At 38.2% G+C, this 72,089-nt stretch overlaps 1 protein-coding gene across 12 annotated transcripts; it reads right to left on the bottom strand.

The window, feature by feature from the left end:
- Positions 1-17,175: 17,175 nt before the first annotated feature.
- FAM49A (family with sequence similarity 49 member A) lies at positions 17,176-70,962 on the bottom strand. Of its 12 annotated transcripts, none has more exons than XM_017824823.1 (14): positions 70,848-70,962; positions 55,009-55,059; positions 53,157-53,225; positions 40,312-40,457; positions 36,354-36,433; positions 27,331-27,452; positions 26,310-26,415; positions 25,415-25,551; positions 25,254-25,331; positions 24,865-24,981; positions 24,690-24,769; positions 22,802-22,928; positions 20,108-20,229; positions 17,176-19,371 (listed from the first exon to the last, which is right to left on the bottom strand). In XM_017824823.1, exons 5-14 carry the CDS (start codon positions 36,421-36,423, stop codon positions 19,308-19,310), a joined length of 1,023 nt encoding a protein of 340 aa, XP_017680312.1. In that variant the 5' UTR covers positions 36,424-36,433; positions 40,312-40,457; positions 53,157-53,225; positions 55,009-55,059; positions 70,848-70,962; the 3' UTR covers positions 17,176-19,307. The 12 variants fall into 12 exon arrangements, with proteins under 12 accessions (XP_017680312.1, XP_017680309.1, XP_017680306.1 ...); XM_017824820.1 differs by lacking the exon at positions 40,312-40,457 and adding an exon at positions 36,086-36,165; XM_017824817.1 differs by lacking the exons at positions 36,354-36,433; positions 40,312-40,457 and adding an exon at positions 36,086-36,165.
- Between the last annotated feature and the right edge of the window lie 1,127 nt (positions 70,963-72,089).

Below are 72,089 nucleotides of genomic sequence, written 5' to 3'. Positions count from 1 at the left end.
CAGGTTTAGAAATACCACATCCATGGCCTTTTTTTATGTATCAGCATAAGGGTGTGCTTTCTCTGAAAACAGTTATTGAGCATAGCTAATTTGGGAGGGGTTTTTGTACTTTAGGGATAAATTACAGAAAGGACTAAATGTTTGTCTTCGATGTGCACATACACATGAATCAGAGGCATAAAAAGAAGGTTGGGAAGCTTGGGGAAGCAATGAGAAACTGTCTGAGCTTGCTTCTGACAGACCTTGACTGATGTGCCCAGTATTCCCTGAATTAATAGGCAATATAAAAAAATAATACTTCAGTGAAACACAGCAAAACTGATTGATATAGAAGCTTTTGAGTCACAGTGTTATACAGCTCACAGTTTATACTTTCAAACTTCAGGTGAGCAATGAAGAATGCACACTGAATAACACACACACATTGAATAACAACACTATGATGCTAAACAAGAAAGCATACATGACAACTACATGGATTGGAAAAGCAACAAGATGGAAAGTTTAGGTGAACTGCTCTGACTTTCAAAAGTAAAAGGTAAACCTGATTTCAGCTTTTGGGTTCTTTTGCTTTGTAAGACTGGCAATTTCCTGACCTCACAAAACACACAGACCTGTTCTTACTAATTTCATGAAGCACTTCATAGTGCTGATGATCAGACTTTGTTTAGATTTTGTCAGCACATAAACAGGACATTTAAAAGCAGTGTAGTAAAGTAACTTTAGGCAGCGATACTTTTATTTTAAATAAAAAAAAATTATTTACATACAATATCAGATAGGTTTTCAAAAAATTCAAGCTCTGATTGGCACTGCATACCAAATGCTACCCTTCTCATCAAGAGATGGATGGATTTATCTAAAAAACCACAAAACCCACAAACAAACAAACAAAAAGTCATCCCAATTCCTTTATTTCTATAACTTGCAATACATGACTTTAGATTGCTTGTTCTCAAAACATTGCTGGCATTTCCATGCTGCTCAATGTATTTGGTTGGAGCAAGCACTTTTCTGTGTTCAGCTAAAGGCATGAACTGGTGGTACCTATGAAAATTTTTCAGAATTTGCAGAAAGTGGAGTGGTCCTAGTTAATTAATAAATGGTTCATTTTGTAGTTTACTGTGATTAGCAAACAGATAATTTTGAGACCCAGGTGAAGTTCTCTAACTGTTGCCTTAGAGGTTCCCTCCTGCACCACCCTGTAACTTGCCCATTTTCTGGTGCTGTGACTTTTGCATTTCTGAGACCAGCTTTAATAAGGCTGTTGGGGTGGTGGAGCATAATTGTTTGCAAGCTCATAAGTTTTAATTTGAAATCACAGGTGATCTTGACATTTCTAGCAGACAGAACTTGCACTTCTGTAAAGTTGCTGGATTCAGTCCAAAGAATTTGACCTGGATGAGTGAATACAGCCGAACAGAAGTCCTGGGAATACTTCACTATGACTCAGAGAGGCACTGCTGAGCATAGTCAAAATATTAAATTAAAATTAAAAACCTGCTTGTTTTGTCATCCATGTGTTTCTGATGATTTTAATGAAACTATTCACATGGGGAATTGTGCAACATTTATCCCATTTTCCAAGGAACACTACTGTATTACATAACATCATGCCATTAAAGTTTGGCTATCTGCACTGATAGAAGTTAGCTGTGTCACAGTATTTATTTTTGTCTTTCTAATATGTTCCCATAAATTACAGTATGTGATCTTTCTATATACAGTCCCTGTCCATGTGTTGAAAGTCCAGCTTGTTCCTTACTGTTCTTACTAATGAAAAACATTGCTATGAGCAATTTTCTATCCACATATATTAATTTTGGATTAATGAGATTGCCTAATGAGATTATAATTTTCTGTTAAATATTTCTGACAGAGAATATACAGTACACAATTTGGAAAATTTCTTTATCTCATGAGGAAACCAACTTCTAGAAGATTTTGTTGGAAATATTCCCAAGACAGTTTTCACAGTTCTGCGAGAAATTATCCTGCATAAGACTAATAAAACAGAATTAGTTCAGGTTGCTGCTGAAAGCAAAAAGTTCTTAATTGTTTCATCCTATCAGGCTTACACACTTGGAAATTATTACGAGCAACTGCTAGGAACAAGAAAATGAACATGGGAGAAAGTGGAGCGAGACTTTTGGTTTTGGTCCCTTGGGATGATCGTCCTGAACTGGATTCCAGCTCAGTCATCTGGGTGAAGTTGCCTCCAATGGAGCACATCTCCAGACATGGGCAAAAATTCAGGCTGGTTTTCTAGGAATTCAAATTTTTACAGAACCTTGGGACTATGCTTTATTATGCAACACTGGAAGAGTAGACTTTTAAAGGGAAGATTATTTTTCTCAAATTAATTTTGAAGTAACCTGCTGTATAGCAGTGTGCTTTACTCACTGATGTTCACAGGCAGGAGTTCATCTGGTTGTAGGGAAGGTGGGTTTTGCTTGGGTTTGGTATAGTTTTCTGGGAGGATTTTTGCTGGTTCCTGTTTGAGATGCTGCAGCTCTGTCCAGCTTCATACAAATTTTTTCTAAAGGTGAATATTGATGCAAGTCGCATCTTCCTATGATTGCTGGGAGATCAGGGAAGAGGCTGAGTCTTTGATGTTGTCTGTTGTCCTGTTGATTGTGGCAATAAAGAAGTGTAGACTAAAGCTCAGCTAGCATTAAATGACAATGAATTTGGCCCAATTTATTGTTTTGGTCAAAAAGAAGTGAATTTGTAGAGCAAAACTTGGGGTGCTGATATGATGTCCCCCATATACACATTTGGGGGGTTTTATTTAAGGCCAGACCTATTCTGGTGACATGGACTGAATGCTCATTAGAAGCCAGAGCTGTGAAGTGAACTTTTAGAGCACATCACCTTGTTTATTATCAGGGCAAAGTAGTTGTTTTGTGTGCTTCAAGACAACTCCACTGCATGGGTCAAAGACCTGCTTCAAAACCTCTGATCTAAATTAAAAAATTGAGGCAGATACACCCAAATATGTTATTACCATGGGGCTTGCTGCATGTGGATTCAAACTGCCATATCACTCACCCTTATCTCAGATCCAGCCACGGGTTACTGTGTTTGCACAACAGTCCTGCCCCCACCACACACACATTTCATTTGCAAGAGAAGTGGGGGTAAATGCAACTCACATTTCCTCAACTTAATCTGAAGATTGGATATTAAGGAAGTGGGAAATATGTGTCTGATGACCTCAGGCTATGTCTATGCTTGAAAATAAATGATGCCAAAGACCATAGCTTGGCTCACACTCATACAGCTCTCTTCCCTCTAAACCCAGGGTCTCCTCAGGTAAAAGCCCTGATTTTTTTGTAGTGAAGTTGCACATACCTTTCATCTACTTCCTGGGGTTTTTATTGTTTAATGTTCTTGAGAATTGAATAAAAAGTTCCATCAGAGCCAGATAAATCTCTTCAAAAAAGTGTCACTACGGCTATTTCTCATGGGAATAATAAAACTTTCTAAATTTGTTGTACGCTGTGGCAAAGACTGCTGAAAGAGGACGTGATGATGAAATTAAATTCCTCTTTGGGGACTTGGTATGGTGTACCCATTCCTTATTTTATCATCTCTGATGGTAAATGCAGAATGCAGAGTGTATGAGCACACCTTAAGTCTGCAGCACTTACCACCTGACCTCAGAGACCAATGCACCTAAAATTTTCCATGCTTTGCGGAAAACCAGTACAACTAAAACCCATTCTGAAGATTCTGTATAAGTGCTTAGCTTTTCTGACACTGATGAAGATGCTGCTGATACCCAGGGGTCCCAGTCATCATCATTTCTGGTGTGGGTAGTTCTGTAGCTGATGTGGTCTAATATGTAAAAATTGCATTTCATCCTCAGCTCATATTGGAATCTTCACAGTTTTCTACTTTTGCCCTTTGCTTTTGGATTTTTTTTTTTATATATAACTGAACACTGAAAATAAGAGCCTGTATTTCTACACAGACAATATAGTTACACAGGGTTCAAGTGTAAACTGTTTGTATTTTGCCTCAGAATACAGTGCTTGGTAAGGTCACAACCTCTACTTGGATAAATTAGAGATACTCATTAAATAGAACTATTCTGATTTGTGCCAATTCAGGAGATAATTTGCTATGAAGAAAAGGTTCCTAAAAATTAGACACAGCATCCTTGAACACTGATGAAGGAATATACTCCTCATAGTTGGCAAGGACAGTTTTTTGGTTTAACACCTCTGTATCTGTAAAAATCCTGTCCATGGATACCCTAAAACTGCACATCCAATACTTGTCCTTTGAGATTACCAACTTAGTATGAACATAGCTGTATAGACAAATCTGTCTATAAAAAACAAAAAAAAAACAAACAAAAAATCCACGTTTATCCAAAATAATTCACTTAAATAAATCTCATAAGGGAAAAACATACTTAGACTAATCAGCAATTAATTGCCAGAAGGAAGGTATGTGTCAAAAGAAGATTTGTGGGTGTCAATCTCTTCTCCCAAGTAACAAGTGATAGGGCAGGAACAACCAACCTCAAGTTGCATCAGGAGGAGGTTTAGGTTGGATATTAGGAAAAATTTCTTCTGTGAAAAGGTTGTTAAGCATTGGAACAGGCTGGCCAGGGAAGTGGTAGTGTCACCATGCCTGGAGGTATTTTAAAGACGTGTAGATGAGGTTCTTAGGGACATGATTTAGTGGTGGACTTGGCAGTGCTTAACAGCAGGATTAACAGGTTAACAGCAAAATTCAATGATCCTAAAGGTCTTTTCTAAGATTTGCAAAGGCCTGTCCTAGTGCCCGGTGTTCTTCAATGTATTTGTAAAAGTAACAGATAATGGGCTAGAGAATACTTCCAATACATTTGTAGGTAATACCAATGTAGGAAGGACTGAGAATGCAACAAAAAGGCTCAGGTACATCTTGCTACTGAAAAATAGTCCCATTTTCCTCAGGCCATAGTCCTGCTTTCTCTCAGGCACATTCATACAGGAGTTGAAACTGCATATTGTAGATGTGACAGTGACATGACACCTGGTTCAGACCAAGGAATAGTGTGCCCCTTCAGCCACAGACATTGTAAAGAGACCTGGCAATTGCTCCCCAATAATACACCAAAAGTCAGAAACAGAGTTCACAATCTTGACAAACGGGAAATTCCCTGAAAACAGGATTAAATAGGATAGGAGGAAAGTACTGTACTTAAGAAATAAAAATGTCCACTGTAGGTGGATTACAAGATTGCAGTTCCCCCTTGGAAGTTGTTTTTTTATGTCCATGACTTCTGATTGCACTATCTTGATCCTGTGCCTCTATTGCTACCTATGTGGTTGTTGGGTTGTCTCTCCAGCTTGGTTATGATTAGGTATTAGGGCAAAACAGAGAGAAGGCTGTTCTACAAGTCAGTAAGCCAATCCTGGACCTGCTCCCAATGCTTACTGCAGATAACAACTGTAGTAATCCTTGTGTTCTGTAATTGTTTCACCTATAAGCTCCAGTTTCTGCCTTTTCAAACAAGGCAGGAGACAAAACAAGCAAAAAAATCTGCTCTCACAAGCGAAAATCACAATCTAAATAATATGGTTACAAGGCTTCATGTCTCTCCTGTTGTATATCCACAATTAAACCCAACATGGAGGTCTTTCCTCAGTCTTCAAGTAGACCTTACTCAGGTAGAAACCTTGTGGAAGGGTTCAGCTCACCAGAGATCTCAGCTGCCTTCTCTAAATATCATTCTGTCTTTATATTAATTTGCTTTCAAAGACAGGCACTCCAAAACTGTACCTGCACCCTTCTACAATTCAATAGGGTACAAGGCCTATATAGTTTCCTATACTGCCCTTATTACCTTCCCACCATGAATAGGGCAACATTATATGTATCTAATATGTGAGATTTCTCTTCTTAGGCTTTTACCAGAGGGATAATAATTTATTTTCCTAATGTTTAGATTAAAGGAAAGTGTTTGCTTTTTTTTTTTTCTGATGTGATTTAAACTAATGGAATTACATTAGAATATAAACAATATGTAAAAGAAGAGATTCGGGCTCCTAAGTCATGTTTACATACATGTCTGTGTGAGGAAACCCTTGTTCTGAGCGGCACACACATCATTCTCCATGGAGCATGGCTTGTATAAAGCTGTATTGTTCCCTCTTCCAACTCACTCAGAGGCCTTTTTGTGTTTTTTGCTGCTTTCCTCACACCCAGTCCTACACACAGCCCATTTTTCTCCTTTGACTCCTACTGCTGCCGTGTCCTGCTTCCTTCTTTGGCCTCTTTGCAGGATGTAACAGAGCTTGCACTCCTGCCTTTCAGCACGAACAGTATCTCTCTCTAAGCCAGCCTGCAGACTGCAGGAACACACTGCTGCATCAGCCCTGGCCAGGGACCGGGAGCTCCTCTGAAGCTCCAGATCCCAAGACCCCTGGCTTTGGCAGCAAAGTGAACCACAGGGTGGGGAAGTCAATGGCTCAGCATTTAGCCTATGTCAGCCATAACTCACATGCCCCTGCTTTTACTCCATAGGCATTAAAAAAAAACCAACATAACACAACACAAAAACCAAACCAAAAATATAAAATGCATAATACTTAAGTTGGCTTTCCAAAACTTTGTTTTCAACAGTTTATACTGAAAAGAGAGAAGGATCTTTTCTTCCCCAGGTAAGATCAAGAGTGATGGAAGTGAGATAAAGAATGGTTCACAAAACTCTGCTGTTGTTTGGCACCCATGTTTATTAAATCCAGCGTAAGTATAAGACTTTAATTTGTTCTTGTTTTACTTATTTTGACTGTCTGCTGATAATGATTATATAGCAAGAATAAGAGAGTGAAACTAACATTTTTCCCATATTCAGTTATACTACACTTCACCTTTCTTAGATTATATTAGTTAAAATTCATGGCTTTCGCAGACCACTCATAGTTAAAGGGCACTCAAATAAGGATGAAAAACAAACTTAATCTCTGACTCCAGGGTACTCATACAAGCCCTGTTAATGAACTGATTAAATGATCTAGCCTTGCCTAATTATCCCTGTTTTATGAACTGGTAAACAAAGGCAAAGAGGTAGCTTTCCTAGTGAGAACCAGCACAAGGATATTTTATCCATTCATTTCCACTGAAACTTTAAAATATTATTATTAGAATGTTAGTATTTTGTCTTAATGTTTATAAACTTCAGCCAGGATAAATTCTTACAGTTTAAATCAATTAAGGTGCTTCAGCAGAGGATGAGAAATACCTTCTAAGTCCTTCATATTTTAGACTACATGGCAGAGTTGCTATTTCATCACCTGGCTACAGTTTTATATAATACCAGTTAATAATGAACCATTTAAATGAATGTTTTTCTTAATACAAACTAACATATTTTGGTGTTTGTTTAAAGGAATAACTACACAAAAGGCATAATGTAATTCAAAACATGTCTGGTGAACCATTTTTTTCCTCATTCAATATCTCTGCCTTCTTGAATCATAATTATCCAGAGTAAGATCCAAAGTGCCTACACAAAAAAGTTATATCACTACTAATAAATTGAACACGTCTAGTCTCTGGCCAGTGGGCTGACCGGCATGATATGGCTACAACCATACCCTTGTTCTGTCTCTGCCTCCAAAACAGCACTGTCACAACTGACAGAGCAAAGGCTGAAGGCATTTCTTGTGGGACTGAAGTGTGCCAGGCACTGAGAGGCTCTCGGCGCTCACACCTGTGCCCTGGCCCCCGTACAGCTGGAGTGTCTGCATTCCAGGGTTTACCCTGTAACAGATTTATCTAGACCACATTTCTTTAGCTGTTTACAGATCATCTGTGTGAGGTGGTATCAAAACCTTCATGGAGGCAAATGACTTGATATTGCTGCTTCTTCTCTGCTACTTTTTTCTGTTAAGGAGATTGCACTGCTTTGACATGGTGTGACACAGCCCATTATCTAAGCAGGCTCTTATTTTCACACCCCTACCTGATTTCTAAGGGCAGGTACATGACTCACCTCCCCTTTAGAAGTGGCAAACTACACTCTATGCTAAGCCAGTTCATCAAATTCTTTATGATGAAGTTCATCAGGCCCAACCTGCTCCAAAATATTGCAATTAGCTAAGGCTGGTGTACTGAAGCATGAACTCAGTATTTAAGGATATTACTTGCAGCATATCTCCTACTTGCTATGGGATAATGGTGAAAAACCACTACCTAATGGACTGAGCAGCAAGTAACACTGCATAGCTCTTCTGTTACTGGGGTTCTGCTTTCTCATATCAGCATTGTGCCACTGGAAGCGTAATTCGTTTCCTTTTTCAGTCCATTTTAATGCTTCCAGATCTTTAATATTTTATGTCAAAAAAGTTTCTTCTCTAAAAATATCTCCATTCCTATCAGTCTACAGTAACCCCACCAAGTCAGTACAGCAGTGTATACAGGACAAATTTTCTGTTTTTAAGTATTCCAAAGAGCTGAACTGCCTTTCGATACCTCAAGGTCACAGCCTAGTTCTAGAGGCTTTTTGTGGATCCTAAACATTTCCAGGTCTCCCTGTCCCTGGTTGTTTGTATTTGCCTCTCACGTTCTGATTTCACTGTTTAAAGGGCAGGGAAAGTTTACTGAATGGAAAGACCTTGGAGTCTACAATATCAAACAGCAGAGTGACCTCAAAGGAAAACATATTTCATTAGAAAGAAAAAAGAGTTTCCTTACAAATCCAGCTTGTTTTACCCACCCAGATCTGCCTTTTTGCTGCCTCTGTGGTGACATATGTTTTATATGAATCTATATTAAGATGAATTTTAACCTACAAATAACTAGATACAGCCATGCAGTAGGAGGGAATTCCTACAAGATGATGTAAAGTTTTTTAAGCAGTAAAATTAAAAATAGCACATAAAACCTGACCAGTAGATTTGGATTTGAACCAAGGCAACACATTTGGGAAACATTATCAAGTTTATCAGGGGCAACATATCACAGAAAATCTGCTTCTGTTTATATGCCATTTATTATTCATTTTTTACATTTCCCTTTTTTCCTCAACCTTTTTTACCCCTAAGCAAATCTATGTTAGACTTAACTGAAATGTGAGATAACAGACCAGTCTTTTAATTTTCTTTTCCTATAAGAAAAAAGCAGATCTGATCAGAAGTAAAAAAAAAAAAAAAAAAAAAAAAAAAAGTTCTATGAAATATAAGTACAGGGAAAAAAAGTTGCCAGAGTAGGAACTGGTAATAAGGGAGAAATCTGTCTCACAATGAACACCAAGAAAAAATAAATGCCTAATAAGATTAAACTAAGGGCCAAATTCTATCCTTCCCTATGCTGCATTGCATTTCATGATATAAATAGCACATTACAGCCTTTGCCTCATGCAACATACCATATCTGTGATAAAGGCTGCTTTTTATGTCTAGGACACTTATATTAATAAGGTTATGCCAGCAGAGAGGTTTTGCCCATGGCTGGCAGAATGTTTGCAGTTTATAGCAATCAAGTGTAACTCAGGGAAAAACACAAACAATGAAAGCAAATTCAGTCTTAGTAAACAACCCAGTCCTTCAACGTTACTCAGAAAAGTTCTCACTCGTATCATCAAAATAAACTTAAAATGAGAATGAGCTATAACTTAGTCACACCTGATCTGTCTTCAAAATAAAGGTAATCATTAAAAGTCGGCTTAAACCTGTCCCAAAGTCAGCCAAGATTCATGCAGTCTTTCTACTGAGTGCAGTTCAAGTTGAAGCTCAACTTAAATTTGAATTCTTTTGTTAGTTGTTTGCCCATCAGTAGTTTGTAATTTTCTTCAAAGGATTTAAATGTAAAATATCAACACAGCTTTGAAAGCTGTTATTGAACAGTGGTTTGGTCTGATGCTGAAATCTCCAGCTGAGCTGAATGTTTACTATTCTTTGTTTGGATAAGCAAAATTTTTGGAGTGGTTTCAGGAGCAAATCTTTCCTCTGTGTGCTCTAGAATCCACACTTAGACCCTGTTCTATCAGCGAACACTCCTTATATCTCAAAGAAAGCAAACACAGTAATGAGCATAAAATGGGGAGTATATTTATTTTAAAATGCAAGTAAACCCCCAGAATATAATAATATAAACAGATATTATTTGAATTTACTCTTTAATTTTATTTTAGTATGTGCTGCAGTTTTGTAAGTAGAGACTTTTTCTAGAATGTATGTGATAAAACAGCTCTGTGATTTCATGAATTGTTGCATACTGTTACTGATGTAAGTGCTCTATCTATTGAATAGTTCCAATTGAACAATTACTTGTATTTAGAATTGAAAATTATTTCAAACTACAATTAAGATTCTTGTAATTACAACATACAATGAGTACAGAATCTCAACTGGACATCACTAAAGAAATTTTGGGTAAGTCTCCACCACTGTTGCAGAGCACGAAACGTATGTTTGGGCAAATGTAAGGTAACATGTCTTAAAACATTGTATTTAGAGGACATTTATTCTAAGTGGATACAGATGGAAGAGACCAGAGAGAGTAAGTCAAAGGAGTTCCTAGTAACCCAGTAAGGTTGAACTGCTGAACCCTGTTGAGGAAATTAGCATTGCTAGTGATGCTGTCAGGTAGCTGAGTGCTACTAGACAGAAAAGATGATTTATTAGCACACATGAAGAAAAAGTTACAACTTGTAAGAATAAAGAGGTTTTGCTTGGCCTTTTTTTGGTTTATTTTCAGCTTGGCAATTGAAAGCTAATGACTCAAACAGGCTTTGAATCAGATCCTCAAAGATAAACTAAATGAAAATGAAAGCCATTTCATTTATTTTATATTGCTGCTTTTGTTGCCTCTCTCTTGCTGTTGCAGAAATCCCAGCACAGCATAGCAACAGGCAACGCTCAAAGCAAAAACTGTCAGATACTGGGAACACTTTCACAGTTAGTCACCTCTCCTGAAGGTCATTGTAAGAGATGGCATTTCATCCAAGGTAATAACCCAGGATCTCCACAGGCAACAGTGGAGAGACAGAGAAGTGAGCCCATGGGAGTCTCACGCAGTTTATCAAGACCGAGTTCAAGGTGTTGCACCTGGGCTGGGACAATCCCTGGTATCCTTACAAGCAGGGGGATGAACAGATGGAGAACAGCCCTGCAGAGGACTTGGGGGTGCTGGTGGATTACAGGCTAGACATGAGCCAACAGTGTGCACTCACAGCCCAGGAACCCAATTGTATCCTGGGCCGCACCCAAAACAGCGTGGGCAGCAGGGCAAGGGAGGGAATTCTGTCCCTCTGCTCTGCTGAGACCCCACCTGGAGTGCTGCATCCAGCCCTGGGGTCCCCAGCACAGGAAGGACATGGACCTGTTGGAGCAAGTCCAGAGGAGGGCCACCAAGATGATCAGAGGGATGGAGCACCTCTCCTATGAGGAAAGGCTGAGGCAATTGGGATTGTTCAGCCTGGAGAAGAGAAGGCTGTGGGGTAACCTAATTGTGGCCTTCCAGTACCTGAAGGGATCCTACAAGAAAGATGGAGAGAGACTTTTTACAAGGGTGTATAGTGACAGAAGAAGGGGCAATAGCTTCAAACTGGAAGAGAGTAGGTTCAGATTAGGTATTAGGAACAAATTCTTTACTGTGGGGGTGGTGAGGCACTGGAAAAGGTTGCCCAGAGAAGCTGTTGATGCCCCATCCCTGGGAGTGTTAAAGGACAAGTTGGATGGGGCTCTGAGTAACCTGGTCTAGTGAAAGGTGTCTCTGCCCATTGCAGAGCAGTTGGAACTAGATGATCTTTAAGGTCCCTTCCAAACCAAAGCATTCTATGATTCTGTGATTTCTGGAGGCAATTTAGTCTACCCTAATACAGAGAATGAGGTCTCTCCATACTCTTTGGAGGACTGCACATAGGACATAATTTCCTACCTCAAGCAAAGCCTATGGCTGTTCCAAGTGTTGTCCCTTGAAATGTCATATGAAAACTAAGGTTGTAACTCCTGTCACTTGTATTTTCAAGATGTTTATGGCAGACAGGACACAAAATTCTATGCTTCAAAAAGCATATCAGGTTAAGATGAACAAAGCTATGGAAGAATTAATCTACTTCAAATGGAGGCAAAAATATATTTTCTAATTTTGAAAAGAGATGATAAAAAGAAATTAAAAAATTAATGCCATTAAAAAGAGGGTGAGAGGATGACATTTTAGGAGCTCTGATACCAGTACTGTGACCACTAGTTATTTTCATTTTGCTTTCAAGATCAGGGAGGTAAATGACCTGTCACTGCCAAGTCTAGAATGCTATCTTTCATTTTTATGCTTCTTGACCCATGAAGTCAATAGAAGATGTCCCAGAAAATTTTTTCAGCAGAAGTTTCTAATTGTGATACAATTGAATGAACACCCCAGGAGAACTGAACTTTCCATATACACGCAAAATCAAAAATGACTTTTCATGAGGCCAAATCTTTGCTATTTCCTGGGCCTTTTATCTTACACATAAATAGCCCACTACTACCTGGCATGAAAATAATCTCAATTAAATTGAAGACTGTACTTTTCAAAAGCTAAAAACCACAGTGTTTGTTTGTTAGACTGTATAGGCTGATTTCTATTAAGTATGGCGTTTCAAATTGTTCTTGGGGTCAGAGAGGAATGACTTTTTTTTTTTTTTACATTTCATCAGTATGAAAGAACTGAGGAATCTAACTTTCCAACATGAAGAGTGATCATTGCCTTGGGCACCTGGGTCAAACTCTTAACAAAATTGTTCTGTCTTTTCTCAGCTCAGTTACACTGTGCTTCTTGATTTGAACTACTTGCACACTCAGGTAATATCTGTAACAGTAACCCCCTAGATTTATACATATGAGAAGGACTAATGATACTTGTTTGAAAAATAATCTTGTCTCAGAATTTTTCAGCAATTTTCTGGTAGCATGCATTTGAGTACTTTTGCTGACTTCATTTAACCTACGCTGGATTGTATTATTTAAAAATCTGGACAGTTATATAGTGAATGACAAAAATAAAGAAAAAAATTGGTCTTATTTGTGTCTCAAAGTAATTACAGTTGTACAGCATATAATCAGAATAGTGGGCTTCAATGTGAATGTGAAACTACTGAACAAAAGTAATCTTAAGCTTCCAAATTTAATAAAGCAAATGTCAATTTGACAGGCTGTGTAAAACAAATGTGGCATTCACTCTGTAGTTTTAAAACGCAGCTGCAAAGAATTGGCTGTCAGTGGTTAAAAGAATTTCTCATTGCATGAGTATCATTGATATTATTATGAATGTATACCTGAGTATGGGTAATCCAAAACGGACTAGAAGAACCAATACGTACATTTCATCAGAAACACATAACAAAAATCTCCACAAAATCCTTTAATTAGGTAGCACAACTTTTCTTTCTCCAAACTGAAAACTTCCATAGAGATTCAATGCCTGCTTCAGTCTTCTATTGATATATTTGGTATCTCAGCAGCTAGGACCGCATATATCTGTTCAGTAAGTTCATCTAAGAAACCTAATTCAAGTCCCCTCTAAGGAATCTTGTTTGGGAAGGTTTCTATTAAGGAGCCTTTGAGTTTTTTGATGCTGCATGTTATTTAAGCCTGAGTTTAATAGTTGAAGTGAAGTGTTTATATGCAATACAAAAAAAAAAGTACATGAAATTGATTTAAACATTTGTTTTCTCAAAATCTACTCCATCAGATATTTCTTTATTATGAGTAAAAAGACACAAATAGGAACTGCATATACAATTCTAGTACAAAAAATTAAAATCATAAAACTCACCGCATTTGATTTAGAAATATATCTGAAATTGCCAAATCTTAATATTATTGAGAAAACTGTGCAAGACCAGTTTTTTCAATAACCTTGTCAGAAATGTTCTCAAAATGAGGTTCAATGCCCATCTCTCTAAATTCACTCCATGTAAAGGACCAGAAGGCAGATGGAGGTTGCACACAGATGAGCCAAAGTGAGCCACCTCACACACTGCTTTACATCACTCAATAATGACAAGCACCAAAGAGCAGATGTCATGGTCTGAGGAGGGCCCTCAGGCAGCAGCTAGAGTGGAATCTGAGACTCTGCACAGTGCTGTGCAGCTGCCCTGGGGAGAGAGGCAAGGTTGGAGAGAGCCCTTAAGTTTCCTCCTACCATGGCATCCTAAAATTGTGTCTGTAAAGCAAAGTTTCTTCATTTTGGGTAGAGTCCTTTCCTGGTCAAAGCCCTTCACGTCCATCTAACAGGGACTTGGATGACATTGCCATGTCAACCACCCACAGGACAGGTGACTGCATCCACGTTGAGCCTCGTGCTTTGTTCTCTTTTCATTATGGAAGATCAAAGCCAGTTGAGGCTGATCATCTTTCACTGTCCTCTTTCAGCTTCTTTTGTGTGTCTAGAGAAGACAAACTCTTCCACAATTTTCAAGGCAGTAAGAGAGCGGCTGTTTGACACATCACTAAAATCCACAGAAAACTTCTTTAAACCCTGAAATTTCATTCAAGTGGATGCAGAATCAGAATGAGAATTATCATGAGCTGTAACAGCAACTTTGATCCAAGTCACATAGTAATATTTTAACCTTTAAATTCTGTTAGCAATTTTAAAATGTCAAGAGGTATGCTAAGTTCTTAATACCCACATCTACATATTTAATTGTCAACAGCCAAAATATCCAAGACAAGAGAGTAATATTAATTCCAGCTGGACCCCAAATTAATATCTGTTGGAAAATCATGATATGTCTTCCTCTTAAACTAGGGAATAGTACTTGGTTGGTCTACATTTAAACTATATACTTATTTTCTGGAACACCTACTGCATGGTTCATTTTAATTTTCTTTATTTAATTGTTCATTTAAGTTTATTTTCAAAGCAGGCAAGCACAGGAGATCCTTGCAAGATTATCATGTTATGTCATTGATCCTCACTAGAAGTCTCAATTTGGTCAGCAGTAAGAAATTTGGGTCAAAGGCCATGGCTGAGAAAAGACAAAGAGCATTGTTTACACCTGTGTCGATCAGAAACAGGTCTATTGAAATCAACTGAGTTACCTTTGTCTCAAATCAGTGTGAAAGAGAATTCTGTGTTTGCAGAATCTGGATTATGTGGCAGTCAGGAATTCACATTTATTAGTCTGTAGCAGGAAGCATTACTAAAAGATTGCTAAATTAAAATGCTAGTTTTTTCATGATGGCTTTTTAACCAAAATGGGGTTTATCTTCTTATTGGCAAATCAAATTCATGTCACTGTTTAAGCCTGCTTGCTTGCACTGCATTATCTGACATGCTTCAAGGTATGAAGTAACAGATTCTGTAATTTTGCCTTAGAGAATTAATCTGAGGTAAGAGAACAGTACGCCCTAGTTTTTAAAGCAAAAAATCAAAACCTCACCTTTTCCAACTATTCACAACTACTAGCAAACTTTTGGATATGCAAGATTTTGTATTCTTGCCTTTGATGTTCACACAATCATGCACTTCTAATAGTCCTAGAAAACATGCAATTTTAAAAGCATATTTCTGACTACATAGCCACAAGATGATTTACGAAAAAGATTTTGCTTGGGAGTTTTAACTTGGCTTGTTCAGGGATCTGGTTGGAAGCATTGCATGGGATAGAGCACTGGAGAAACGATTTTGCCCAGGAGAGCTGGCTTATTTCCATGGATCACCTCCTCCAAGCTCAAGAATGGCCTTTCCTGGTAAGCATGAAACCAAACAAAGATGGCAGGAGGCCTGCAGGGATGAACACAAAGCTGCTGGATAAACTCAAACAGAAAGAGGAAGCATGCAGGAATTTAGAGCAAGGATGAGACACTCAGGAAAAATGTAAAGACTTTGTCTGAGCACGCATGGTTGGGCTTAGGAAAGCCAAAGCTCTTCTGAATTTAAATTTGGTGAAAGACATGAAGGTCTACAAAAAAGAGCTTCTACAGGTTTATCAGCAGTAACTGAAAAGCTATGGAAAATGTGTGCCTGCTGCTAAATGGAGTATGGGACCTGGTGACAAAGAATGTAGAAAAGATCAAGGAATTCAGTGCTGCCTTTGCCTCAGTCCTTTAATGGTAGGATTTGCCTTCAGGAATCCCAGGCCTCTCAGACCAGAGGAAAAATCTGGAGCAAGGAAGACTTAACTTTTGGCAGAGAAGGATCACGTTGGGAACATTTAAACAAACTGGACCTACACAAGTCTATGGGACCTGATGGGATGCACCACAAATGTCGAGTGAGCTGGCTGATGTCCCTGAAGGCTTGTTTATCTTGACTTTAGCAAGGCTTCTGATACTGCCTCTCATAACTTCCTCGTGGATAAACTGATGAACCATGGATGAGATAAACAGGCAGTGAGAACTGGCCAAACTCCAGGCTCAAAGGGGATGTCATTAGCAGCACAAAATGCATCTTGAGGCCAGTCACTACTGGCGTACCCCAGTGGTTGATACTGGGACCAATACCATTTAACATCTTTGTTAGTGATGCAGAGGGCAGGGCAGAGTGTACCTTCAGGAATTTTGCAGATGATACAAAACTGGGAGGAGTTGTTGATACACCAGATGGTTTTGTTGCCATGCAGAGGGACCTTGACAGACTGAGAATTGGACACCTGGACTGCTTTTGTTCAGATATGGTATGAAAAAATGGTGCAGAGTTTTCCTAAATCTACCTAGAAGTCATAAATTATGTTTCAAACACATTCATTTGAAGTGACAAACTTTAGTCTTTCAAATTCATACCACTCTAAAGTAGTATTTTCTTCCACCACAAAACTGGCAAATTTGTAGGGCTCTTCTGACCCAAACTGTTCAGAGTCATTTATGAACATTCCAAAGTGCTATCATACCTTATGATTAAATCAGTCATCCTCTGGTGACCTTACTGACTGTAAACACAAACCTGAGATGGCCACCATAGGCTAGGATGACTAATGTGAAGATATAAAAGTCACAGAAAAGAGATTCATGCCCTCATCAATATCAACATTTTCCCCTTATCAAGATGACAGACAAGTGTCAAGAACTGTCACAAAAAGACAGGAATTGTTTAAGTGACGTGAGGTTATACTATTGTGGTGTACAAGTGAAACATCTTCAATGGTTTTAAAATAAAATATAAACTGGATACATAAATGTGAGACTACTGTATCACTGATCCAAAACATTAAATGAGGTATTTCACAACCTGTTTATGTTGTCTCTAAACACAGAGAGTCCCAATGCTTACTGTACCAAACTTTTTATTATTTCAAACAAACTTCTGTACAAAAACATCAAAGCAGGCAAAGAAATTCGGTGACTTCAGCAAACAGCACATGACAACTCACGGAATGATTTAAGGTTTACACTTTTATTATACAAGTGACAAATAGCTTTTCTGTGGGCTACTTAAAGAGAAGACTTCATTGTTTGACAAATAATTGCAGGTAAGCATGTATTAACTTCAAAGCTCAACAGAATGGTCTGTCATCCACCTACATTCACCTAACTGGAAGTGACTATGAACAAATCAGGATTTTCCCTAATATACATTTTTAAATGTCCTCTCATTAAAAATGGAGCTTGTAAACAGTGGATTTACTACCGGGCAAAAACAGTGTGATCATTGCTTCCAGAAAAAAAAACAAAAAACAAACATAAACTAATGTGAGTTCTAATTCTGTTCCCGACAACAACACAGTGATCGGCTGCTGCAACCGCAGGCGTGCGACAGGAATGCTGGAGATGTGGTGCTGTCCAGTATCACCACATGTATGATGTTGGCACCTGTGGGTTCGGATCAGGTCTGAGAAACGTCATAGTGGTTGTTCTGCTCAGAAATAAACTCTTAAGTCAATCCCTATTCCAGAGAACTTGTGATACTAATACTGTTTAAGAACTGAGTTCAATGATACAATTTGTCACAGCGCAGCCAAGTTTCAGCAGACCAAATGCATCTTCAAAGTCTTAAGGTAATGTTTTTAGAAGTGATATGCATGAAAATTCCAGTGAAAGCATACAAACCCTGATATATGTACACAGGAATAAGCAAATGTAAATCTGAATCTGTGCACAAGCACTGGAGTTTTCACACATATAATGCAAGCAAAGTACACAAAATCAAACACATTTTCAGAACGTGACCTCTGCAAAAATATGTACAGCAACTGCAGACCACCCAGAAGACACACACTTAACAGAGCATGAGCACTTTGCTGCTTTTGGCAAAGTATTTCTATTCCATTTACTGGAAAATTTACTAGAAAGTAAGAACAAACAACGCAGCAAGGAACTCAACTCCTTGAAGTATCAATCACATCTCAAAAACCAATGAAGAGCAGTCAGCTGACAAATATTTCTGTGTTGACTCTGAATCATCTAATGAATAACATTGTAAGGAACTTGATAGAGTTCCTAAGAACAGCTCAGCTCTTAAATTTATATCATCCCTAGTTTGATGAGGCCAATTTGACACTAGGAAATTTGCTGCTACAGAAGAGTGTCCCAGTTTAGATCAGCAAAAAAATTACTTACCAGCTAGAGCTGCCAAAGAGCTAATGTTCATTGTGATATATTTACACTGACAAACTCTTTCCAGTTAAGTCAAGGTATTAGTATTTTCCCTTTTCTTTCTAAATCTAATAAAATTATACAGAATTTTCAAAATTTATCAATGGTCTTTAAACACATTTTCTGTTTATTTATATTGAATCTGAAAAAGGATATTAATTTCCTCAATTGTAGAAAGGTACATTATACTTAATTAAAAAGGTAAAATTATCTCTTCGTAATACATTTTTGGAGGACAGCCAGCACATAATTCTTAAAATTAGGTGGATCTCCACTTATTACAGGAAAGACAATGTGTTTTATGAGAGTGATGAACATTCAGGTATTCTCCTATTCATAGTAGTTTGATGAGATCCTAAAACTATGCACATGTTCTTAAAACACATCCAATGAATTTTCCTTTCCTTCATGTTAACTTTCTCCTTCTTTAAAGCTCCTTTTTTGTGGTACCTTTGACATTTCAGTTTATTTGATTTCCATTTTGTCTTCACTACTACTTAATTCTCTGATAGAGAAGGTGTTTAAGGATTAAAATGCACAGACAAACTGTCATAACTGAAGTATCTAAGTAAAAAAGTATTTTAAAGGTCAGAAGATAAAGCCTAGCATAAAAACAGGCTGCACTATATAAAGTCAGTCAGGTTATTAACAGATTCATATATTTTAGCAATGTGAAGAAAATGGTTATGTAAATACACACAAGTATTAACATCAAACTGTATTAAATTATGTAAACATACACATCTTCTGTGATCAATACAAACATCTACTTGTCTCAGGATACTACTGCAGCATAGCTCGAATTTGTTTTGAAGTAGATTCATCATTCAGGTGTTTTGTAGTGAACCTAGAAATTACAAGTTAAAACAATATTTTATAAAATGAATGGGCATTAGGGAAGTCTGAAAACTTGAAGCCCCTTTTTGAAATCAGCACAGTTTAGTTTCACAAAGGAGGAATTTACATGTTTCACTGGAATTTAACTGGTAATAGTCTGGTGCTCTTCATCTTCTAAATACTCTTTGCAATAAATTATTCCCTTCTAAAAGATGGAGAATTGTGGCTAAATTCTGTTTTCTACCCGCCTACAGCACTGTCATAATTTGGGTCAAAATTATCTCCCTTTTTTTTTCCCAGTTAAAAGCCTCAAAAGAAGCAAAATCATGGAAAGACATAAGAAATATGGTAAATATTAAAAGCACTTAGGAATCCAGACTGACTTTTGGCATAATCTATTACTTAAAGTAGCTTTCTTAAATGTCCTGGGAAGACTGAAGAGCTTTATTGTTTTTTTTTTCCAAGTTTGAGAAATAGAAATCCTACACTTGGCTTCTAAAATGTTCTAGTTGCTGGGGTATTTTATATAACAAATCTTAGCTTAGATACACTGTTGACAATATTTATAATCCTTGCTTATCCAACTGAAATGAAACTGAGAGAAATGAATGCTACTTAAGAAAACTCCAGGTAATGAAAGCAAACCTCAAAGGACAGTCTTAATAAATCAAGTTTCTAAGGTGGAGAGTCTTAATTATAAAGAGATAACTTTCTAAGGCTGAATCACACAATTATTCCACACATACCTGAGAGCATTCAGAAGTCCTTCCACAGTGTCAGGTGGTTGTTCCTTTAAAACTTTTATGCATCCCTTCATCTGGGAACAGAAGCATGCCACTATTGAACAATAATATATGAACTGCACTAGCTGAAAACAAGGAAAAATTTCACCATAGACAGGCAGGGTTTTTTTCCTACTGAGTGTTAATGCTGCTTTATATGACACAATAAAAGCATTAAAACTTATTAACAATTATATCTAAGTTAAAAACCCAACTTTGGAGAAAACATCTCCTTTAATAAGCATTTGTAGAGAGTAAATTACATATCAAGTATGTATATATTTTCACTTGAATATGATTTCTCCAATTCCAAGTTAGAAAAAAAAATTAAGAACAGCTGATACAAGCTAAAAAAAAAAGATTTGGGGAGTTCCATCTCGTTGTTAGCAACTATCAGAAGAGATGTTTTAACTTCGACTTTTATTTTTATGTTTGAAGACAAGGAAGTAATTTTCAGTATTCAGTTTCTAGTTGTAAATTTAACTGGTGACATCTTATGATTATTTCCATAACAAGGGGTTACAAATTTAATCTGAGATAAGAAGTCCATGATGTTGACTTTAAACACTACACTGAATGAACATCTTTGTAGAGACTGCAAAAAACAGGTTGAAACTCTGTCCAAATTTACAAAAAGGGAAATGAAGCAGAGAAAGCAGGGGTAGAACTCATTTGACCCACTCTACAGACTCCCTATCTATTCAATAGAGAGAAACAAGAAATCTCTCTAACCTATTCAGAATACACTTTTATATGTAATGAATTATGCCCCAGAAGTACCTATTTCTTCCCACTGCTATGAAGACATCTAATAAAGTTATCCAGAAATTAGTCTAGATGAATTCCACCTTATTCAAAATGACAGATAAAGGCATGGTTGACTCAAGATCTGAATCTTCTAATTTTCCAGGTCACATTAGAGTGCTAAATCTATGCACCAGTATTTTCTTTGCAGTTAAAGGCACCTCTGCCTTATTAAGGAAGTGGTTGATGAAAAACTCAACTGAAGTCAGGGTCCATTTATTTGCCAACAAAAATTACTCAGAAAAGTCGTTCAGCCTCCTTGGCAGTGACCAGCCTAACAGACACTGATTACTGCTCAGGTGGCTCATTTCTACCTGGAAAGCATAACTAGCTTTGCAAATAGCAGATCAGATGAAACTCTCTGGGTAGCACCACGTGTTTTGAAGTGACACCGCTACTGTTACCAAACCAGAGACACTCAAGACTATATGCACATAGCTCAGTAGAGATGTGCATGTCCTGTCAGATCCCCCTCAAAGGGGATGAAAATTCAAACAGTTCTTTTTCATTTTTGTTAGAATCAGAATCCCTAGAACAGTCAAAAAGAGAAGCTATCAGGCTGCCTAAGCTAGGAGCCTGTAATTAACAGCTTGAAATACAGCCTCCAGTTTTGAAAGAGTAAGGAAAGGGTAATATACTCCACTGTCCCTGAAATTCTCTTGAAATGGCTCCCAAGAAGTGGGAGAAAAGAATTGTTTTTCACAGTAAAACAAACTCATCATCTGAAATATTAGAAGATGTTTTAATTCGAGAAGAATCACTAAACTAATTAGTTTTAGTCAAGATTTGGGACCATGTAGTCATTAAAAAAAACCTGAGTCATACATCTCCTGCTTCCCATTTGCCTCTCCATAACTTTACTGTAAGATTATAGGGCTTTAGGATAAACGTGAGAAACAAAGTACACACACTGTATATTTGGTCCTATCAAAATTTCACTTGTGTTATCTCTGTAGGCAAGAAACTGAACTGGCAGTCAGGAAATCTGCATTCAAGTCCCACGCTCCATCTGCTTCATGACCTTGAGCAGATCAATTCACCTCTCTGTGACACATCTTTCCCTCTGCATAGAGTCAAAGAGGAGATGCGGCAAAACACTGGTATCTGCAGATGCAAAATGCTAATGAAGACCCAGGGTCATGGAGGGCAATAATATATATGTTTTTTCTTTTCTTTTGAAGCGAGCTGTCTTGTAAAGGGAAAGACTTGGCATCTTTTTTCATGAATAACAGATTATTTCTGCTGAAAGACGTCATGCATAAGATTTAGGTTTGTAAAAACATATAGAAAAAAATAAGAGTGCTTTTTTTATGTGTGCTTGCAATTTTTCAAATGGAAAAATAAGGTTGATTTCCCTGTGACTGGCCATGCTAATGCTAAAACTGAAGGGTCATTATCAGCATTACAACAGTAACATTTCAGTTCTGCTACTTCAGATCTCACACAAAGCAGAGACAATGTTGAATATCTACTTATTTACAAGAGAATTACTGCCAAAAAGAGCATTTCAGGCTCAATAAAATACATGATTAAAAAAAATTATGACCATGGACCGTATTCCAGGGTAGATATAATAAAAATTATTTTACTGTAACTATACACTTGGCAAGAAAGCAGAGCTAACAAAAAAAAATTATTATCTGTATCTGGAAGAAAATGCAAAGAAAAAAAGTTGATCCTTATTTTACTTTCAAACAAACTGATGTATTAAAGTACACAGGTGAAGACAAATTTTAAATTTTGCCACCCAAAAGGAATTAAAATAATTTGTACCAAGTCATAAGCTTGTGCTGAAAGAGAGCTGCAGACTAGTATTCCCAAACCTACAGAGTATTAAAGAAAAGCATCTCTTACATCAATCTTTGATGTCTTTGAGAAAGCTCCCACAGGATGAACGTGATCATACAGAATAATAACTCCCACCATTACTCGCATGCAGAACATAAGGGTCTCTTCACTGGTGAATCTACTCCTATACTCTCTGGAAAACAGAACAAAAGAAACAAACAGTCTTGACTTTTACTAGACAATTTAAAAAAATTAGACAGTGAGTGCATGAAATCTGAACCAAAAGTGTATTTTAAGGCTGAAGATGCACCTTAGTAAGACTTCAAAGATCTTTGAGTATCACAAGCCCTTGCCAGTTTAGAAGAATGGTTAGAAAGCAAATAGAGAGATGTAAACCTCTGCTAATACTCATGCACAGTTGAGATCCTCACTTCACAAAATGTATGTGATGATAACTTCACAGAAAACTTCATGAAATATGATGGAGACTGATCATACTTCTGTTTAATTTCAGAGACCCAACACACTGGAGTCTCAGTATGAAGTACCACTAGATAGGACTCGTCTGAATTAATTCCAGAGTTTTTCTCTGACTTTTCATAAGAGTATGGATGGCACTGTTAAGACAGCCCCTCTAGGCTGTAATCCCTGAAACCATTGTCAGGAAATGAAAAATGAACTGCAGCAGAGAAAAACAGAAACTGGGAAAAAAAGAAATTATCATATTTATTCTAACAAATATTATTTTGAGTAGATAATACATACATTTGTTTAGTGTCATTAATTTCAACAGAAAATTCATTTCAATATAAATTAATTTATAAATATAAATAATATGTAGAAATATTTCAACATAAATATGAATTTATTTTCAATACAAAATTTGATTTTTTTCACTTAAACGACATTAAAAATATTAAAATCTGTACTACAGTACCTCTCAGTTTCCAATTTGAACTTTTATTCTTACACAGCATCATAACATGAACAGATTTAAAGGCTATAGACATTTTGATGTGATAATGCTTGATTATCCCAAAATTAGAATTAAATATCAGATAATCTTCTAGTAGATGACTCACAACTTTGTTTCTCTTCTTTGGCCAAAAAAGAGAGCTGACACATAAGGCTACTTTTCAATTACTACTCCTACGATGTCCTGGGATTGTGAAATGAGTCCTGCCCCAACATATACTTCTCCAGAATTTTCATAAACAAACCTCAGAAATTCTGCCTTTTACATGGCACCATGAGCAAATGATTCAAAGGCAGAAAACTCTACTTTGGCTCTATCTGGTATGTGTTTTCCACTAAAGAGACATCTAACCTAAAAAATACTCCACTAAATGCACAGCAAAACAATAATAAACAACCCCACTGGCTATTATCTACACCAATAGATATGAACACAGCTGTATAGCTGAATACATTCATATGAATGAAAAAATTATACAGCTGAATTTTTTCATATCTAGAATAAGATGGCTGCATCCAAAAAAATATCTACTTCAGTGATCCTTGAAATAGTCCTTGTGTATCATTTGCTAAAGCTCTGCGTGGAAGAGCCAAATTCTTGCCTCTGTGTGCTAATAATTGAGCAGCACGAGCAAACAGGAGGCAGCAGTTGGCCTATGGGCCAGGCTAGACAAGACATGGACACTGAAGCCTATGAGTGCATGAGATTCCACTCATATTTTAACCTTTTGTTGAAATGCAGGCTGACCATGTAAGCTCCCTTGAACAAAACCCAATGCTGATTCACGAAAAACATCATAAGGTGGTTAAAATAGGAGGTAAGGCTTTCTAATACCAGGCTGTGCTTTGTGTACAAAAAGTGGTAACAACTTAAGGCAAAGATACAGTTTTTTTTGGAAAAAACTGAGGTGCCCCATGTGGCAACTTCAAATACAGGTTTCTCTCATACAAACCCCCCAAGATTTAAGATAAAACTTACGGTGTTTCCAGCATGACTTTACATACACTGGCCATAGTACTTAGACAATCCGTTGTATTTTCAATTGGTAACGTTTTGTTCTGGAAGGTAAAAAAAGAAGTCCATGTTCAGTAAACCATCATGCAAAATTAAAATCAAGGATGCCTGTGTTAGACCTTTCTCCCCCATTACCTACTTCTGATACAAAATGTGTCGTTGCGTTACTGAGTGTCTTCAGCATTGGTGTGGCTTCTGCATAAAACAGGGACATCCTATTGGCCATTTCATTGTTCACTTCATTCTCAATGTCTAGCTGATGAAAACAGGAGAAAAAACAGTCAGTAAAGCTCTTTAAAATCTTGCCAGCAGCAAGAAAAAGATACAGTACATGTTCATGTCAGCAAGCAGATTGTTGCATGAATAGTTCCACTCTAATCACTTCATCCGGACTGCTGATTAACTCTCAGTGTGAAGGAGAGAACACAACAGCTAGCGAATCAAAAGCAAAAACTTCACTATAAATGGCATAAATGTATCCTGATAAATACCTCAGTGTGAGCAGCAGATCAGAGTTTATTTACTTACATGCATGTTGTTTATTCTGTTGCGACTTATTGTCCGCCTGTAATAACTGAAGTCATTCTGAATTGCCGGGTTTCTCATCTTTCAAGAAGACAAATAGGAAATAATCAGTTTTGGTTCAAAACACATGGCAAAATCAAAATGTATTAAAAGATTTTATTAACCTTAAGTTCATCAAAACGAAGAGTAAAATGTAATATTTCTGCAAACTCTTTTGCTAGAGCCTGTTCCCGTTCCAGGTGCTGAGTCGGAGTGTAAGGAGGGCAGGTCAGTGATTCCAGTAAGCTCTGCAGGGCTTTCTCTGAATATAAAATCAGAAGCACAAATTCTAGTCAGTCCACATTATGACAAAGTTTTAAGTGCGTATCTAAATATACTGCTTTTGAAGGGAAGGAACCCTCTGAACATGCAGAGCCCTAACAGAAATTCTTTTTCTTACTATCCTAAAGTGAGAAACATTAGTCAAAGACACCTGCCTCTTCAGGCTCTGCCATTTTCTCTCCATTTTGTATCACTGAGCTCTTTTCCCTTTATCTGGGATCCCTATCAAGAATTCTAGAGGAAGCATTTTTCTTGCATTCAACTCTTACATTCATTCAAGATATTCAACTCTTTCATCTTCCCCAATTAGCCATCAGCTCAGTATAGATTATTCTGGCATCTCCGTTACTAAAAGTATACTCCTAGGCACTGATAGTAATATAAATCAGCTCTTGTGGCTATAATTACCAGCATAACTTAAAAAGTGAAAGACTTAGTTAGCAGGATGCTGTAGAATTCCCTTGCATTGGGAGCTCTTCCACTTCATACATATATTCTTGCAAACTTTTTCTCTTCCAGAGTCCTAATTCAAAGAGCAATTATATAATTTTTTGTGTTTATAGAGATGACAAAGTTAAATTAAGATTAAAAATAGGCCTTGACAAATGTAATGCAGTTAAATGTCTGCTGATATCAAACAGAAGGAATATTAATTCTTTAAAAGTCTGTGTATAAAGAAGTTTCTATTTTCCTATATATAAATAACCTATTAAACAAACATACTAAAACAGGGCTCACCTAATCTCAGTGAAAACTCATAAAAGCGTTTCAGCCTTACAACCAGAGGACAGACTGAATTCCATGCTTTTTCTTGCAACTGGATATCATTGGGATTTTGTATTGCCTGAAATGAAAATATTACTGTAAAGAACTGTGATAAACAAATAACAAGCAAAAGGCAGTCTGTAATTTTTCTACATAATTTTAGAAAGTAAGTATTGTAAAACACAGAACAATTCTGAGAAATTATATTACATAGGAACAGAAAATTAATAATTAAAAAAATACCATGTTTTCCACCTTCCCTGTCCCCCTGTAACATACCAATTTAAAATCATTCATTACAGTGCACCACTGACATAGGGAAACATGCTCTAGTGTATTCTCTTGGGAACAAAACTATTGTAAAAGCACCAGGTAAAAAGCCTTTTATACGACTACTGGTTACAGAAGTAGCCTTTTATTCAAGGTTTTGATGATTTTGAGATCTTCAACATGTTGAAGTTCTTAAGTAATCAACAGCTCACAGTAACAGTAACTGCAAAGCTGATGCAGGAAAAGGTTTGGTCACCTGAGAAAAACTGTAAGTTACAGTTCAAAACTGTACTTCAGGACCAGTTTCACAGAATAAAGTGGATGTAAGGTTAAAATTTACTGTGGTTCATTATTCCACTTACACAGAAGAGCAACTACTTTTGTCATGTGTTTCTAACATCCAAGTATTATTTCTTCCATGTCCTCAACTTCTCTACTAGGAGATACATGAAATAGGGTATATAAAATGGTGTTCTTAAAGTGAAAAATAATTACTAATTACTAACAGAAAACCCAAAAGAAGTTCCAACAGCCATCATTTAATGACTTCACATTAGGTATTTACATTGAATATTATGCATAATCTGTAACGTATTTTATAAATACAATTTTAATGAGACTTTCATATCAATTCATTCAATGTCCTTGGATAGAGAGCAAAAGCTAGGAACACATTGAGTTTTGCTTGGTTTTGCTTCCAAAGAACTCTCATTAACAAACATACATCTCTAATTTCTTGTCCTGCTCCTTTGTAAGCCTGAAGGTCTGCAAGCATACTTTCCGAGTCCTGTAAAACTGCACTGATCTGATTCCATACCTCCCTTTCTCCATCTGTGGGCTGTGCATCTAAGAAACAGAAAAGCAAAATGCACAAAGTCAAAAGGAAGCTGCAATACAAATGGCAAGATTACTCAGTTCTACTTAACACTATATCCAGCTTGACTATGAGTAACTCCATACTGATGTAGATTTTTTTTAATACACAATTATACTGCACTGCCATTCTGCTAACATCCAAGTCTCTGCTTTTTATAGCAAGGAAGGAAAAATAGTACAGTTTTTGTATGCTCTGGCTCATAATGCCTCTTCTCAAAATGCAGCATTTTAAAGAGCAGCAGTATCATAAAGCAATGTTATTAGAAAATAGGATAACGCATCAGTCCCTCTCTTTTATGAGCTCCACAGCTCAATTACAAAGAATTGTTCACTTTTCTTGCAGCTTGGGGATAAAATCAGGCCTTTCAATGGACAGAACAGTGGGATATTACTCCACTTTGACTTTGCTCCGGGTTTCCTTAACTAGGGTAATTTATTTCTCCTTTTATAAAACACAGATACGCTACTGTTAAAAATACATTTTTTCTCAGTATGCCAGAGATCATTTCTGCCACTAAAATAAATCTAGATCTGCCAATAATCAGTTTTCAGGGTGGGAGTGACCTGTAGACCTTTATTGTTCAGACAAATGACATTTGAAAGTAGATCAATTTTCCCATTCAAATCTAATCCTATGGGATTTACACAGCAATATGACACCAAGGAGTGATGTTATGACCAGAACATAGGCATGTTAGACAAGTCTTCTTTTGCTTTAAAACATAAAGATGACAAGCACTGACCAAAGACTAGATGACTTATATATAGGATTGCAATGACATTGCCCCAGCAGATTTCTAGAGAGATACAACTATTTTTTTTTACTTAGTTTTGTATTAGCTTGTAAAGATAGAATTTTAATTTTTAGGGAAGGAAAAAATTACTTTGAAGGTGAATCTTAGAACTTAGTGACTATTTGTTTGAATTAAAAAGAACGAGATAACTCCAAAACTCATCAGTTAAGACGAGCTACAGTACACATTTCTACATTAGTAGACAAGAATTATTAAAAATACTTTTTCTATTTAGTCTTATCAGTCTTCTTAAGACAACAGACACATTTTTATACCCATGTATCAGTACAGGATTCATTTATCCAGCCCCCATCAGAAGCAAATGAACCAAGTTCACATTGGAGTGTATGGAAAGAACAGTCACCCTCTCCATGATGTTTCAGGTGAGGATAATTTGTTTAGATGTTTCAAGTTATCTATGGACCTTGCATGAACGGGACACAAATGGCTGAGATTTACATGTCTGTAGCTCTGAAGCAACTAGCACTTAAAATCTTTCCTATATTCCTACGGCATCATGAGTCCCATGAGACTGGCAACATAAAACAACATTGATTTGACTTTCCTTTTATGCTGGAAGTTTTCCTTAATCTTATTTAAAAAGTGAAAGCAAACATAAGCTGGGCTTACTTAGCTGGGTTTTATAGCCAAAATACTTCAGGTGACTAAAAAATTCCATTATCTTTCAAAAAGTGAGGGAAAGTCGCATTAAAGGGAAAAACCTCACAGGAAAATCCCATCTGAGACATGGATGTTGAACCAGTCTATCAGTTACATTAAGTTTACAGTGTTCCAGACTGCTTCTTTCCTCAAGGTGCAAGAAATCTCAGGTATACACTGGAAGGGGTCTGTCACCTTGTGATAAACAAGCAAAACAGAAAACCCTTCTGAATTTAATGAGGAAAGTGGTGATCTTGCTAAGCAGCTACCAATCATATAACAACAGAGTAGGGAAAGGTAAGAGTTGCACATAAATCAGTATCTATATTTTAATAGTTAAATAAAAGTTAATTAAAATAACATTTTCAGTGAATACTAACACCAAAGAGAAAAATAACTTGATAATGCAGTTCATGAATGTAAAATTTGCATGTGAAGCATGTTGTTAACCTTGTTGGTTAATAAAGTACTTTTATGTTACTTTTCACAATTTCTTTGCTTAAAAAAAATTAGGGCCTAAGAGGCTCAGCACTTTTGGACTTCAAAATGGCCTTTACTTACACCCTTTATTGTAAATATTTTTCAAATTTATCTTTTGGAGTTGGGGAAGGAGGAATATTTGAAACTCATTGAGCTTTCTGTAGTATCACAGCACCTGGGGAAGTAGGAGCAAGAGGAAGGTAGGTGTGTGGGAGATGGGAAAGAAAGAGAAGGGAGAGGAATAGGGCTGCAAAGGCTATAGAGCAACAGGCTTAGCTTGCATTTGCAGAAGCTGTTTATATTTATGCTGGAAATGTTTAGCTTAAAAATAAAGGTAGGGAGGATGATTCAGGCTTTTAAAAAAAAACATGCATCTTATTTATGAAATACATGTTATGCAAACAGATGTTCTGAAAAGACCATGGCCATGTTTCAAAAGGGATTTTACATGAAGATCCTGCCAAAAATGGTCAGCTAAATTAACTTCAGTGGATCACTTTGAAAACAATTTTATCTTACTGTCAACAACAATAAAAACAGCAACAAGAACTAAAAGGAATAGAGACTTCATGGCAGATTTTGGGTTTTAAAACCGGCTTTCTATTCCAATGATACCAAAGCCTGTTTCTCTGTTCTGAACTAAAAAATGCCAGTCCTGAATCACTGTATGGGATCACTGCCTGGCAGCGCTCACCACTTATCCTCATGCCACCACAGAACCAGCGCACACTTAAGCAATCTGAGCCCGTTTATAAATAAAACCACTGCCACTGACTAACTCATGCTGGATGCAGGCCTTCTTAGTAATAAGCTACCATAATGACCAGACTTTGATTTCAAGTCTGAGTTTTTGGAGTACTCATGAGTGGCATTCAGAGCACGCTGTCTTTAATAAGACAAAATAGAAAGCCCTTTTATCTCCCTTTGGCCAAATATTTCTAATGTGAACCCTAAACCCAACAACTACATGAATCCTAGTGGAGGCTTGAATCTTCCATATACAGATTCTATCAGCAAAACTTCAAAATTTTAGCTCTGGAGAGAAATGCAGTTCTATTGGCTCCATCAGAAATAACCAGGACATGATAATTCATCCCTTCCATGAACACATGCTCTCTTTCATTTTTATCTATGATCCGTACCATGTTTTGGATGGCACTTTGCACTTCATAAAAACAAGGAGGAAAGCTGGATCCAACACAATCCATTTGTGGATGCATTAAGTATTTCAGGTGAATGAAATACTTACTTTCAGGCATGAAAGTGGGATCTTGTTTCAGAAAACCCCTCCAGCAGTGCAAGGTATCTATCTCATCCTTCACCAAATGTGCATTAGAAACTGCTAGGGAGGTAAAACAGTAGTACTCATAGGACCAGATTAAATATAGAAAGGATATGAAGCCTTTATCAATACAAAATGAAGGATAACGGTATCTCAGTAATTAATTTTAATGAAGGGATAACAAACAGTACTAAAAGAAGCACTTCAAACTCACACACCCTTTCTCAATCTGAAATGCAGACCAAAAGCTCAGAAGTTTATTCCACTCTCAGGTGGTTAAGAAGATTCCCACTGAGGATGGTTAGTGCTTCCATTTCAGTGAATATGGAATCATATTTGTCATAAAAATACCATACCCTTCTGGCCTCAATACCATAGCAAAAGTAAGCGAGTTAAACAAGAGCTCTCACAGGCTCTGCTTTCAGCTTTTCATGTCATCTGCTGAAGGTGGCCAATAATTCCATCAGCCAGCCAGTTAAGAGAGCAGTACACATATTTAACTGCATAATGCTAAAGTCCTATTTCAAGTTTGTAACCATGACAATATTTTTTTCCATGCCAATTTGGCACAAAATTAGATGAAAAACTCCTAGAAAAGAGCAAAGGCATTACAACTACAGTGAGTAATACACTTCAGAGGGTGCCAGAACCTGCTATACTCCATATATTAAAAAACCCTAGTACTGGACAGCACCAGTACCCTATCCAGGCTACAATGGGTTTTTGAATTTTAGCCTACAGGCAGAGTGCTGTGCCAAGGATGTCAGTGCCGGGCTCAGCTCTGTGGCGGACATGGAATGGACCCCCAGCCTCTCTCCAGCTGAGCTGTAGCTCCTGCTTAGGGCATTCTGCACAGGAGGTGAGTGTAACTTCCTGCAGGCTGGGTCCAGATCATATCCCCAGCCTTGCTGCCTGTGCAGTAAGGGTATTAATTAATATCCTACTATGTGAAAAGTGGGCAGTTGTTTTGCTGCCAGACATGTGCTAATAATAGACCCTTTTAATCATACATGAAAAATAACTGAAAATTTCATGAATCGTTCTGGGGATGGGGGGGAGTCTTAGAAAATAAGAATCACGGGGGTTATGAGAGGGATTAAATTAGGATCAGGTAACAAGCCCACCCAGCTAACATTTAAGAAAAAAAGGAGCCTGCTCACATTAAGGTTAGAGAGTTTCGTCTTATAAAAGGTATTTGAGGAGAGGATGGGACTGTAGATGTCCCTTAAGGACACCTCCTCTCAATAATCTATAAGCTTTAGTCTTTTAGGTTCAAAATAAATTGTTGTTGCCTCAAACTCCAAATTATTTCCAAGAATTCATGTGGAATTATTTGTTTACTCTGCCTGAAAAAGGCAGCAGTAATTTGACAATAGATTTTCTGCAAAAAAGAGCAATTGTAAGCTGCTATGCAAAGAGCTCAAATACCCAGAATTCATTTATCTGTGACTAATTTAAATAAGGTCAACATCTAAAGAACAAAACCGTTCATAAACTGACAAAATCCATTTCAAGAGAATTCACCCTGTGGGCTTGTGAAATCCTGAAATCTAGGACTCTCAAGACCTGCCAGGCACTCTCTCTTCCTAACATTAATTTTCAAGTTGAGAGCTAAGAAGAACTTAAGGTAAAGTAAGTGGTATATAATCAAATCCAATAGGTAGCAGTTTGATTAAAAATACCCACACCAAGATCCCAGTATAAAACAGCCATACAGTGCACTTTCCGAGAAGTATGAAATTCTTTTTCTTTATGTAAACCTTTCAGTAGACTTTAAAAAGAGTAATTTGGCTAAATACATATAGTTTGCAATTCACCTCAAAGAAAAGGCTTTTCCACCTGCATAGGAGAACACTATTCCCCACGTGCCCACAATTCCCATTTCTCATTTGCTTTCAGGGCTGGATTAATGTTTCTTCAGATTGCTTCTTGCACAGATCCAGAGTAACTGCCTAACCCTAAAATTATTACTGGGGAGCAAACAGAATTGCTTTTGCTATACAACATTAACTACAATTAATGCTGGATTCAAGTTTTTTCAAGTATTACCATGGAGTTACAAAACCTGATTCCCAGTTTGGATTGAAGAATAATGTAAGCAACAGGTGTCAAAAGGAATTACAACTGATGATGTGGACAGCTGCAGGAAAGCAGTGGAAAAGAGATGATTTTAAACCTTTTTTTTTTTAACCTAAACTTTTCTAGGGAAAAATTAAAATAGCTATTAAAAATAAAAAACCAAAACCAAAAAACCCAACAACAAAAAATGGAAGGTGAAATTTTGAAACTTACTTCTTTTTTTTTCACGATTCCTTCCCATTTTCAAATATAGCACAAGGCAGAGTTTGAAAAAGTAACAGAATACATTGAAAAAACTTAATTTTTCTAAGTGTTCCTGTTTCTACCTGCCCATTTTTCAAGACCTCAAGAATTTCATAGAACAGATGCTGAAAGGTTAGATATGAAAAAAACAGTCTGGTGAAAAATATGCAAGAGCAAAGTGAGCACGCAGCTGATGAAAAGCAACTTGCCACTAAGTATATTTTAAACAAACAAAAACCCATAATGGAATTTTTCAAAAAATGCAATACAAGATTGTTCTCCTCAAATTTTTCAGCAAAACAGAATTTTGCTCTGGGGAAGAGTAATTAACAAGAAAATAAATTAATTTTTGTTGCACAGAACAACTCATCCTTGCCTCTAAAATGTGTTAGTTAAGGATAATAAGGGAAAATAACAGAATAAAAAGCTACTATACTGACACAGGCTATCTATAATAAATAAAATCCAAACCATAAATAAATCTAAATCCATACAAGTGCTTGCCATCCTCTCCTGCATTTCTGTTCCTACCCATGTGCCACTGCTAGGGCTCCTCCAACCACACCATCATCCTCATCACCCTGACCTGACTGGACGAGTACTTAGTAGGTGGGGGAGAGAGGTAAAGTGGTAATTTGGTGGGGTCTAGTTCTTAGTAAGTTAATTTTCCCACACAGCTGTCCTTCATGATGAGTGCAATCATGTGTTTGTTCATCTCAATTCTAGCACAAGGATATGAGACCATGTGGCCAACCATCACCCATGGGAGGGGTGATGGTTCCCTTTGGGAACAGCACAGATTAAATCAACTGTCAAATGAAGTTGACACCTTAATGTTATTTTCCCACTTTCTTTACATAAACACATTAAAGCCTCTGCTTTTTTGAGGCACATAGACATATTGTATCTGTTCTTCCCCTGCGTAGGAGAAAGAAGGCTGTTTCTTGCTTTTTAAGCAGTATTTGTGTGGCAGGTTGTATAGGTAGCAGGGAGTATGTCGCACCCCCTCCTTTCAGATACAATACATACCAAATGAAGAACAGCAAAAAAATGCCAGGGTAGGAGAATCCAAAACCTCTGTAAACATTTCAGAAGCAGTGCTGACATATTTACTTTGAGATTTAAGCTCCTGCCTAATGAAAAAGTGCACAAAACCTAGAAAGCAATATGCTGATGCAAACAATGAATACAGTAAATCAGCTCAGCATACCCCTCATCCTCCAAATGGCCAACTGAAGTGACCATTTTCATCCATGAGCTCAAACTGACAGCTCAGGCCACAGAAAGTCACATGTCCAGCAAGCACACACCAGACACATCAGACACACCAGACTCTGAACTATGTCCACTGAGAGCACCCTTTTGTACTGTAAGATGGTCAATTAAAGGAGACCAAAGCACACAACCACAGCCATCTTCAGTCACACCCCTTTGACCCAATACAGATTTTGTGTCAATAAAAACCTCCAGGACTGTATTTCACAGGAAAAACATTTTAAACTTCCACTCATGAGCACCAAACCCACAGAAATTTGGAGGTGACAGTTTCATTCCTCTGCATGTAGTTGTGCCTGACTAGTGTGCACTGACCACTGGACCTTCCCTAGGAGAAGGCACTTCAACACATTCAGTCCTTGGACACGTGCCTTTAGAACAAAAATCAACCTTCACTGCCAAGGCAACAAACCTGATATTTTCCCCTCTCATCACTACCTCTACCAAGGCTTCCCACTGCCAGACCACCTCTTTCCTGCAGCCTGGGTCAGGAACACTTTCTTATCGTCCAGGCCACAGTGGGGCTGATTAAATCTGGAACCTCGGATCAGCTGAAAACTTCCGCAGTACCTTGGCAAAGCCACAGAGCACAAGGCCTTCAAAAGTTTGATTAAAAAAAAAAAATTAAGTGGTGGTTTGGATAAAGTTTGTCATCTCAGGATGATAATAAAATTTTCAAGTGATATAGACAGTGGAGGAGGGATACATGGCTCACAGTACCTTGTCCTAAACCCAAACTAACCAATTAACTTTTTTTCATCAATTAAAATTGATTCTTCATAATGAGATTATTATGATCTAGATGAGAAGATATGAACACAGTTACAGTCATACACCCTAGCTGACTCTTTGAAGCAGTGCTTCAGAGTGCAGACACACACATACACTCAGAATGTGTCAGTTACTTTTTTCAGAAAAATAATTCAGGAATAAATAATGAAAGAACAAAAGTGTTTCAAGATTATAAAATATGTGTCTAAACACCCAAAATGCTCTCTTAAACCAATGCTACAAAAGAAAGTTATTTTAAAGACACTGGCTTTTCTCAAAACTTTTTTTTGAATTTTTTTTTTAGAAGAGAGGTATTAAGAGACAAAACATCACACACTGTTAGTGTTTTAAATAAAAAGCATTTCATGTATGTAGTGAAGAAAGATTAAAGCCATATTAAAGGATTTGATGAGAATGTCTAGAAGTACATGCAGGGAAAATATAATCAGCAAAAGTGAAACAGCTTTGAATCAAATATAGACAGGACGAGGAAATTAGAATGCCGTTCTGCAAACTCATAACCATGCAATTAAGAGAGATGCAATCAAGTGCATACACTTTGACCCCTTCACTACTTTTTAGAAACTATAATCCCAGTTAAATCATCACTGAACCAACCAAAATAGTTACACCCCCACTGCTTATATTTTTTCAGCTTTTTATTTCAAATAGGTATTTCCATTCAAGGAAGAATCATATTTTTTTTTTAACCCTGACTTGTTAAAAAAAGCCGAGGCTGAGTTAACTCCTATGTAAATTTGACAATGGCTCATAAACGTTTTGAATTTAACTGAAGGTAAGGTTTTACTTGCATATCTACCTTTCTGTCTCTTTCTCTGTTTAGAATGAATTGAAGGAATTTTGTATGGTTCCTTAAATATCAAAAAACAGTATTCTACTGAAGTGTAATTTGATTTGTTTGCAAATCCCTTTTGAATTGCTTTATGATGCATGAGCACATGCAGTTTATTAGGAAATAATAAGCAAAGAAGGCAAGCCAGGCAAGAAGCTTTGCTCACTTTCAAAGTCAAGGAAAAAATTTGGCCCCTGATCAAGCTCTGTGCAAGTGAGAACTTTTAAAAGATTTCCCATTTGGTTCCTGAAAAATAGAAAAGGAAGAGAAAAGGAGTCCTGAGTGAACAAGTGATTTTAGAGACAAGGACTTGGACAGATTGGTTGTGGTGGAAAATACACATTCTAAGCAATCAGATATTAAAAGTTTTTCCTCAATTTGCTGTTAAGTCAGGGAAAAGAATCTCTCATTGTCTTGTAATTGTTTGAACTTACTTTCAAAATCCAGGAAAAAATGTGGATAGTTTTCAATTTCCCTGGTAAGGACCTTAAGAAGATTACCCATCCCAGCAAACCTAGTAAATGCAACAAAATCGTAAACAGTTATACACATGAACACAGAATGCTACAGCTAAAGGCTTGACACAGTCTGCATCATATATTCTACACTTTGTCACATTCTGGACCATAAGAAACATTTTGATGGTCAGTTCTGTGGTATTTATAAGTAGTGAAAGAAAGAGGAAAATCTTGGAGAAACACAGAAATAATTCCATTCAACAAATTGAAATTTAAACTTACATATAACATCCCAGAATATAAACAGGTATTTATGAGTTTATTTACTTCTCAAGAGAAACAAACTCAGAGCTACATCTCTATTTTTAAATCCTCTAAATTGCTGGATTCTTTATTAGCAAACACCATTTCAAAGTAAAAACTGAGGTCTTAATACTTGTCCTAGGTTCCTCAGCATAAATCCATGTTATTTTAAGAAAATAACCCAATTTAAGAAAAAAAATCTGTTTCCAATCAGCAAGATTTTATAAAATATTACTGCAACAATCTATCACAAAGAACAGCTCTTTTTAACCTTTAAAAATGCATGTATGCATTAAAAAAAAAAAAGGGAAAAAAGAGGAGGTTCAAACTCTATCTTTTTATCTGTTATTCCTGTCTTTTATCATCTTGGAAGTCTTTGCATGTCAAGTTATGAAAAACTCCCAAAAGGAAAAGTGACCAATTCTTAAAAAAGGAAGTCTCTATGAAAGATAAGTAGGAAGGAGATTTGAAGAAAAGTTTTTTACCAGTACAGTCCTTAAGAAGATAAATTATTCTAAAACTATGTAGAAGTAGAGCTTTCTTGGTCAAACTTAAACTTTTTGTCAGAAGAGAGAATAATTAAACCATGAAAAGCACATGTAAGGACAAAGGTTTGCCTGGAGGGATGTAGAAAAATGTAATTTTAGATTTAAAATGCAGGTTGAAAACTGATTTTTGCCTCAAAGATAAATATTCTCAGTACTCTATGCCATAGCTCTTGGGGCTCAGATCTGATGTTCATCTGTGATTCAGTTTAACTCCTTTCCCACTTAAGAAATCAGACCACAAAAAATTATTCTAAGCATGTACATGGCTGATACTACGAGACAAAGCTTTTTTCAAGTTCTCCCACAAGCATTACAGTAGAGAAAGTATCATCAATCCTAATTTCTATGTACATATAAGGGATATATTTCTATAGCAGGAAAACCTAGGAAGGTAATGTGAGTCTTGCAGATTTCAAAATAGCCACAATCATACCATAAAATGATATAAATTTAATCAATATTCTCTTCAGAGCATGCAGCTTCATGTAAACAAGGCTTTTGTTAGACAAATGGCTTTGTTTTGCATTACATACTACTTCAAAATTTTCTCTCCAGAACAAATCCAGTGAGCAGACTGTCAAGCCCTTTGCAATTAGCAGCATCTTGCATATATAAAATTGAAACATAAAGAAGCATTTTCCATTATTTGTAAAGTTACATTAATTTATATGCAGGAAAAAAAATACACTGTTCCTAGAAAGGGGAAAAACATGCAGACAAAGCAAAACAGATTTTATAAGTGTTAAAACTTGTATCTTCAATAATTTAATATTTTCATCAAACTGGCATAATACATTTTATCAGCATTAGCTAAGAGGAACAAGATAATGTGTATACACTTATTTTCCTTTTCACAACCTTGAAAGAAAAAAATTACACTATGCAATAGTAACACAATCTAAATGACTGACTCAGAATGGATTCTTCACTTTCAACTCATTTTAAGCCATATCTTACCTCATTGCCTTCAATCTTCAGAGAGTATCCAACCATTTCTTCTACTGCCAAAGTCTGCACTGCATCCAGAACTGGTTTAGCTGATAGTATGCTTCGAACAGCAAGAAACCCTTTGTGCCATAAACCTGAGGATATGCTCCCTCATTTGCACTGAGTAGCTTGAGGTCATGTGCCCAAGCTCTGCTTTCTGATCCTTCTTACACAAGTACAGCACAACTCGGCTTGGGAGATTTCTGAGTATTTTTCCGGAACTTTTGTTGTATTTTTTAGCTTGTTTTTCATTTTATTCCCCTTTCCTTCAATCCTTGTGTAAAAACTGATTCAGCTATTTAGGTCACAAGTATGAAACAGAACCCTGTACAAACTTATACATGTTCATGGTCAGGCAGCATTTTCCAATGATCCTGAAGGCTCTGGTTTGACACCATCTATTTTCAAAGTACCTCAACTCCAAAAATAGTCATATTCAACATCAACATCCAGAAAATATGGTTCAGGTAGCTGCTAAACATGCTTTAATTCTCTATGAATTGAAATAATTTCTTAAGGTTTTCTAAAAAACAAAACTAAAAGCAACATCTAGTTCCAAGAAGTTTTCAATCATTCATAATTCATCATTCAACACTAAGTTTTGACTCCGAATTAAAAAGCCAACCTTCACCTTAATGGATGTGCTAATAATAAACACAATTCCTTGCCTCAAACTGAATTATTTTATTCTGGATAGCTTGCTGCTTCCCAGTACTTGGATCTTCCAAACTGTCTTTCCTTAAAAACTCTATCAACATATGCCAAACCTCAGGAACTGCAAGTTACCTCCAGGATAATTTTTAATGGAATTTCAAAGTAACTAATGGAAATCATTCTGAGCAGGTCAGGATATATACTGTGGTTGCAAGAAAAATGCAAATAACAGCTGATGCACAGAAGCCAATAAGGAAGGTTTAACTTAAGAGCATAAAAATCCATTTAATAAAACTGGAAAGCATTTTATTTTACTTACTGTAAAATCAGTTTAAATGTTGAAATGAGACTCAATGCATATATAAAAATATTGCTGATGTTGCACTACTAAATGACAGTGGCTTCTCTTTAGTCTCTGTATCCCTTAAAATTCTAACTTATAACTATGCTTTAAAAATTATGACGTTGACAACAATGTTTGCATTTTTTTTCTCTACTGCTATCCAAATCATTAAAACTTACCATAAGATATTACATAAGCATATAGAAAACACTTTTTTTTGATACTGTTGATAGCTTAAAGTTCATTGCTTGATTTTTGATGCTCAACACTTAATTAGTAGCACACAGACATAAGCCATAACACCAGTAATGAACAAGAAGGTACATTTAGAATTTTGCATTTTATTTTTGCATTATTATCCAGTAGCATATTTAAAAATCTGAGCTTTGAACAAAATAGCATGGGCTGGTTTTCCAACACATAACTGTGTTCCTAAAATTTCATTGATTCAGTTTCAACATTCTAGAGGTATTACCTAGGATGGGAAAATAAACTTCTTCTCCCCCACTAAACCAATCAGTTTATTTTTGAATTGTGATATATAAAACACTATGCCCCCTCCCCCAAACAAATCAGAACTCAACCGTACAAATTTGCCATCGATTTTATATACCGAAATATATTCTTATTATATATTTAAATCCAGTTTTGAAAATGTAAGTGTTCACAAACTGAGTATTAGTAACTAAACATTGAATGTCCAAAGCTAAATATCATGTTATTTAACTCTTCTTTAAAATCTTTGTTTACACACTGTTTTAAGCAACTACATAATTTTCCAGTGTGGAGTTTTGCACTCCTTTCAAATGACAGCTACAGTAAAATATAAATTGTTAGAGGAGTACTAATTGATTTCTTCTCTTACAGGACTAATTTAATCAGCACCAACCCAAAACTATCAGCAGCATTGCAGCTACACTGAAGACAGACAGATAAAGCATTTAAACCACATGTTAGTGAAAAAGGACACATTCACCAGCTCAAGCCTTTGCTGCTCATCAGTGCTCCTTTGCTAGATACTATTTCCTAAATCTGCCTGCTTGCATAAACATGGTCTAAAAGGCTTTTGTCAAAATGAGCTGGATCAGCAAATACTTACTGCTTAAACTCATTTAGATCACCCTAACGAAGCAGGGCTGTGAGCGTTCTCATGAGCAGCTCCATTGGGAGTTTCAGGAGAAACAGAGGCTCCCAAGCTCAGAAGAAGCACTGAAAGATCTGGAATCATAAGTTCTAGTGGCACACCTGCATGAGTAGAGACAGGAGGCATCCAGTCCACAGTCTGAGGGAACTATATTAAGCACATCAGTGCCATTAAAGCACTGGAACTGACCTTACTGCATGAATAATTAATTGTGGTTTCAGAAATACACCAGCATCTGAACAAACTCAAGATCTCTCAGATCAAAAGCAGGATTCCAAATCATTGTGATATTCACTTATACAGTTTGTTGAAATGCTCGTAAGGAAACAACAGAAGTGCAAGATGTAAAAAATTTACTTGGAGAACTGGCTGCTTATGGCTTGGATGGGTGCACTGGACACTGGGTGAAAAACTGGCTGGATGGCCACGCTGAGAGAGTGGTGGTGAGTGGAGTTACATTCAACTGTGGAATTACATCCAGCTAGTGGTCAGACACTAGTGGGGTTTGCCAGGCCTCAATATTGGGGCCAGTCCCATTTAATATATTTATCAGTGATCTGGACAAGGAGATTTGCATTGGTAAGGCTGCATCCTGAGTACTGTGTCCAGTTCTGGGCTCCTCACTTCAAGAATGACATTGAGGTGCTGGAGCATGTCCAGAGAAGTGCTATGAAGGTGGTGGAGGGTCTGGAGAGTAAGACCTATGAAGAGTGGCTGAGGGAGTGGGATTGTTTAGCCTGGAGAAGAGGAGGCTCAGGGGTGACCTTATTGCTCTCTACAACTACCTGAAAGGAAGTCGTAGCAAGGTGGGGGTCAGTCTCTTCTGCCAGGCAACTATCGAAAGGATGACAGCACATGGCCTCAAGCTGTGACAGGAGAGATTCAGGTTGGACACCAGGAAAGATTTCTTCATGGAAAGGGTTGTAAACATTGGAACAGACTGCCCAGGGAAGTGGTGGAATCACCATCCCTGGAAGTGTTCAAGAAATGACTGGATGTGGCATTTAGAGCCATGGTCTAGCTGCTCTGGTGGTGATCGTTCAAAGGTTGGACTTGGGGGTCTTTTTCCAACCTAAATGATTCTGTGATTCTCTGATCGAGTGCACCCTCAGTCAGTTGGCAGATGACACCAAGTTGGGCATAAGTGTTTATTGACTGGAGAGCAGGAAGGCTCTGCAGAGGGATCTAGACATGCTGGATTGATGTGCTGAGGCCAGTGGTATGAGGTTCAACAAGGCCAAGTGCTGGGTCCTGCACAACTGGGGGCAGAGTGACTGGAAAGCTGCCAAAAGGAAAAGGACCTGGGGGTGCTGGTCCATAGCCAGCTGAACATGAGCCAGTGTGTGCCCAGGTGACCAAGAAGGCCAATGGCATCCTGGCCTGTATTAGTCATAGTATGGCCAGCAGGACCATGGAAGTGATAATGAGCAGTGAGACAACGGGAAATGGCCTCAAGTCACACCAGGGAGGTTTAGATTGGATATTAGGAAAAATTTCTTCTCTGAAAGGGTTGTCAAGAATTGCAACAGGCTGCCCAGGGAAGTGGGTGAGTCACCATCCCTGGAGGTATTTAAAAGTCATGTAGATGTGGTGCTTAGAGACGTGGTGGATTTGGCAAGATCAGGTTAGCAGCAGGACTCGATGAACTTGGAGGTCTTTTCCAACCTAAATGATCCTATGATCCTATAATTTATTCCCATCAAACTCTACAGTAGGTTTCTTTTTAATCATCTCTCCATTTTTATTATAGTTAAGAATACTTGCATGGATATGTTATTATCATTATCTTCCACCGTTTTACTGAGAAATGTTTAAATCTTATAAATTGTAGTTGCATTGACTAAGAATAACATAACAACTGGTATTAATAGTCTCAATTGTGCAAATACATTTAGTTTTCAAAAGTGGTATTAATCCTCTATGGAATTCATTTTAGAAATAAGTTTAAGACTGTATTGTTATACTCAGAAGAGAAAAAAGTAAAAATAGTCATATATTTGTGTTTGAGATGCTAACTGCACAAAACACCAATATATATAAGATATTTGATAGTGAAGTACATACAGTATTCTCTAGCAAATATCCTTTTTTTTTCAGAGATTAAGCTACATTCATTTTCCAGAAAAAAAAATTATCCCCAATGTTGGCCTCTAAACCCAGTATTTATAAGATTTTCATAATATAAATGACATACATAAAGTACACCAAGAGAAAACCTATATGCAAGCAAAGAAAAATCAGTGCCACACATTCCTTTGGCAGGTGAAGTACAAACAGACAAAAAGAAACCCCGACAAACTCAAAGCCAAAAAATAGATATAAAGAAGTGAAAAGTGGAATAAGAGAAGAAAGTCGCTCAAGGTGAAAGTAACTCAAGATAAAAGAATCATTCCTGCTTTGAACAATCATTTTAATAAAATTCCTAGATAAGCAACACTTCCAGCCAAGAGCTTTTGCTGTTAACTGATATGCAGATTGCAGGACACAATTAAAACCTAAAAAAAAGTAAGGCAAGTAAAGGGGAATTAATAAATGGTTTGTAATAACAAATACATTTTCACTAATCATAAAATGTTTAAAGACTTGGCCATCAACATTAGTACGCGTAGCCCCAAGGATTACAGAGCTTGGCTTGTGGTTTTGTTAAAATTAAAAGGTAAAAAAAGAAAAAAATTACCTTAGATGAACTTAAAATTTATCCAACAGGAGGATTTTTCTATATGTCAACTCTCACACCTGAATATACTTTGAACAGAACTCGTATTTTCAAAGTACATAATGTCAGAGCAGCCATCATGAAAGAATGAAAACCAGCCAACCAAAATATCTGGATTTTGATTCATAGGTAATAATAATAATAATAATAATAATAATAAAACCCACAACACAAATGAACCAAACAAAAAAACACCAACAGAAATGTGAAATGGAAGCCAATTGAGTAATTAGAATAAAATTATATTTGAAATCAGGAAAACACTGTTGCACTTTGCTTCTTCTGTCTGAGTGTAGAGTAACTACAGTAACCTAGTCTGAATATGCCATTGCCTGCATAGATGCCTTACACAAAATGGGGATATAATTCCTCTGTACATGATAAATGGAGCCTCTATCAGTTGATGCTGTTAGATAAGCAAAGCAGGATACCACTGCTTACCAAACTGATACACAGCAGGGAGAGCTAGTTTTAAGGGTCTCTTCCTTCAAAACAAAACCACTGTATTTTTTCCTAAGTGGAGTTTGATTTCTTCCAAGCTTTTGTAAGAGAAGGGCAGCCATACCAACATCTTCCCCTTAAAAGTTTTTTGTCCTCATAATTTCTCACCAAAATCATAGTGAAACAGGAAGTAAGCCATCTTAAACACCATTCAGTTTTGGAAATCTAATGATTTGAACATTTGAGAAGGTATCTGGTTTCACCATCTGTGAATATAATGAGTGGAAAATCTATTCTTGATCAGATAAGTTCTTAGATACAGAATCAGAAACAGACTCTTGGGTGAAAAATTAGAAACAGGAAAAAAATGTTGCTGGTCCTTTCTGCCTATAAATGACTGCTGATTATTGTCTTCTGACTATGCCACACAGAGTATTTTTATCATACTCACAGAAAATCCAGTGGAAGTGGTTGAAAAAACTAGATGAAAACCATCATAATCTAGTTTTTTGGGCAAAGATGGTAAAAACTTTCCTCAGTTTGATTTTATTTTCAAGTTATTTCTTGTGCCAGTTGATAACAGGAATAAGTCTTTGCATCCTAATTTTCGTCTTTCTCTATTTTACTTCTCATTTTAATACATAAATGCCAAAGCAGTACATCTAATCTCAGTCAAGTCCTGAGATATGAAACCATAAATCCTACAGTGACCGGATTCCTTACTGCGTATTTGCCAGTGATCTGCTCTAAATGTGTCAGTAGGTAGGACATAATGCATTTTGCCATTTTGTGTTTCTGGTTTGTAGGGTACAAACCAGACCTGTAAGATACAGATCCAAAGCAGTCTTTACAAGTATTGCTTCCTGGAAAAGGGGAGGGAAGTCAAACAATATATTAAAATACTAAGCAGACAATACATTCAGATCGAAGATATTGACATTAGTGGAATTAAGAGAGCTATGGCTGACTATATGTACCAATAGCTCACAATTTGAGGAATTAAAGATGAAATGTGGATCTTTGTAGGGGTTAGTTGCTATTAGTTTAAAATACTTCCACTTGTGCAATAGTGGTCTTATTTAATATCTCATTACACAAAATAAGAAAACTTCCTGACCAATTTCCGTTACAAAGCCGTTGATAGAAATAGCAAGAGTTCCACTAGGCAAAAAAAATATTCAAAAAACCACTGTAGATAAACTGGAGGTTAATACAGACTTTAAGAAAATTATTTAGAACTTCAGAAAAAGATCACCCAGGTGTCTCTGGGTGAGGGTAAGCATGCATGAGTTACAGAAAAGTATAAATTTCAATAAAACTCCCTCTTTTTTCTTAATTAACTTTGTATCACTTTTAAAATCCTTCTGATATTATTTTCTTAATTCCTTTTCTTTCACATTAAAGACTCAATTCATTAAGACATACAGGGCAGAATGGTTCCATGCCATTTTTCTGCAAAACAGCCTGCTTTGAAAATTGCATTTAGTTAGTAGACAAGCACATTAACCCTCTTAATGATACAAATACAAAGATTTTTAATTTTATATTGTGCTTAATACTTTAAAAAGTGCATTCCCTAGTAAATCTGTTTTCAAAACCAGTGTTTTACTTACACTGACTGCCAAACAAGCCTTGTGCCCCAACACGAGCTAGCTAAACACCGTTGTAACTTTTTGGGGTGTATTAACAAATCTGCTATTTGCCCAAGATGACAAACAGGGAAGGACCTACTGCAGACGACACCAAATTAAAACCATCCTCTTAATTAAAAATTAAGACTCCTTGTAAACATAAAAAAATTGAAATCACCCAGCGATCCTGACAGGCTCATCAGTAATTAATTCTAATCACTACTGGAAGCTATTCCTAATTTAAGTAATGAAATTTTGCACGGTAACTTTTTATTAAGCGGATAAAATTGACGCACAGTCGTGACCTTATACTCCACTCCTTTGCTTTGCTTTGCAGGCATTTTTAGCTGACTGACCGCTGTGGATGGCGATCGGCCCCAAACCGATTCAGGCCGGTTTATTCCCTCCCCATTAGGAGATGCACAAACGCCGGAGGTTCGTTTTCCAGGGAAGCGGCGGGAGCGGGACAGCGCGGCGCGGGGGCGCCCCCTGCTGCCGCCCGGCGGAACAGCCCCGAGGCTCTGGAGAGCCGCAGCCTCCCCGGGCACCCGCACAGGAAAGCTCCTCCTCGGGTTCAGCTCGACTGGTACTGCGCATCAGTTTCTTGCCCGTTGTCTCGTCCTGGGCACTGCCGGGAAAATCCCGGCTCCATCCTCTTGATGCTCCCCTTTTCAGATAACTAAAGACGTTGATGAAGTCCCCTCTCAGTTTTCTGCTTTCCAGGCTAAACTGGCCCAGCTCCCTCAGCCTTTCTTTATAATGAATGAGGTGCTCCAGTGCACTGACCACCTCCAGAGCCCGTCTCCCCATCTAAGTAAAGGCCAGGATGAGCCCTAACGCCAGCTGAGCTCAGCCCAACAGTGCCAACATCCCTCTGCAGGAGACCCACGCATCCGCCTGGATTCCTTCACGGACTCCAGCTACACTATCAGTAGATGACCTTCTCCTCTACCCTTACAGCTTGAAAAAACCCCAAACTAACCCAGACAACATTTGAATAACCACATTTCAGAACTAACACCAATATTAAAAAAAAATAATTATATCACTTTCCCTTTTTTCCTGCTGAAACTCAGAACTTAGTTTAAAAGTAACTGTGACTGCATCGAAAATTACCACAACTGTCGTTTCCACTCAAAGGTTGAACAGCACACGGGGGCTGTTTAGGCTTAGCAGAGTGAAATCCCGAGGGTGGTGAGTGTTCTCAGCAGGGCATCTGACACATTCCACATAGCCCTAGCACCAGTCCTGTTCTCTCCTTCTGAACAGAAATAACATTTCTATTTACACTTATTCAAGCAGTTTTGATTAGCATTATTTCTTTTGAAGTTAAGCAGCAGTCTAAAAGTTGAGAAAGAAGAAATGGTTTGGTAGTCTGACTAAAGAAGAGATACATGGTATGAGATACACTAACTTTAAAATGCCAGTTACTTGCTATGAAAAATGGAAAGAAGCAGTCACATCCAAGATTTTCTTACTGCCTTTGCTGAATCCTGTTTGAAAGGCAAATCATGGAACTATAGAAAATACACTATATTTAGGTTTAGAGCAAAATTTGAAATTTTGCTTTCGCATAACCTTGTTTCATTTTCAGTTGTAACCAACTTGCCATTCACACTTAGAGGTGGCATAAGTCATATCTAAAATAAACACATCCTTGTAAGGACAACATTCATTAGTTTCTAAGAAAATTTCAAAGTATAAGCAACTATTAAAATAGGAAATTAAAAAATATTTAGAACTTTGCTGAAAAATTCAAATTGTGTAAAAACTACACAGGCAGACACCCCTCCCCTCCCCAAGCATATGCATATACTCATGTACACAAGGAATTCCACACAGCACTGGAAACATCTCTGGAAATTGAATTTTGTTTTATTCTCCTCTGACCCAATTACTATTTTAGTTGCAATTTATTCAACTGACTTACTAATAAAAACAACATCAATGAAAACTTCAGAAAAGCCTGAGAAAATAAGTAAAAAATACTCAGTGATTGAAGACTATCAGGTTTGCAAGTAATGCAAATTTACTTAGGTCAAAAAAAAAAAAGTTCAAAGAACAGAGTTTATAGACTGAAAAGAAATTGAAAGACCTAAATCAATACACATTTCAAAAGTGCAAAAATATTTTCTATAAAAAAAGTCTTTAAACTGCAAAAAGATTAATAGTCTTTTATTACAGACTAGATTTTTTTTTAAACACTAATATTGGAAAAATGTACATATATGAACAATATAAACTATATATATGTATATCTACATGGGTATTAAAGTTGGATTTTTATATATTTAAATTTTATATCAAATACACCACATTGTTAATACCACCATCCAAACTACTTTGTAGAATTTTTATGGAAGGAATATATTCAAGAAATAATAACTGTAAATAACAGTGGTGGAATGTACATTTGGTGCCTATCTCACCTTTCTGATCTTCTGAAGGAGAATTATTTGAAGTCAGAAAAAGTCCAACTCCAGCAAGGCCCATTCGAGTCCTACACTCCCGTTTGGGTACGGCCTCCACACTGTCACCCAGTAAAAGGCAATAACTACTCTCAATCAGACTTTGATTTAATTTGAACTTGAATCTTCAATTCAGTTCTTGAATTACGGGCTTGTTCTAGTTCAGTGTTTGCCCAGCCACCCATCTTCCAACCATAAGGGCTAAAACGAAGTATTGCCTAAAATTACCACCATAGTACCAATTAATATTTTATTAACCTAAAGAATCAGAGCAAAGTGATTGTTGTTCACTGTTTCAAATCAAATTAAAAAACCTTACTTTCATATAAGAAGTTTAAAATTCTGTAATAAATAATTCCTACATTTAATACACTTAATTCAGAAATTGAACTGGTTATAATAAAATTCCTAAAAAGGGGCTGATAATTAAAAGTTCTTTGAAAACATGCTATGTTCAGCACATTCCCAGCAGGAGGAAAACTCCAATACAAATCAAGATAGCTGTCCAGCACCTGATTTGGTTTTGGAAGTGGGCTGCAGTTGAGGCAGTTATCCACTAAGTGGCATTATCAACCCAAACACCTAATTTTGACAAAAAATAATCATTGTAAAGAACATTTTATCCCCTGCAAACAAATTGATGGAAAACATTTTTTTTGAATGATTCGTTTTATTCCAGTTTTTCCTAAACCTTGGCATTGTTCCAAACAGCATTACCAATTTACTTTTCACATCAAAACATTTGGAAATATTTAGCAGGATTGTCAGGTTAGAAATAAAACCATCGTGACAGACCTATTAAACAGAGCAACCAAAATCTGGGAGCAATATGAGTTCAAATTAGACACAGAAATGTACAAGGTATTTTAAAAGTAGCTGGGGTTTCAGTAGTGCTGCAAATCAACAATTCTAGTATTTCCTGTTGTGAAGTATAAAAGTCACACCATGTGTTTACTTTAGATAAAACACTTTAAAAAAAAAGTAAATCCAATAAATTAGATATACTGATGCTACCCAATGCTATATAGTATTAAAAAATTACAGTAATTGGGAAAGTAAGAAAATGACACTTCACAATTATTTAGAGATCTGTTTTCAAAATGTTACTTAAGGATTAATGACTGTAAATATTGGGGGGGTTTGACAATTGTTTGCTGGAAAAATGCCTTTAGGAACAGTAGAAATACCAGAAAAAACAGAACTCTCATTTTAAAGTAGTTTCCCCCTATTCCTATTGTTTGTCCCTGGTCTTTTATCACTGTCAATTTGTTCATACATAAATAGCTACAGAAAATAAAGGGGAAAAATCAGTATTATTGTAGACAAGACTACAGAAAATTTAGTGTCTCCCTGCCTCATCAAAGCATATATTTTAAGCTTGTGAAATGTCCTACACATGCACTCAAAATTCTCAGCATACTCCAATGCTACAATGAGCAAGACATTCCTTTTTTTTTAAGTGATTTTTTTTCCTCACTGTCCACAGAGGAATTGCATTTGGACATGGTCCTTTTTCCCTACATCCGCCTACGACAAACATTTGCTGCAAGTCAGCGACTCCAAAACCAAATTGTTTACAATTAACTCAAAAAGCCATTAAAAAATTGTTTCTTTGTTCCAGTTGGAAAGAGGGACAGCCAGATGTGTGGCTTGTTGATCTTGCTCTTTTCTGACCTCCGAGTGTAGGAAGAACTGCAGCTGAGGAAGGAAGTCAGCAAGTTGTGATAATGAAGGTGAACATTGCAAAAAAAGAGCTTGCAAATCTTTTTTGTGAAAGAAAAATCTCTTGCAAAATTTTTTATTAAAAAAAGAGATAACACAAAGCCGTACTTTTTGCTATTGATGAAATATTAGAGCCTTTATTTCAGAAGAAGTTAATAATGTGTCTTTTGCTACTTTAGAAAAATTTTACCCTTTATTTCAAAAACTTCAATAAGTTTCACTGCTGTAAATTAGCAAACAACTAACTCATCATTAACACCTGCTGGGAAACGATCCTTCTTTGAGGATGCAAAACTCAGAAAAAGCATTTTAATTTTAGGCTCTGACTGAATCGCAGTCTAGCACAACAGACCAAAATCTAGCATACAGCCAAATTCCAGATTCAGACTGTGCCCAGTTCTTGGGAAAACACATCTGGCCAACAATGCAAGGCAGCCCCCTACAGTTATCAGAGTACTTTTCTTCACAGGTCTTCCCGAAACATGATTATGCATTATATCTGTAAAATACTTGGCAAAGAATTAACTAGTAATCAGTGTTGAAAACCTCATTACATGGTACTCCTTGCAACAGTACAGAACAGGCCTGTACAAGGTACTCTGTGGGCATAAAAACAATCTCTCAAAGACTGCATAGCAACAGGTGTGAAATGTTATCATCTTGTTTATAAACTTTTAATTACTTTCTAAAAAAATGTCTAACGTGCATTCTGAAGTTCTAGGACCACAGTGCTTATTTTATCAAGGTAGTTGAGATGTTAGTAAGTTATCGTGGCCTGAGGTGATACCCAAGGACACATTTGTGTGTGAAGTACAAATTCACTCCAGAGATTCAGCTTTAGATATTAATTCTGGCACCTCAAGCAGTTAGTGAAGCATACTTCAGGCATCCAACTTAATTGTGGAAATTAGGTTAAATGTTTGATGTTGTTCTCCCTGCATTCCTAACCTCATCTTAACAGTTCACACTGCTTTTGGTAGAAAATGATGCCTAATTCTTGTCAACCAGTTACTATTTCAGAATATACTTACCATCTGAAAACTTGAATCATCATAGTTCACCATCATAGTTCTTTGTCTAACTTAGGTCTACTATGGTATTATTTAATTAAGAAACTTGCCTATGTATACTTAGAAAACAGGAAATTGAAAACTAGTTTACTCTCTTCCCACCCCACATTCTCCTGCCTCCAAGGTCATTTAAAAGCCAACACCAATTATTTAATCTGATAGGAAAATTCAAATTCTGGAGAACTAAAGCAATATTTAATGTCATACTTTTCCAAACAGTTTTCAGGGATACTGGTCATTTTAAAAATGGTCCACGAGATTCAGTCTTTCTCTTTGCACTGAGAGAAACGAAATCCTTGTCATGTGAAATTACCAGCACAGCTCAAGGAGCTCAGAGCTATGAGCACAAAGAATTGCTTCTGTCACATTAGTATTTAGAATTTATTATTGGCTTGTCACTGTCATATTAAGATTTGATTTTCAGAATCTTTTCTTTAAAAAAAAAATCTTCAGATGCTTCTATAGCTTGTATTTTGTCAGTCTTCTGGAAAAAAAAATCAATCTTTAAAGTCATTAAAGGCATATTTAAGGGCTTCATTTGGAAAAAAAAGTCTTAATAACTGTAAAAGGTCTCTAATAGCAAACAGTTAGGACTTCAAAAATCATATATCAGGTAAAAGAAAAAAACTAACACATTTTCCTACCAGTTGTAATTTCTATTATTTCCTGTCAATTAGCTTAATAAAAGCAGTGAAACATGCTGTAGTAATATTAACTTTCTATGGAATGATATTTGAAATAATCTGTAATTTAACAAATCTCTATTTCCTCATTTCACCCTCCTTTTTTCTCCTCATTTTCTGTTTGTTCTGACATGTCAAGAGTATTTATCTCCATTCCTACCATTTTTCCTTTTATTCTCCCTTTTCATTCTACTTGTCCTGTCTGTAAGATCTCAGTCCTCCCCACCCCTGGGGTAGATAAGCCCATGCAGAGTACTCATTTTTGAGATTCTGTCCTCTCTGGCTCAGAAGGATCATCCTGCATTTAAAAAGTAGCTTGGGCCATTAATTAGTTAAATTGCTATTATAAAATTTAATAGGTATGTCATATACATAATTCCTACTTCAAATTCCATACAACTCCAACAAAATGGAAGGCTGGAAGGCATTTTAAAGGAGAAAATAAAACTTAAAAATAAAATACACAAAGTAGCTTCGCTGGTAAAGTATACAGTCCTTACAAGTTCACATCATTAGTTTAAAACACAGAGAAGAATAATTTCCTACACTGCAGAAGCTGTCAAAGCTCTGACTGCAGCCTTTCATCTACGTAAGTCTCTCCTGTCACCCCTCACATTCACCTTCTCTGTTGGTCCTGGGTTTATTCACCCATCCAGTGAACTGAAACAGGAATATTGCTGTCTTTCGACAATGCTGGTTCCACATACTTTGTGGTCTTAAATTAATGAATCTCTACACCTTCCAAACACCTCTGCACCTGGCTTTATTTCTTTTGAGTATACCTGCATGATTACAAACACCTTTATTTTGACAGACTGCCCTGTGTTCACCTGGATACTGTGAACCTGCTTTAACAGAAACTCAGTCAGGCTGCTGCCATGTTGGGTTTGTTTCTACCTGCAACAAATGGAAGTTTTTGTGTCTTTTGCCCACAGCATTGCTTGTTGGATGCCTCTCATAGCAGCTTAATTAATGACATCATTCACTGTTAATAAAGCAGGGTTAGCTCAAAGAGTCCTTGCCATACTCAGTGGCTTCCATCTCTGAGAAAACACCAGATCAAAACTACCATCTCGCATAGTCTTACTTCCCACGATAAAGATATTGCCCTTCAGATCTTAAGTGTTAGATGCTGCAAGTGCCCAAGTCAAACTTCCTGTGTGTTTTACGTTTCCCAGCAGCCCAGAAAGGGCTGGCAAACAGCAGTGGTTGGGGCAGAACCAGCAGACCTGGTGTCTGTGACTCGCAGCCTGGAAACCCCGTCACAGTGCTGACCTCAACTTGGCCACATGTGTAGTGTGACCCTGAGATCTCCCTTCTGTTCCTTGTAACCTACGCAGAAAACATGGATAGCCAAATTGGCACAACCTCTAGTATTTCACTAAAAAAAGCTAATCTTCAGTGACAAATTCTCTTTTAATTACATCTACAGATCAAAACCTTCTAACTCCTCTGCTTCCTCCTCAGTTATTCAAGTCTGCAACTTCACAACCCCTTCATAGACTTCCTCATATATCAAACCTTTTCTTGCAGCAGACAGAAACAAGAAGTTTAAAGCCAATAAAACAATTTGTTGCTGCAGATACTGGCGCTGATTTCCTTGCATTGAAACCAGTACTTGTTTGAGTCTGCAGTGAGCTGATGCAGAGTTCTAAACTGACAGAAGTAATCCTCCAGGAAGCCTTTGCAATCCCACAGATTTTCAGCAGCAAATTCCCTAAACCAGCATATCCTGCTGAGTGAAGGTGTTGATAGAAGAAAAGGGGCAAACAGAACTCACCTGCCACTTTGGATGGCAACATGCTGATCAAACAACTACACACCCGATCATAAAGATAATGCTGCACATAGATGGTCATACATTCGTTGGTGCGGTTTCTCTCAGGGAATATTAAAATTTAGGGCAAGTGAACTATTATTATTTAAAAGGTCAAATAACATTGGACTCATTCAACAAAGACATAAACACTGCACAAAGTAAAGTCCAGCACATTGCACTCCTTAGCTTTCTTGCATTTCACATATAAAAGAAAGGGAGTACTTAACACAAACACTTGGTTATGTCTTACCTAGGAATACAGTGGTTCCAATTCACATTCAAAAATCCAAAGAGGTGATGCTAAACATTCAATGTCCGTCTGTCATGAGAAACATTCAAGATTACACTTGGGATCACTGTGCTTTTCCCTATCTCAATTTTCAGATTAAGCTTTCTAGTTTAAAAAAGAAATTCCCAGGAAAAATAGAAATTATTCTATTCAAAGTGAACTTTGTATCATTCAAAAATTTTTGGAGCAATACCATTCAAAAATGCAGCTGGGTCGAAACAATCAGCTACTTAAACTACACTTTATCCCATATAATTCTGCAGAACAGAATCAATTTAAGTTGGATTTTATAATGAGCTGTTGCAAAGGCTGGTAGAACCAAAAGAAAATAATGTTCACTAATACTAGTGTGCACAGAATTAAAAGATATAATAATGAAATCATGAAAATGGGAATACATTTCCAAAACATTTAGCAATTTAGTACAACAGCTATACTTATTTAAAACACTATTTATATTGAAAAAGTCCAGTTAAAGCAGTTCTAAGTTCAGAAATTAATTTTCCAATCTTTTGTAACTACTGAAATGAAGAATGTAATTTAAATGCCCAGTAGTGATAATTTCATTCTGCAAGTGTGGGGGAGAGGGGGGATCTACTGGAAAAACAAGGGCACCAGCTCATCCATAAGGATCTTCAGGGACAGCTATTCTAATGTCACTTTTTCAACTCTCTAAGTAAAATAACTTAGAGAGATGCAAGTTTGCTTCCAGAATAAAGGCAAAGGTAACAAGAAAAATAAATCCACTACAGAAAACTTGGAAGTGAACTTCCATTTCAACCATAACCTCAATAATGCTAATATAACTCCACAAACACTCTTCCCAGATATTCAGGTTCACTATCCACAAAACCTCAGAGGTCAAGCCATCAGGTCCATAAATCAGCTTAATTAAGTTTAAGCTTTGAAAAACACATGGTTGTGCTTCTGCAGCTATATTTATAGATATATGACTAAAAACTGGTTCTAATCTAATTATGCATTTTTATCATTTAAATTCAAAATAGTAAGAGTGCTTGATTTCTGCCTAAAGAGGAATTATCTTTTGAAACTCAGGGGAAGGGTGATGCGGTGCAGATTGGTTTTTTTCCTAAAAATACATTCCTTACTGCAAATTATAACAATTCATTATAAAAGCAGATTAAATTAAATCAAAATGTAACACTAATTTCCCAAGTAGAACACCCACACAGGGAACTAATTAGCAACAGCTCCTCTGTGTAAACAAATCTTTGTACCAATTAGTAGCTGGTCAAGTCAGGGAACTCCCTTTCTCTAGGGGAAAAATGTCTATTTTCAGCATTGCTTTATTTTGCTGCTGGCTGCAAATTCTCTCCAGTTCTGTAGCAATGGAAGGTATTTAGAACTTATATTTCAGAGAGTTTGATGGGAACTCAGTCAAGATTTGGGGGAAAAAATGGCAGTAGAAGCCCTGTGAAAATCACAGAATCATGACTTCAAAAGGGATGAGAACAAACTCTGCTCTCTGCCTAAGCCAATTCTGTCCCAAGGGTTTACACAGACCAGAACAATAACAGTGAAACGACTCAAAACAAACAGTGGAGTAAATGAAAAAAGTACATGGGAAGAAGAATTCTCAGTTGTTATTCCATAATAAGAAAGGCAAACAAATAAAAACCCCAAGGCGAGAATATTATGCCCAGATAGCATTTTTAAAGCACCAGTTAGGTGCAACAGTAAAACTGTAGGATGGCATTCAAGGATGGCTGAGTGTTCATTTATCATTGATGACATTCAAATCTGCTAGACAGCTGTTCTGTGCAAGACTGAAAGTACCAGAGTTGACTCTTACCTTGTTGAAGATGATCCAGAGCCTTCCTGATACTTAGACAGAGGCTGCAATCTGTGGATTTTAAAAGTTGTTTAAAAGGACTGTTATTAATGAAACTGTTTCAATTACTAAGTAAAAATCAGAAAAGTTACTTAAATGCCTTAAATACTGAGTAATTTGCCCTTTTTTCAAAAACAAAGAGTATTCCTGCAAGGTATCTTCTACTGTGTATTACGCCCAGAGTAAAAGGTCAGTCAGTCTCTCAGTACAGACAGTGAACTACTGTTTAGGACACCAAGTTCACCCTGAAGAGTGATGCATCTTACATGGGAAAGAAGATAGGAAAGAGGCATCAGAGAACAGGCAAAGCAGGAACACCTCAGGATAGGGAAAGTGCTGGCAGCACCTCACAGAACGCAGAAATACCCCTTTTCCTACAGAGCAGTTATGTAGTAAGAGACAACTTCTGACCCTCTGGCATGACTGGGCTGCAAAAACCAACTCTAAATATCATTGATTTTTACAGCATTTACTAGTTCAAGATATATGAAAACATGTCCACTTCCCTCTTGACCCAACAACAATGATGGTCTGAAAGACTTAGGAACTCCAGCCCTAGCTAAATTTATATAGAAAAACTAAATTTTGGAAACAAAAAACCAGCAACTATCAAGGAGTATCTCCTGTTTAGCTGTATCATAAAATTACAAAAACTTTGCAACTTACACAGAACGGCTATCCCTCAGCACAACTTAAGTAGAAGCTAGGACTAAATTAAATTTTTAATAAAATACACATTCCATTCTGGAAGCTTGCTTTTAAACCTTGTAAAGAATTTATCACAGATATCCAAATTTCAGTATAAAACAAAATCAAACTAACACAAAGATCAAATGGGATCTAAGAACAACGTCAGTCCAATTCACAGAGTTATTGTGATAAACCAGTATGAAATGGGCATTAAAAAAAGACCAGGTGATGCCAGGAAGCACTTCTTGTTCACAAGCAATAACTGTGTGGAATGGGCTGCAAGGCCAGTTCATTGAGGTAACGCGTTTGGATTGAGAGAGATGTGGTTGAGTGGGAGAGCAAGTGCCATGGGAGGGGAAAGAGGATAAACCACTCTGCAAAGTTTCAAGTTTCCAGTTTCAGGTATTTAAAAAGGAATATTCCTTTAGAAGTGGAGATAAAGAGCCCAAGATTGATATCAGAATTTCCCATAGGAAAGCTGAGGAGAATGAAGAGGAAGAACACTTTAATGTGTTTATAAAATAAAGACACTTCTTGCAACATTGTGACTTAACCACAGGGTAAAGAAACAAATTTATGAGCAATCGCTCTTCTCCTGGAGAGAATTTGCAAGTTAGAAAGAAAGGAAAGTAATCATTCCTTAACTTCAGCAAGATAAAAATGGACAGAAATAAATAAGACACTCTGGGAACCTTAACAAAATCTTAATGCTGCCTTAAGGGAAGGATATCAACAAGGAGGCAAACCATCACATATTAACATGGTAGAGAAAATTCTCTTTTCCTGTTTTGGTAACATCCAGTAAGTCAATTTATCCCTAGTTAAAATGCATTTATACAATAAAACACAGGAATCAGTTTGGTTCCCTCAGCGTAGTAGTCTGGGGGACCTGCTGGGAGTAAAGCTTATTATCCACCCAGGGATTTGAGCAGTCATAGTTCACAACCAATTTGACTTAAGGAAAAACACAGCTGCTATTTTGAAAGTTTCCTGCTGTGTAAGAAATAATTAAGGCTGTACGATCAGTATTCAACGAAGCATAAATAGCAAAATGCTAAATTAATTCTATTTGCAAATGAAGAGTTAAGTGAAGCCGCATTACAGAATGGACTACGTAATGCTGTAGTTCAAAGGCAAAACAGAAGAGTTAAATAAGATGAAGTGTGTGTCAGAGGCCAGACTCTCAATCCTAACTATGCAACAACAATATTATTTCATGTTTTCGAAGTCCTTTACCCAAGAACTAGGAAGTACAAGTTCCAAAATCAAGCAAAGAATTATATTCTGATTTAAGATACAAAAAATAAAAAAGGAGCAGCAGCTAAACACAGTTACCAATGTATATACTGAAAAAGCACAGACTCATTAAAACCTTTATTACCAAGCTTTACTATATAAATATTATGCAGAAAGATGCAAACGATGTTGATGGCAATGCAGGTAATTCAGGGCAGCTCATCCTTAAAGCATCCTGATCTGAGCTTTGATTCTCTCCTCACACAATCCTCATACCACAAACTGCACCAGATAGCAGGAATTCCCAGTGCAGGAATGGCACTTAGCCTGTCACTGTCTATGCAGACACTGGAAGCTTAGTTTCTGACCACTGGACCACTTCCAGGTGGAGGAATATATGGCAAGTTCACCAGGACGCCTACACCATCCCAACAGCTATTCCTCAAGTACTACAGAAGGAAGGTGGTGAGACAGATGGTTGTGCTCCACAGACTAGAGTCAACCCTTGAGTTGTCTGTTGGACCAGACACTGTTAAGTCATTAGGACTCTAATACCTTTAACACTGCTTAAAGAAAAAAAAAACACCCACACACAAAACTTCACACCCTTCAGTTTTTGCTAAATATAAGGTTAGGCTTGCATCTCCTTGACAAAGGCAAACAGCCAATTAGTAAAAAAGGGCTGAGACATTTGCTTAAGACAGGGATTCCCCAGGGAAAACCTAAAGATCATGCCAACTCAGGTTTGTGCTAGTAAGTTGCTGCTGCTCCTTTAGCTAACAGAAGGCAAAGCTTAGGTCAGGGATAAATTTTACTCTACTGCCAAGATATACATCCTTTGGTTGAGGACACTGTACATGCCATCTGCTTACACTGAATTTATTAATTTTGATTTAAAATGCCAGGCCATAATTCTTAAAAAATACATATATTTTTTTAAGTAATTGTTTTCAAAGTTGCTTATTATACCTGCATATTCCCTGGGGTTTGTCTTACCAAAAAAATCGTGAAACTCAATTATTCTATGATTTTAAGTTGCTCTGGATTATTTTTCCTGCTTTCCAGTCACAGCCTCTCACTTCCAGGCTTGAAAGACTTTTTTCTCCTACCTTTCAAAGACAATGCTGCCATTGCCTTCCCAAAGAAGCATCTGAATCCCAGCTTCCTGGAAAGCAGGATCTGTGGCCACATGTATGTCAGAAAATAAAACAGACTAAGGCACACAGCCACGCTCTGGGCTTGGAACCAACAAACATGGTACAGCTTGTAGCTGGACAACTAAAATCCTATTCCTCCAAAACAGCCTGGCCAGATCCAAACAGCCTTTTGGAAATGGTCCATCTCTCTCCTTACCCCAGAACTATGCTTGGGCATTATCTGTGAGAGTGTTAGTTGGCACAGGACAAAACCGTGTCATGAGCAGTACTAAAAATGTAACAGTAGAGTTGCATGCCATATTCACTCCTTATTTAGTTCCTACTATGAACACGCATCACAAATACAGTACCCAGCTGCTTCTGGAGAATATCATTTTTAGAAGTTAATTCCATAAGCAGACGTGCATTTCAGAATTAACAGGTCACCTTTTCCAGGCTTTATAGCTCCTAGCTTTAATATCACTTCCTCACCTAGGTGGTTGTTGCTTTCAAACCAAGGGAACAGAACAATATAAAACATGTAACAGTTGGGCATTTGTGTTTCTGCATGTATTATATGCAGCACACGTGAAAATTTGCACTCTAGGTTTTCACAGTTTTTTAATGTGTTCAGGCAGACTAAACATGAGCATCTGACTTCTTAATTTCGGCAACCCTGGACTGCTCCCAGTAGAACATTGGCCCTGACTGTCAGCTGGTATAGAGTGGGCATAGCTCTACTGACAGCATCCCAATGCAGAGCAGCTGAAACTCTGCTTCTCCAAACCCCACCCACATCAGAGTGACGAACAAGGAAGAAATTCACCGTATCAAGATCAGCATTTTTGGGACAAATCTGTGTTTTTTTCAATAATTCACAAAGTTATATATGTCTTCACAAATTGTTTCTCTCTTCTAAGTCAGAAATCCCAACTTTAAAAAATTTAATGAAAACCTGAATCAGAAACATTTACCCTTATTTTGCACAAAAAAGAACATCAGCAAGAAGTTCTTGTAAACACAAGAGAGGCACATAAAATTTTTTCAAAGGAAAACACAACTCCCATGGTGCAAATCTGAATGTAAATATTATACTTGGCAAAAATTACTGTGTGTAAAACTTTGTATAGATGTGATTGTGCAGTGTCATAGGGTACCAAAAAGTCATCTGGATAGTACAAAAACATACATCCCTTTTACAGCTGCTGACCTAAAGATGATGGTTCTTCAGTCTCAATTCAGCTTACCTTCTTGTCTTAAAAGTGTAAGGGTATTGTGTATTGGATTTCCGTGGCAAGGTTTTGGTAGCAGGAGTGAGGTGGAGGGGAACAGGATAGGATGACACAACCCACTACGAGCCCATCAGCAATGGTGCAGTACTTCTGGGATAACAGTTACAAAGGTGGAAAAAAACTGCTGCAGAACAGCAGCTAGAGATAGGAGTGAGAGCATGAGAGCAACAACCTTGCAGATCCCAAGGTCAGTGCAGAAGGAGGGGCAGGAGGTGCTGAGATTCCCCTGCAGTCCGTGGTGCAGACTACGATGAGGCAGCTGTGTCCCTGCAGCCATGGACACAGGAGGGAGCAGAGATGCACCTGTAGCCTGGGGAGGACTCCACTCCAGAGTAGGTGGATGGATGCTCAAAGGATTTTGACCCCATGGGAAGCCTATGCTGGAGGAGGCCCCCTGGTAGGACCTGTGGACCCATGGAGAGAGGAGCTCATGCTGGAGCAGAGGTTTGCTGGCAGGTCCCCTCACAGGGGACCCACACTGGAGCAGCCTGCTCCTGAAGGACTGCATCCTGAGGGAGGGATCACATTGGAGCAGTTTGTGAAGAACTGTAGCCTGTGGGAAGAGTTCACAGTAGAAAAGTTCATGAAGGACTGTTTCCTGTGGGAGGGACCCCATGCTGGAAGAGGGGGGAAGAGTGTGAGGAGGATGGAGTGGCAGAGGTGTGCTGAACTGACTGCAACCCCCATTCTCCATCCCCCTTGTGCAGCTTGAGGGAAAGAGACAGAGAATTTGGGAATGAAGTGGAGCTCGGGAAGAAGGGAGGGATGGGGGGAAGGTGTTTTAGGATTTGAGTTTATTATTAATTATCCTACTCTGATTTGATTAAGTCAAACTAATTTCTCCAAGCGGAGTCTGTTTTGCCCATGACAGTCACCGGTGAGCGATCTCTCCCTGCCCTTATCTCGACTCACAAGCCTTTCATTATGTTTTCTCTCCCCTGTCAAGCTGAGTAGGTCAGTGATAGAGCAGCTTCAGTGGGCACCTACCACCCCGACAGGGTCAATTCACCACAGTATTGACAAAACTGCTTATTACTCTGTCAAACCTTGACCACCCATTTATAACCATTGGAGTACTGGCTGCCAATCTGGTCCAGTGAGTTCACTTAATCATCCATCTAATAACCACCTGCCTCAACCTAATAGTCCCATATGATGAACTCCCATAGCCTGATTTACCCGGGAATACTTTAATCATAGTGCCTTGAACTACAGGTACAATTTCAGTCTTCCAAAGATATGAAAAATGACAAATTTATCTCAACAGTGACGTCAACACCCAACTAAAGACCATCACTCCAATTAACCAAAAAAAATCAGATCTTTCAAGAAAAACAACCAAAAGCCCACCCACATATGTGAATCAACAAATTTATTAAATCCCAGTGATGATAACACTGAAGGCATGAGACAGACATCTGTTTTTCACAGATCTTGGCCTACATCCTAGTTCTGATGTGAAAAAACCCACAAAGCAACGGCTAAAAAGAAAAATTAAAAAATTACTTTAGATCCAGAATTAGTATGATCCTTTTCTTTTGTTCCCAGGATACCTACAGTGACACTCGAAAAGGGTGATGCCAGAAAAGGGACTGCTCATTAAGATCTTAATTTTCTCCAGCTCCCTTTGGGCTCCTTGACAAAATGCTTCATTTCATATGAAAGTAAATGTTCAGGTCAAAGATCTCCACTTTTCATAGCTGTCAAAGGAAAAAGTCTGGTTTACACAGACACATCCATTCTGCTGTGATTTCTAAAACATCTTGTGTTGGGCTGAGCAAGAAGAGAGACAGCTGATTTACGTGCCCCCATGTCAAATCGTTTCACAGCATCAGTAAATAAAGGGAACATACAAGGCTGACTAAACTCAAGCTGATCAATACTGTGAATCATCGACTCAGAGATGGCTTTGAACACACACGCAGGACATCAGCTGGCAGCATGGTCAGAGCTGACCATCCTGGTGCTGGCAGAACCAGGAGCCCATCACACACCACCCATGCTAGAAGCTCATTTAGAGCTGTTAATTGCCTTTGCTCTATGGAGAAAATGTGACCCTCATCAGTGGCAAGGCTGTGCTTTTTCTCAGAATATACCAAAGGAAGTCAGGCAACTCTTGCTCTACTGTACACCAAGAGTCACTGTGAGACTGCAGAATAAGCAAGCTCATGGACTTCTTGCAAAGACACAGAGTTATTCAGATTTGGTCTCTGAGCAAGTCTTCAGAGAATCACCCAATTAGTCTGTTTTCTGGAGAAGCTGGAGATGAAGCTTTTTAACAGTCCAAAATTAAGCAATGAATTCAGGCATGTCTACCTACAGTCACTGGCACAAGATGGGAGAATACCACATACAGTCATTCCTTAAAAACCAGCAGGAAAGTGTCTGCAGGTTTGGAGGACAGCCTAATCCCTAGGAACTGGGGCTATCTCCTTTCCAAACACATTTATATCCAGCTTCCCTTTAGAATCTTTCATCCGTGCAGAAAACAAAAAAAAAAAGAAAAGAGAAGTTATTAAAAGAATGAAATGTTTTACTTCAATGTCAGCTGAAGGAAATACTACTACATGCTTTGCTAGCAATACCACACGGAAAGCAGAATGTCTTGTACCATGTACAAGAAACAAAGCTACCTGAATAACTTCCCCCCCCCCCGCCACCTCGTCTTGTGATTCTCTCTAGAGCAAGTCATATGGCAGCACTTTTCTCCTTTTATGGGCAAAAAAAAAGGAGAAAGGAAGTCAGCAGCTGAGCAGGACTGCAGTGCCACATGAATCAAGCAGCTCAGAGCTGTGCTACTCCTCACTCATCCCCACCTCGGTACATTATGGATATACAACCTGAAAGAGGGACACTATGAATCAACTGCTGCTTAATGCATATATAATTACATGTCACTGAGTGTTTCACGCTGAACTCGTTACTACAGAATGTATTAAAAACCAAAGGATAGAAGGCATATAATATATTTGCATTTGCTTATCTACCATCTCCTCCCTTTGTGTGCATGTCCTGTCAATAGCAGGCAAAGCACTTCTTTGGGAAACAGCTGTAGTGATAGTGTGACACTGAGCAGCAATTAAAATTATAGTGCTTTCTGCTGCATGAATTTCCACGTGTCCCACACCGCCCCAGTGCCCACCACCCACACCCAGCTCGGTCCTTCTCTTCAGCTGCTCTACAAGACAGATTCAGGGAAAGTTATTCATGATCCAACTCAGCAAATTTGGCTTTTTTTTTTTTTTTTTGCAAGAGAGAACAGTGGAAATCTCATTAGCTCAGTTTTAGGGAAAGGTAAATGATACACAAAATTCCCTATGTATCAGGCAAAAAAAAGGAATAAAAGCCTTGTTGTTATTTTATCAATAGAAAGAAAGAAATCATTGTTTCTGCCCCAATAACCAATACCAGACAACATGAGGACTCCCATCCGTAAACATCTACCATACTGAGAAATTGTAAAGAAACCCACCTCCTCTCCATGTGTAGGTGATGGGATCAAGAATTTGTAAGAACTCCCCTCTCCTTCCCAAGCACAGGCAACAGGATCCATCAGCCAGATCACCATCGTGTACACATGGCCACCTGTGGGACACCTGCTGTGGAGTCTGGGAACATACCTGTCAGTCCTACAGGTACCCATCCTCCATTCAGAGCCACCTTGCTTTCCCTCAGCTGTTTTTGTGCAGTCATTCCGAGTGTTATCTGATTATTACAACTTAATTTGACTATTACAACTTATACTTGACTACTTTATTTGGGAATGATGATGAAAACAACTGAATTCAATTACATGAGCTATGCTTGCTGGGTCATGGCCCACGCATTTAAGTTAAAATGCAGATAAGCATTTCCAGGGTCAGAGGCCCTGTCCTTAAAACATTTTTTTTTTTTTAAGGAAGGAAACAGTCTCCCTGGTTATCAGATCATTATCAGGTCAGATCAGATGGCCAAAACAGCAGAGTAAAATAATCTCATCATTTATTGAAGTCCAGCACTACTCTTACACAGAACATGGAATTTTTGTTAAATATATATGTATAATGTATATATTCCTTACTGTTAAAGATTAATCATTTATTCCTTGGAAGCTTTGAAGTGTTTCAAGAATGTATTTAATTCTCTATTGACAAATGTTATTTCATTATAAACATGGACTGTTTCTTTAAAAAATAGTATTTTAACCTGTAGGTGTCCCTTTGCCTTATAAATTAGAAGACATTGAATAACAGCAACTGCCAAAGTACAAACACTTTATTACAATTGTGGTGACTCAGACTGTCAGGATTTGGCAGCCCACAGTGTTCCTCAGCAGCAGAACAAAAGAGGATTTTTTTTTTGGCAGTTTTACTTTTAGTTCAGTAAAGGACAACATGATACTGTCTGTGTCTTAATGAATCAAAACCTCAGTAAAACAAAGGCATAAGTAGTTGGAGCCCAATCATTTTGTGTCTCACGGTATAAAAATGGACAAAAAAATAGATATATATTATCTCTACATCTAAGGCCTCTAACACATGTGCTCTCCCCTTGTCTTTTGGGAAAAAAATAAAATAAACAAAAGTAGTACTGTTATCTAGTTGCAGAAATACCAATCACTTCTACAGGCAACACAGTCCCAAAATATCTCAAGATCAGGAATTATTTTCTGTTTTCCTGTTGAATACAGGAGATGTTGACAGCAAATTTTAAGTGGATTTTTTAATCTTTTCACTAATTAAAAATATAAACCCCATAGACCTAAATATCACACTATAACAAAATCTCTCAAGTATTCAGAGCATAAAACACATTTTGAGAAAGACTCGTTTTCCAGCATCCCCATCATGATCTCATCTGGAATGGCAAACTGCCCCCACAGTAATTGGTATTACAGAGCCCTGCTGAAGCACAGCCTTGTGAGAGGGTGAGGAAAGTGCTCCAGTCCTACAGGGCTTTTATGCTTTAATAATAAAAACATAGGAAAAACAGAGAATTAGCAGATTCAAATTCCTCTGCCACCATCAATGATTAGGGAGAGGATTACAGACTTATTTCTGGAATCTTCTAAAGATGCCAACGTCCATCATGAAATCTTTATCTGAAGGAGTCACCAACTGCCTACAGATGATCCTTGAAGCAGAGCACTGTGCAATTGCAGAGCTATACAGTACATGGAGTCAAACCATATATGTGTGGGTGGGAGAAAGTATAACTGAGACAAAATTAGACTATTCCTGGAAACAAATGTAACAAATTTAACAACCTTAACAGCCTTCTCAAATCTAAACAGGTCTGAACAACTCTTGAGAAATACTATTACAGAATTTTCCCCCGCCATTGCTTCCCTCCTCAGTTTCCACAGCATTATAGGAATCCCCTCCAAAAAATCAGGACCAACAGATCACCTCTACTAAATAAATACCACTGTACATCTCCCATGAAAGCTATTTAAACACAATTCTAGAATCAATTTACTGGAGATAGGATCATACAGATCAGTTATCAGAGACAATTTTCCTTCTTCTCCAAAACCAATTCTGCTCTGTAAGTGGCACCATCACTCAGCATTTCCACACCAGCTAACAACAGTAATGAATTTTTTCCCCACAGCTCCACACCACTATTAACATGCATGAGAGAAACCAGAAGATGAACTTTCTCCCCCTCTTCCCAGAAAGCCATTAACTCAAGCTAACCTTCCAGATTTAATCTGGGGCAGCTGCAAAATGAAAATTATAATGATCAAGTTAGGTATTAAATACACTCGCAATAAAGAAAATAAAACAGAAAGCAGGTTATCTTTGAAAAACAAGAAAACAAGCCCTTCCTCCCACTTCTTAGTCTAACTACATTCAGCCTAGGCAACAATAGTCTTAGGACACTACTGAGCTCAGTTCAGTTGCAGAAGCAAATAGTATTCAGCTGTTTTAAAATATCCCGCCTTACTGGCAGGCGCTACAGGACATGGATCCACGCAAGACATGGGTCTCCTGGCGGCCTCACATCTGCACCAAGATGTGATGGATGTCATAAAGCATCTCATCAAGGACAAGACACCTACACTGGACAACTGAATTAAACCGGACTCAAATTGTGTTCTAAACTCAAACTAAAGACTTTCTCCTGGAGTCCTCAGTCTTGCCAAATTCTGGCCTCCAACTCCACCCCCCAAATTTATACTCTTCTTAGATTTTTTAGTCCATATGAGTCTAGAAGCACAAATTGGACTCAACAGGAGAATTTTGAGCATGGCTACAACAAATTTGGGTAAGGGAAAGTAAGATAACTGGGATAGTAAGCAGAAAAAACCATCTAACCTAGTAGGTAACAAAGTTCTGAAGGCTGTACCTTAAACTGATGTCTCCTACTCCTGGAAGCTCAAGAGGGTACCTATGTTATTAAAAAGGGTTATAAAACCCTCAGGCCTCCCTAGTATCAAGATACAAAGTTATTCTTTTCACAAGCTCCTGAGGAAAGCAGTCATGCAATTTTGAAGTTTCGGATGAGAGAGCAGGAGCATGCCCCCAAGCACCATCGAGCAATTTAAAAGCATCAGGAAAGCAACCACAGAGGAAGCAAAAGTGGGTGGTAGGCTCTTTTCAGGTTGAGAGACTGGCTCCCAACCACATCTCTGCACACCAGGGTAGTGCCCTAAACCACAGTCCTAAGATTATTCCTGCTGAAGCCATGAAATGGAAAAATATTCACTGGATGAAACAATGAAACACCTATAGAAACCAGATTTCCCTCACCTGAATGCCTTAATCACAGGGCAGGAGTCACTCTCCCTCTGGCCTAATTATTGTTTGGGGTGTTTTTCAAAGTAACACAGTTGCAGGTGAAATAAAGGACAGCTTATGACAGCTGCTTGTTGCACTCTCTTGGGAAGAAGGTGATGTTAGCTAAAGGTACTTAAAGCTGAAAAGAGGACAGAGAATCAAGCATCATATTTAATGAGTACGGGATGCAACTAATGCAACATCAAACAAAGAGAAGAGGGAGAGATTAACATCACTGCAAATGCTTCTACCTCAGGTTTGAGGTAGAATGCATTCATTTCTTAGAAAAACAGGCTTTTCAAATCCTGAGGAAACATTTCCATCTCTGGATGTCAAATGCAGTGAGGCAGGAGAGAGATGCCACTCTCCAGAACAGTCTCCGGTAATAGCTCTGGATGGATGCAGAAATGAAGCTCTGTGCATCCCATTTTCTTCACAGTAAAAAATGTGGAAAAGTGTGCTTTCAGACAGGGGCTTTAAGACCATCAACCTTAGCTTTGAGGCATCTAATTGTAAAATAGGCCACTCAAATAATTTATGAATTCAGGCAGTAATACAGCAGGGAAAAGCATTCCCCCTCTGCCCAAATCCCATAAATTATATATAAAAAAGCTTCTAACAACTATTTAAATTTTAAGTTAAACCTATGTGTATCAGAGAGATACAGAAGAGTACAGTCAGTGTAAGTCTACACATCCCCTTAAAAACACCAAACCACCTCCAGTGTTATTAAATTGTGAAAACTCGCACTCTGTCATCCAGAGCTCACCACAGACAAATAGGATCAAACTCAAGATTCCAGTATGCTCCATGCCACATTCTAGACATGACAACTCCCACACCATATTGATGCTCTTCAACATGCCTGAGGGACACATGCTTGTGAATTATATTTATTAAGTCTTGAACCAAACCAGACCAGCACACAGAGGGACACATAACACCACTGGAAGGTTCCACCAGGCTACTGGAACCTTCAAAATTAACTTTTCACATGTTACAAATGTCATAAGTTCCTTATACAGATTTACTCAAAAATAAGCCTGGGACTTACGCATTAGCTTCACCTTTTGCACTGTCAGTTATCCAAACCATGATGTTAAAAGTCAACCTGTCCACTATGAACAGTGCTATAGAAGTACTGTTGTTATGGATAAAGAAAAAAAAAAAAGGCAAACAGAAGTCCCAGAGAGCACTGGTTTTGTAATCTATTGAGAAGTTCATAAATTAGACAAGAGTATTTCAGCTGTTAGCATGCAAAAGTAACTGTTCTTGAGTAAAGATAAGGCTGACTGATGTTTAACTAAATCTTATGGTTGGCATTATTTCTAAACATTTTAAATCCACAATACTAAATAAAAATCTTTCAAGCACCTGTGCTGTACTGGGTCACATCTGTCCTAAAAGGTACTTGTGCTATATCTATTACTGTTAGTTTTTCTGTAGAATCCACTACTGCTACCAGTTTAAACCAAGAACTTCTATAAGCAGTAAGTAAAGATAAGACACACCTTTCATTTTAATTGGAAGTGGGAATTGGAATTTTGTGAAAGCAGAAGAATGGCAAATTCTTGTTACTTCACAAGAATTCAGATCTGTACATCTCACATCATTGACGTTGTTCTCATCATCATTCCCAGCAGTGCATAGCAGCTTCTATTACAATTTTAATTTAAACAACAAAATTAAAATTTATGACTGCATTTTTGTAGCTCTCAAGCTGCCCCATATATTAAGTATTTTAATTCATGCCTCTCAAACTGTTTTCTCTGATTTAGTGTTACTGTTTTGCATTCCTAGATAACATGAGTAGAAAGCACTGCTAAAAGAATGATTGGTAATATTGAAATGGATCCAAATACATTCTGAATTCAGTACAGAGGAAACACTAAAAGCTTTCAGCTCCTTCAAATCAACATACGTTGCTGGCATGCATATGCCCCTGTACATTGATGTTATAGGTCACATTGACACAGTCAGTTTGTCTCCAGGGATTTAACAGACCTAATGATGTCTGGATTGTATACAGGTTTTGGATATAGAATAGTATTTTTCTGGTTTGTATAAAATCTGAATTGAATTATCAAGTTCATGTGCTGCTGCATGTAGTGTGCACCCAGTGCTAAAGAATGCCAGTGACTCTACAAAAATATTTTACAGTTTCTCTAAAAACTCTAATTAGGAGGGTATTTGGAAGTAGATAGAAATACGATTGACTAAAGAGGTCTTACTTGTAGTATCTGTATATCTATAAAATATTATTTCTGTCAAAGTACTGGAATGGTTATTCATCTAAATAACATTTTATATTACTGACAGACATTTTAAGCTCTCATTTTGTATAACACATAACGTGCAAATCTGCAACATACTGCACATGCAAATCCTCAATGTCTTTGTGAGGCTACCATACTGCTGAGGCCAAAACATTTCAGCCTGACAAAACAGTGTCAAAAATGATGTCATGAGGACAAGCTAAGCACACTAACAATGAATTATCTTCTCAGCACTGTAAAATTCTCTAATAGACTCACTATTATGGCAAAATGACATCTGCTGACAGTAACTATGCAGTAGTATCCAAGATGGTCATCAGTTTTCCTTTTTGACTTAATCAAGGGGGTTTTTTACTCTAATTACTGGCATACATTGTCTTTTTAATCACTTGGTTTTTGTTCATTTTCTGTTTTTAATAAAGAACAGAAGTTCATGGGAAAAAAATGCATCACTGCAAAAACAACACAGAAAGGTACTGAAAAAGTACAGAGCAGAATACAATAAAACATTGCACAGTCTTTGAGAAACCAGAATTCAGAAAACCTTGTAACCTTGTAAACCAGTAACTCAGAAAGCCTTGCTTATGTTTGCCGTAGTTTGAAATTTTAAAGACCAGATAAACTATACTACAGTTGTTCAAGTTGAAGAATTTTATTCTTAGTTGCTACCTTACGCTTTTTATGAACCTAACTCAGACCTTTCATGATATTCCCATGATCTGTAATTTCATTTCATTAAAACTTTTTTTTTTTAAGTCTACCCTAGGAAGTAGTAGGGGTTTACCATTAGTTTATAATTTGGGCCTAGTGAGGTGGGAGAGTGGGGGTAGAACAGGAGAGCAGAAAAGATATTTACACATGAGAAGTTACAAGGTTGATCTTTTTATACTACTTTTAAAAAGTACATTGCTGATATATCAATCTTCCTAACGCATTATAAAAACACAAAAGTTACCATAACAGGGAAAAGGGAAGTATCAGCTCAGTTCTTCCCTGTGTAATATGAGTTGGGGTATTTTTGTAGAGCTGTGCTGAGCACGTGAAAATCTTTGCCCACAAGGGAACCTCATGTCACGACAGTATTTCATGCCAGATCTCCCCACCTAAGAGTTCACTGCCAAAGTTGTTTTCATTTTTTTCTGACCTTGCAGATGGTCAAAACAGAAAAAGCAAAGGAAACACACATCTGTCCCCCTTACCTTACCCTTTCCCCATACACATATAAACTGCCTTTAGAACTGGTAAACAAAATCAGAGAGCACAAAGATGGGCTGTAAGACAACCAGAGTCTACCAGGAACAGGCTGGAAACCAACGCACATCAGCACCCTCGGCAAGTTATTAGCAACACCACTGAAAGCCTGTGCAATTAAGAGCCTCGCTGTGTTGCCAGCGAATTACGGAGCATTCGATTTTACACAGTGGCGTCATGTATTATCAAGACCATAGCACAACAAACCCCACATAAATAAAATTAAAGCTAAACGGTCTCGAAATCAAATTAGGGGAAAAAGTAATAATAGGAAGAATGGATGCAAGCGTGGTATCTGTTCACTGTAACACCTCTCAACATGGACAGCGATTCCAACGAGAGGAAGGCAGCATTACAGAGCCTGTTTTTCATCTCTCGTCTAGGTACATCCCTCTGGAAACACCACGCTTATGCCACCCCCCATCCAGCAACTACCAGCAGCTGGAGCAGAAAGTTTTCGGTATAATCAAAGTTGGAAGCCTTATCTCCCTTTCTCCCCCCAGTACTCACTCCAGCCACGAACAGCGGCGCGCTGTGTGACCAACACCCCGGACCAGCGCTGGAGCCCGGCCGGACTGCCCCGGGCCGGGTCCCCGCACGGGAGCTGCTCGTCCCCGCGGCCGCGGTGACTCCGGCACCACCCCCCGGCAGCGACAACCCGGACACTTCCACCCAGGAGGGCCAGTGGCTAGGGAAGAGTCTCCCCAGGCTGGGGCGAGGCCAAGCGGGGCACCTCCACTGGGGCTCGCACCGCACCCGATGCCTCTCCGGACGCGGCTGGGAGCGAATGCAGCCCCCCCCCGGCACTCACCGCCGCGGTGCCGCGGGCGCTGGCAGCGCTCCGGGGACGGCGCTTCCCAGGCAACAGTTGGCCGCGTCCCCCCCGTGTCCCCCGGCGCCGCCCCCGCGGTGCGGTGCGAGGGGCACCGCGGGGAGGGTGACTCGGGGCCGGGCAGCGGGCACAAAGGCGGCCGCGAGGGTTCGGGGGGCTCGGGGAGCGCAGGAACCCCGGGGCTGCAGCGCGCCGTCTCCGCCCCGCCGCCGCGGGGTGATGCGGGGGCGCCGAGCGAAGGAGCGGCAGAGGCGGCTCAGCCCGCCCGCCCCCGGGCAGTTCCCGGGGGGGTGGGGTGGCGGCCCCCGGTGCCTCTCCGCCCTTACCTGAGCCGCCCGTCGCTGCTGGCCGCTGCAGGGACCCTCGTCCATCCCCCGCTGCTCCTCCTAGTCAGCCGCCGGCGCTGCGGCGCGGCCCAGCCCGCCCGGCCCAGCGCGACGCTGTGGCAGAGCCGCCCCGCCCCGCGGTGGCTGCGTGCGGCTCCCGCCGGCGGCCGCCCCGGGCGCGGCTCCCCCGGACCCGCCTCCCGCCGCCCAGGGCTGGGGGGGCGAGGCGCCCTCCGGGGGTGGTGGATGGGGATGGGGTTGGGGGATGGGTCGCTCATCCCCGCACAGACCGTCCGTGGAGTCCCCCTGGCTCCGCAGTTCGGGGGTCTGGGGTGTCCGCTTGGGAATAAGGGCAGGGCAGCAAGCGGCTGTCACCCTCCCCCCGGGGACATCTGCGCTGCCCCAAACCCTCCCCGGCCCCTCTCCTCTCCTCCCAGCCCGTGGGCTCTGTTTTGGGGTGGAGGGCAGGCGGGACGGGACGGGGCGTGCGTGTGTAAATGCTGGAGTTCGGGACTGCAGATACGTTTGTTTTTTTGGGTTTTTTTTTAATAAATTTCTAGCTTTGCAGAAGGCAGCGCTTCCTCAAGACGTAAAAAAAAAAAAAAAAAAAAAAAAAAGAGATCTGAGCCCATTCACAGCTCGTGAAAATACTTTGTACTTCCTCTTGCTGTGCTGAGGGTTAAATGAGGTTAAAGTCGCTAGAATGGCTGTGCAGCGCTTGATTTCCCCCTTCCCCAAAAGCCAGTCTGTGAATCATTTGCAGAACAACAGAAAGAAAGCAAGAAATAGGAAAACAAGAGCCTAGAAGTGACAATACTGGAAGTACAACACAGAAATACCTACTTATTTGTTCATACCAGGGTTTTGCTTGCTGAGGTCTTTAAATGTGAGAAGCTGTGATGCTGACCACAAAAGCCATCACAGCTCTGTGCCAGTGAACCTGAGAGTTCACAGCTGCGTCCTGCCTGGGGCAGATGTGTTGAATAGAGCTGTGTGCCCCAAAAGGTGTGATTCTCATGAATAAGGCAAGTTTTGGAGCATTATGAAGCTGAGTGGTTTGGCCAAGCTGTGAGCACTGCTTGGCCAAGCTGTGAGCACTGTAGGGCCTGCTGCCGACTTGACCCTCTCTCCTGTCACTCCCTCTGAGCAAGCATTCCAGAGCAGCATCACTTCCATGCTTTAACTTCTTGCCTTTACCCAGGCTGTATCCAGATGTCCTTGAATTGTTCTTCTTTGGTCTGA

This window comes from Lepidothrix coronata, unplaced genomic scaffold (assembly GCF_001604755.1).
Source record: "Lepidothrix coronata isolate B3197 unplaced genomic scaffold, Lepidothrix_coronata-1.0 Scaffold113, whole genome shotgun sequence".
Classification (NCBI taxonomy): domain Eukaryota; kingdom Metazoa; phylum Chordata; class Aves; order Passeriformes; family Pipridae; genus Lepidothrix; species Lepidothrix coronata.
Note: the sequence above shows the minus strand (reverse complement) of the source record. Positions and strands in the feature narration are given on the sequence as shown.

Excerpts from the sequence above, each read along its gene's own strand:
- FAM49A (XM_017824816.1), bottom strand. Across the intron at positions 27,453-36,085 it reads TTTTTTCCTTGACTTTGAAA|ATGCACAGCCCACAGATGGA; the intron begins GTGAGCAAAGCT and ends TCTGTTTCTTAG. Across the intron at positions 19,372-20,107 it reads GGACTTCTGAATGCTCTCAG|GTTCACTACAAAACACCTGA; the intron begins GTATGTGTGGAA and ends TGTAATTTCTAG.